This window comes from Pristis pectinata, chromosome 7 (genome assembly GCF_009764475.1).
Source record: "Pristis pectinata isolate sPriPec2 chromosome 7, sPriPec2.1.pri, whole genome shotgun sequence".
NCBI classification, from domain to species: Eukaryota; Metazoa; Chordata; class Chondrichthyes; order Rhinopristiformes; family Pristidae; genus Pristis; species Pristis pectinata.
This window is the reverse complement of record NC_067411.1, coordinates 103,644,926-103,717,014: the sequence shown is the minus strand read 5'-3', so window position 1 is coordinate 103,717,014 and position 72,089 is coordinate 103,644,926. Positions and strand designations below refer to the sequence as shown.

Genomic DNA, 72,089 nt, shown 5'->3' with positions numbered 1-72,089 from the left:
AAATGGTGGTCAGAAACTGGTAATTGGTTTATCATCATCACTGGTACTGAGGTACAGTGAAAAACTTTGTTTGTATGTCATCCAAATCATTCCAAACATTAGTACATCAAGGTAGTACAAAAGCTAAAATAACAGAATACAGAACAAGGTGTCACAGTTACAGAGAAAGTGCAGTGCAGGCAGACAATAAGGTGCAAGGTCATAACGAGGTAGATTGAGAGATCAGGAGTTCATCTTTATCGTCCATTCAAGAGTCTTCTAACACCGGGATAGAAGATGGTCTTAAGCCTGGTGGTATACTTTTATATCTTCTGCCCAATGGAAGGGGGGAGAAGAGAGAATACCTGAGGTGGGAGGGGTCCTTCATTATGTTTGGCTGCTTTCCCGAAGCAGCAGGAAGTGTTTTCTTGGCCAGAGCATCTACGTGACTGGACCAAGACAAATTGTTAGTGATATTTACAGCTAGGAATTTAAGCTCTCAACCATCTCCACCTCAGTGCCATTGACCAGACAGGAGCGTGTACTCCACCCCACTTCTTGAAGTCAATGACCTGTTCTTTTGTTTTGCTGATATTGAGGGAGAAGTTGTTGTTTGAGATACGTCCTACTATGGTGGTGTCATCTACAAACTTGTAGATGGAGTTAGAGCAGAATCTGGCTACACAGTCATGAGTGTATAGGGAGTAGAGTAGGGGGCTGAGGACACAGCCTTGTGGGGCACCAGTGTTGAGAATAATTGTGCCGGAGGTGTTGCTGCCTATCCTCACTGATTGCGGTCTGTTGGTCAGAAAGCCAAGGATCCAGTTGAAGAGGGAGGTGTTGAGTCCCAGGTCTCGGAGTTTGGAGAAGAGTTTGTTTGGAATTATAGTATTGAACATGGAGCTGTAGTCAGTAAATAGGAGTCTGACAAAGTTACTCCTCTATTTCCTCCCTTGCTTCTCATAACAACCTTAAATATGCTTTCTGTGGGCCTAGTGATTTATCCCATTCAATTAATCACGATTGAGCTACACCTCAATTGTATTTAACTGTCATGTTCCATGTCGAAGTAAATGGCTTCCTGAAAAGAGAATCATTTCTCATCATCTAACTAAGGAAACACGAGCAATGTTCGCTGTCACTGAAAGTAACTTTGGACAGGCTGACTGGAATTTTTGCATTCCTGTTGTTAAAGGTGCATTCACGTTTTGGACTTTGGATAAATGTAGGGGAAATATGGACCTGTCTTATGAAGTAATGGTGAAAGTCATGGACTGTAAAATTATGGGTGAGTAGGTATAAGTTCATACTTTAAACATCTGGACTATTCCTTTTTCTGGCTGTGGCTCTTTTGATTCATGTTCTTCACACTTTTCTCATGCTTGGGAGGCCAATTGAAGTATTGCCCTGGCATTGGAGACAAGGGGCTCAGAGCTCCTGGATACTCATGGAACCACAGCTGAGCCCAATTTGCAAGCAGAGGATGGTGTGTGAGATTCTAGAGCCAACAGTTGTCAACTTACAGAAATACCCACAAAACACTTCACTCAATGAAGCCTTCAAATCCTTCCTAATTTTGGATGCCACTGATAGATCTCTTAATCTTTTCCTTATTAGAATGAGCTCCAGTTTCATTAGCATTTCCACAGAAGTAAATCTTCTTTTCTGCTATTAACTTAGCAAATATTTTCTTCACCCTCTCTGAGTTTTTAACATCTTTCCTAAAATAGACCCCTCAAAGTATGATGAAGTAATTGTACTACAGCTAATGAGTCTGGAAGTTCAAATGAGAAAATCCTCAATAGGTTGTTTCTTTGGATTATAAGTATTCATCAAAGCAAAACTTTGCAGCTATCAAAAGTCTGTACCAAGATTTAACCAGCAGCTGATACTTTCCATTCTGTTTTACTATTAGGTTAGAATCTCTTAATGTTTTAAAACAAAATAGGGTAAACTCAGATGGAAAAGAATGAAATTTCTGGAATTTACCAGATGGTCAGTCAGCAACTGCTGAAAAAGAAACAGACCTAACATTTCAGATGGATGACCTTTCATCAGAAGCGATATAAAGGTAACCTTCAACTGAATTTAAACACATTGAACCAAGACACTTATTTTCAAAGCAATACAGATAAGTAAGATGATCTAAATCTACAATGCTTATTTTTATTTATTATTACACTACTCCATAAATGTTAAGTGATTATAGGTCATGAAAAGTGATAAAAATATTTAGTTGTCTATAGCTGAGATAAATATGTTGTTTGATTAGAGTTGTTTCTTGCTCTTTATTCAAAATTCAAAAGGCAGCAGAGTTCTAACATGCAAATTCCACTTTACTGAAAAAAACATCCACTGCTTAAAATGTATGAACAGTGGATGGGGTCAGAACAATGTTTTATGCAGGTAAGCCTCCTGATGTCTATGTATTCACTGACAAGTTTCAAGGTAACCTTAAAGGTGATTTTTAGGCCAAAGTGCGGCAAATGCAAACCTTTTCAGTCAAGCTGTAATATTTATTTCATTACAGCTGAACATAAAATCCAATTCAAACATGAACTAATGCATTTCAGTAGAGAATAGAATATTTAGTATAGAAAATGGTGTATCTCAATAACAAGAATACATGCTGGCAAAATGCAACAATTCAGTCAGGTTTGAAAGACAAGTCAGTACTTAAACAGACCAAAGATTTTGTTTATCATTCCGAGTGATGTCTGTGACGGAATATGAAAACATTCAGCTTTTCCTTTCATGAAATATGCTTCAGACAAGTGCAATATGGCAACTTTGCCCCATTAAAAGCTAACATCTGTTGGTTAGGGTGACTACATACTAAGACTATTGCTAATTTTTAGCTAGTGGTTGCACTTGGAATTTTATTATTATTTAAATGAAGATGAAAATAGCCTTTACCTTAGCAATGTATTTATCTCTTGTGTTATTTAAACTCTGAGAGTTATAAACATGCTATGAAAAGCTGTGATATTTCTTTATGGCTAGTTTTGTATTGTATTGAGAAAAGTGAAACTTGACAGAGCAAAAGATGCCTAGAACTGATTTTATTTGTAGGTTTAATGCATTCTAAATACAAAAATACAGTATTATAAATTAGTCACACCTTTCTGTGACTGAAAGTTAGACACTTAGTATATTGTGAAATATCCGTAACTCATTAACTGGTACAGGCAGAAACTACTTTTCACCATAAGAAAAAAGACATAATTGTACACAACAGTGCCATAGCAAAGGTGGAAACATATTTTACTATCTCCCACACACCATCTACAAGACTGTAGAATTGCATGTCCATGCATTTCACCATTCTTTTTTGGTAAATAGATTATGTTTTATTGGCCAGATTAATTTCAAGTATTTAAATACTGTTGAAATGATAATGTGTTGCAAATGCCCAGATCTGGTCATTTTCCTCTACAAACACTTCAAGAGGAATGAGTTGCAGAAGGTTCCTCTGGGGCAGTCACAGAGTTTTCCAATTCTGGCTCCTTTCCTAACAGCACATTGCTCCCCAGCGTCACACTAATAAAAAAGAAAATACTTATTAGCTTTGTTTCATTCTAATATTAAAAATAATAACAGGTACATTGAAAATTGAATGAAACAAACTAAGTTGATCTGATTGATTCCAATTAAGCAACATTCCTGTCTCAGTCAATGATAACATAGATCATGTTAATTAGATCATGTTAACATAGATCATGTTAATTAGCACTGCAAATATAATTATTTAATTTCAGAGAATGTTCTACAGTTCAAGGGGAAAACAAATTCCACTTTCTCAAATCCTCTTGGTTTTGCTGTTGAAGTGAATGACTCATTCTGGGTACATTGTCTGCAGCCATCAGCTATCTTGCCCAGTAGTTACCTCTTCTTCATTAATCTAAACCTGGGGTCCAAAGAAGATATTGAACCATGGAGAGCATTGCATGTGAAACCAAAGGTGTCCTCATCTCATCAACTTTCCAGAAGTGCTCATTGAATAGAAATCATGTGCAGGGATTCTGTCTTCTTTTCACCTCCCAGTTCCAAGGGGCTCCTTGAACAACTGTGATCCTCCACCCCCCATTTTGTCACTGATCAACTACTCCAGCATAAACCAAGAATTGAAGGAGAGATCTCCTTCCTCTGAATAACCCAGATTTAGACAAGAGCAGTGTACTTACACTGGTAGAACATAGAACCCCACAGCACAGTACAGGCCCTTCAGCCCACAATGTTGTGCTGACATTTTATCCTGTTCTAAGATCTATCTAATCCTTCCCTGCCACATAGCCCCCTATTTTTCTATCATTCATGTGTCTATCTAAGAGTCTCTTAAATGTCCCTAATGTATCTGCCTCCACAACCTCTGCCGGCAGTGCGTTCCACACACCCACCACTCTCTGTGTAAAAAACTTACCACTGACATCCCCCTTATACCTTCCTCCAAGCACCTTAAAATTATGTCCCCTCATGTTAGTCATTGTCACCCTGGGAAAAAGTCTCTGACTGTCCACTCGATCTATGCCTCATATCATCTTGTATGTCAAAAAAAGCAATGAGTTGTGAATGGTGCAGTATCTCTAGGTTTTTCCAAGGACACTACACACTAAGTTTGTGCTCCTAGCCATAACTTTGACAATATTACAAGAATATCAGTTTTTGTTTTTAGCTATCAATAAGTACAATGTACCTAATTTCACATGGCATAAAAAAGTTTGCTAAATTACAGAGCTTAATTTGCAATTCTTCAATTGGAAATGAAAATATTTATTAATTGTCTTCAGAATAACTATGCAATTTATTTCATATATTTGAAAGACAATTCTATCCTATAATTTGACATTTAACCTGATATTTGGCAGAAAGTGTAATTGTCATAACACAAAACACAATAATTCCACACCTGGTTAACATTTTGTAATCGGATCAAAATTAAAATGTTGTGTACCTGATACACCAAAATGAAACTAACACAATATTGTTGCAGATGCAGTGTGTATGTTGGGAAAGGAGTGTAGGCAATGTGTTTGTGTGTGTGTGTGTGTGTGTGTGTGTGTGTGTGTGTGTGTGTGTGTGTGTGTGTGTCTGTGTGTGTGTCTGTGTCTGTGTCTGTGTCTGTGTGTCTGTGTGTGTTGGGGAGGGAGTGTAGGGGATGTGTGTGTTTGTGTGTGTGTGTTGGGGAGGGAGTGTAGGCGATGTGTGTGTGTTGGGGAGGGAGTGTAGCTGATGTGTGTGTGTGTTGAGAGGGAGTGTTGGTGATGTGTGTGTGTTGGGGAGGGAGTGTAGGAGATTATGTGTGTGTTTGTGTGTGTGTGTTGGGGAGGGAGAGTAGGCGACGTGTGTGTGTTGGGGAGGGAGTGTAGGTGATGTGTGTGTGTGTGTTGGGGAGGGAGTGTAGGCGATGTGTGTGTATTGGGGAGGGAGTGTTGGTGATGTGTGTGTGTGTGGGGAGGGAGTGTAGGTGATGTGTGTGTTGGGGAGGGAGTGTAGGCGATGTGTGTGTATTGGGGAGGGAGTGTTGGTGATGTGTGTGTGTGTTGGGGAGGGAGTGTAGGCGATGTGTGTGTATTGGGGAGGGAGTGTTGGTGATGTGTGTGTGTGTGTGGGGAGGGAGTGTAGGTGATGTGTGTGTTGGGGAGGGAGTGTAGGTGATGTGTGTGTGTTGGGGAGGGAGTGTTGGTGATGTGTGTGTGTGTGTTGAGAGGGAGTGTTGGTGATGTGTATGTGTTGGGGAGGGAGTGTAGGTGATGTGTGTGTGTGTTGGGGAGGGAGTGTTGGTGATGTGTGTGTGTGTTGAGAGGGAGTGTAGCTGATGTGTGTGTGTGTTGGGGAGGGAGTGTAGGCGATGTGTGTGTGTTGGGGAGGGAGTGTAGGCGATGTGTGTGTGTTGAGAGGGAGTGTTGGTGATGTGTGTGTGTTGGGGAAGGAGTGTAAGTGATGTATGTGTTTGAATGTATTTGAGTGTGTGTGAGTGTAAAGGTGGCGGGGGCGGGGGACGATCTCGAAGTTGAAGGACAGAAGATAGAAAAACGCATTGGGATAAAAAGATGCAAGAATCTTCTACATCACTTGCATTAAAATTCTTACCATCGGGACCATTCCAAACTTTTTCTCGTAGGTTGGCATCCGTTTGCTCTTCAGTTTTTCCAGAACTTCCTGCAAGGCTTCAATCTGCGTGAAAGCAAAGACTTTATTATCTCATGACAGCTAAAAGGCGAGGACATCATCGAGTTTCCTTCCAGAAATTGAAATGAGCTACTTGACATAGAATAGAGGGTGTTCAATTTTCAACATGTGTTTGATCTGCTGATCCTTAGCGGTTTCCTGCCTCTCCCTAACCTTACCTCTTCAGTTCGGATAGACTCTTTGAACAATATGGGGTCTTATTTCAAACAGTGAAACGTTGCTTACAATGCAAGCCACTAACTTGTCATCCGGAAATTTAAATATCCAGTGCGGCTTTGAATGTTTTGACATTAAATCAAATGGTTTCTGCAGATAAATTTAGCAAACTGTTTAAAAAGATTTTTAAGAAGTCACATTAAATGAATAAAGTATCATGATACAATACCAGCTCTTTTTCTTGAGAGGAATCCTCTTTAACTGAGTAATGATCCACGGATCGGGCCTGCAGCTCGGATTCCTGGCAGTTGGAGTTGAAGAGCAGAGCGGCGCTCAGCAGCGTGAGAAGGTACAGCCGAGAACTCTCCATGGTGCTGAACCCTCACTGACCGCCACAGAGAACATCCAGGCTTGAACTCCGCCGGCCTTTTTATAGCGAACAGCACTTTTGAGATAAGTAAACAACCCCCCAAAAAATCAATCAGAAGCTTGGAACATTGACGTCAGAAACAACGCAAATCCTAGCGATGGAGGAGTGCGGGAGGAAGCGATCCTTCCTGAAGAAGTCATTGGATTCATTCTTCATTGAAGAAAGCAACCCTCGGGGGAAGCAGGCAATGCGGCGGCTGTTGTTCAAAAGCAGTGCAATATATTGCACACGCGTGTCAGAACGGATAAAAGTGTCAAAGGCAATGAGAATAATGAGGTTTTATGTGGGGACTAACGATGGTGAAGTGTGTTCGTACGTTAAGTGCAACAAGGTGTGTAGTAGACTTGTGAAAGCGAGATGCAGAAACAGTTGTAATCTTAGGTCCGTGGTTCGTTCCTGTACATGTCGCCATGAATGTGCATAAAACAGTCTAACTTACCAATTGTGAAAAGGAACAATCTATTGAATGCAATGGTATCATTAAAATAAAACACCAGATGAGAAGTATATTCATGCCACAGATGTTGTAGAATCTATCAAGGCGTAAACTGAAACAATTAAATGTTACATTCGAACCAAAAGAATATTTTCTAAATCGATTAACCAAATCGAACGTACGTTACTGAAATGCTTAGTGTATTCTTTGCCTCCAACCGTAAGTCATATCGATCCCCAACATAAACTTAAGGTACATATCGATCCCTGTCGAATGAGAGTTTAAGAATGTTCAAAAGTAGAAAGTGAACCGTAACGGCACCAAATGCACCAATTCATTTCTTTTAAATATCAGATGCGGAGCCGGGCAAATGTGTCTGGTCTTTTATTGACTCTCTGCTCTGTCCTCAACTATATCGCGAACAATCCGCCTTTTGAAAGTATCGAACGAGACCTCAGGTTCTGCCTCCAGTGAACCATCATCGTGGGTTCCCGGGAACCAACTGCAAGGTTTAGATTCAGCCGAACGCTCACGGGTTTTACTTCGAAAATGAAAAACACGAATGATTTTACACAAACCGTCCGCACAAAACTGACGCCCCTCATGGAATCTGCAGAGAAGGAAACTGCCAGTTTTCTTGCCAACTGGTTTTAATTTCGTGGGTATATGCACCGAACAAAAGACGGCAATGCTAAAACCATCTCATGTGCAACTCTTTACAGAAAGGAGAAGCCACCATTTACCCCCAGTTTTGAATAACTTTGGCAGTTGGTAGTTTACACCTTCCGGAATAACGGATTCTTTCTAATTCCCAAGGGCAAAGCTTCAGAAGTTATGTTGCCAAATCCCAAGAATAGATTTTCTCCCCATTACACAATTGTAGTTTTAGTTGTAATAGGTAGTTGATTGACGTTTGATGCGGCTTTCAATTCAAACGACACTGAACGTCGTATCTGCATTTGTGCACAATGTTCTCCTCAGTGCCGTGAAGTTCCCAAGCATATATATTGTACATAAGAAGAACATTTCTCGGAAAGGTTTCAATTAAAGTACCTCCAGGCGTTTTAGTATATATTTATCTAAGGTCTACGCCGCATACTCGTGGATATACTTCAATGAGCAGGGTGCAAACAAGCTGATGATGATTACATCTAACAGGTAGTCTGAATGCCATTTGACAGACATATCAAGAATTTTATTAAAGCACTAAACTTAATCGAGTTTTAAAATTCTGCCTGCTATATTATCAGAAGTGTTTACATATCAGCCTTTTATCTGATATTTTAGTATAGAGTCGACCTAATTAAATCTGTGTGAATTTGGTTCACCTGATAAAATCTTAAGTGAGTACCTTACTTTTCTCGAGGAAGATTAACCTGGTCAAATTCCAGATGTATCTACATCACTAGCCAGTCATGAAAGACTGAACAATGTAATAAACAAATCCATCTCCCATAAACTCTTCACTATTATCTGCTTAAGTAACAGTGAGGGATGATTCGCCACCCGACATTAATACCCTGTGTATGGATGTGTGTAATATCAATGGTAATAAAGAATGTGTGAATGTGCTTACACATAGAGCAAAATCATATCGGTGTTTGTCGCTGAATAAGGATTACAATCTGTAGGGAAACAGATTAGTGTCTAATCATGTGACCTGGGGTGTGCCCAAGAAACCTGACCAAAAATAACTGAACTATTTGCTTTAGTTATATATATGATTGACTGGCAATACTCTGAATGTTAAAAGACACATTTTTAAACTTAATTTGCCCTCTGTTTTGAAAGGTATTTCTCAATCTTTTGATTTCATGTAAGCTGTCCAGAGCATGAGAGCAAGAAATACAAAGTGTTTGATTTTGGTAGGAAAAAATGGGAAGAGGCAACATAAATACAAGGGCACTATTAAAAGGGTCCAAAGATAGGTCTGGGGGTCTGAGACTATGCCAGCTCTCAGAGCAATCTTATCATCTCACTTTTCTTGTATTCTCTCGATATATCTATTTAACAGCCTCTGATTGTCTCTCCTGCATCAGGGGTAATTCACTCACTAACCTAACAACTTGCATGTGTTTGAGGTATGGGAGGAAGCAGCCTGGGGAATATTCTGTCAGGCCCCAGGGACTTATGTGTTCTAATATTTTCTAACAGCTCCAACACATCCTCTCTCTTGATACCTACATATTCTAGAACATTACCCTTACCAACCCTGTCCTCAGCGTCATCAAGACCCTTCTCCTTGGTGAATACTGAGAAGTATTCATCGAGAACCTCACCCACTTCCACAGCTTCTAGGCACATCCTCCCACCTTTGTCTTTAATCGGACCCACCTTTACTCTAGCCATCCTTCTGCTCTTCACATACGAGAAAAAAGCCTTGGGATTCTCCTTAACCCTACTCGCCAAAGCCTTTTCATGTCCTCCTCTCGCTCTCCTCAACCCCTTCTTAAGTTCCTTTCTTGCTACTCTATATTCCTCATGAGCCTTGTCTGATCCTTGCTGCCTACACCTTATGTATGCTGCCTTCTTCTTCCTAACTAGTTGTTCCACCTCTCTTGTCACCCATGGTTCCTTCAACCTGCCGTTCCTTCTCTGCCTCACCAGGACAAATTCATCTCTAACATCCTGAACAATGACCACATCTCCATAGTACATTTCCCTTCAAAAATGTCATCCCAATTTACGCTCTCAAGTTCTTGCCTTATAGCCTCATAATTCACCTTTCCCCAATTAAATATCTTCCCGTCCTCTTTGCTCCTATCCCTGTCCATGACAATTCTAAAGGTTATGGAGCAGTGGTCACTGTCCCCCAAATACTCACCCACCGATAGATCTGTCACCTGACCCGGTTCATTACCCAAAACTAGATCTAATATGGCATTTCCTCTAGTCGGCCTGTCAACATACTGTGACAGGAATCCGTCCTGGAAACACTTAACAAACTCTGCCCCATCTAAACCTTTGACACTAAGCAGGTGCCAATCAATATTTGGGAAGTTGAAGTCTCCCACTATAATAACCCTGTTATTTTTGCATCTTTCCAAAATCTGCCTCCCAATCTGCTCCTCAGTATCCCTGCTGCTACCAGGGGGCCTATAGAATACTCGCAGTAGAGTAACTGCTCCTTTCTTATTCCTAACTTCCACCCATTCTGACTCTAGAGAGGATCCTTCTACATTATCCACCCTTTCTGCAGTTGTAACAGTGTCCCTGACCAGTATCGCCACCCCTCCTCCTCTTCTTCCCCCCCCCCCCATCCTTTTTAAAACACTGAAAACCAGGAATATTCTATATCCATTCCTGCCCCGATGTCAGCCATGTCTCTGTAATAGCCACAATATTGTAGTCCCATGTACTTATCCAAGCTCTCAGTTCATCACCCTCATTCCTGATGCTTCTTGCATTGTAAATGCACCTTTGCCCATCCACCTTACTACTTTTATAGCCTGTACTCTGCTTCTCCTTCCTCAAAACCTCTCTACCTGTTAGATCTGACTTTTCCCCATCCCCTTCTTCCTCTGACCTACCCCTCTGGTTCACATCCCCCCCCCCCCCCGCAAACTAGTTTAAACCCTCCTGAACCACCCCAGCAAACCTGGCTGCAAGGATATTGGCCCCTTTCTGATTCAGGAGTAACCTGTCCTCTCTGTACAGGTCCCACCTTCCCCAGAAGAGATCCCAATGACCCAAATACTCCTCAGACTCTATTCTCCACAATCCAGTGGTTGGATCCCTCCAATCGACCACTGCACTAAAATGGTCCTAATCAGATAGGAATCAAATTTTCTGCAACTGTGACCATGCCACATTTACCCTCCACATCCTCAATGACACTGTTCTCTACTGCGTCTTCTCCACTAACCAGATCAGTGCATTCCCCTTGCTTCATTGCCCTATTACCCATCCAATTAGAACTACAGTATTGCTGGTAATACCCTCTCTTGCCCTTGTCTCATTACCAATAGCATCCCATAAAAACCCATCCTTACTCTCCCTTACATGCTGCACCCAGCATTAGTTGTGGCAACATGTGTTACATCAGCACAAAAGGCACCAACTCCTTCCCTATCATCTTTCTCATCAGAATCCTTGTTTGACAATCAGTCACATTTTCTTCAATTAAGCAATGACAAGTGTAAAGCAATAACTTTGGCCATTACTGCAAATCTCTGTCTTCTGTTTGCTCAATCTCTGTGTTGAGCCTGACTGTTCCCCACTTCCTCTTTGACCTTGAGTTAAACCTCACCTCACGTAATCCACCTGCATTACATCACCTCAGCCAATATAATGCTGAGTCAGTTACATGTAAAGTTTTATTAACTGAGTATTTTCCAAATATTATCATGGCATATGTCTTTCAGAAACAAAAACAGCAACATTGGAGAAACATTCTGATCAACTGAAAAGTTTAAAGTTCAATTCTTGTAAATACATAAACAGAAATACAGATTTTATTTGTAACCAACTTAAGTAACCAACTACAACCTATTCAACTTAAGCCAGCAGAGAAGCAATAAACATTAGCACTTTGGGATCCAGATGGCTCCAAAAAGAACTTCTCTGGCAATACTGTTTGGAACCAAGTCAATCCTCTGTGTCAGACTCCACTTGAACTTGCTAACACCCGTATGGCCTTGGTAATATGATCCAGGTGTGGTGTGTCATTCTGGAACCACCTGCTGCCTGAAACAACAGCGGCACAAGTCAACCACACATTTTGTCTCCTTTTTGTATGAAATTGTACTGAATGAAGGTGATAGTGAAGCAGCAGTTCAATTCTAACTGTGCTGAGTTTTCATGCTGTCTCCTTGAATGCATAGATTTCCTTCAGGTGCTGATTGCCTCCGGCATCCCAAAGACGTGCTTGTAGGTTAGTTGCTGCTGTAAATTACTCCATATAGGTTCATGGCAAACAAATGTCAAATGGGAATTGCTGGCCACATGAAAGAGATCAAGTTGTAGGGGTACAAGAAAATAAAGAGAATGGGACTAACACGATTGCTTCGTGGGAGCCAGTGTTGTCAGAATGGGCCAAATGGCCTCCTTCTGTCTTTATAATGAATAAGATGTCACTTCAAAACAGCTTTGTTGAGATTTGGAGCTGATTAATTGAGGAATTAGGACAAAGCCTCCAATGGAAAGCATAATGAGACAAGATAAATCAAATGAATAAAATATGTGCCCTTTGAAAAATCTGGCAATTCATGACACTTGATAAAACCATTTCTTTAATAATATTGAGCAAGTAATTCGTCAGCTGTGGCTCAGTGGTAGAATTCTTGGCTCAAAATCAGAAGGTTGTGGGTTCATATTGCAGTCCAGACGTGAGCACAAAATCTAGGCTGACAATTTTGTGCTGTAGGTAAGTCGTACTGCTTTGAGAGAAGGCATCTTCTGCATCAAATAATAAACCAGTCCTATATCCTCTTCTCAGATGAATATAAAACATCCATAGCAATTTTTAAAGAGCAGAATTTTTCCTCAAGCAAAATCACTCCCATAATGATCTACTCATTATTGAATTGCTGTTTGTGAGATCCTCCTGTATGTTTTCGGTTGCTGTAACATACTGGTTCCTAACATGGGGACTAGATTTCAGTGTTGTGATGGATTTTCAAAGGTCATAGAAGATATATAAATGCAAGTTTTTATTCAACCTAACTTTTATATGTCCCTTGTTTTTTTTATTGACTTTATTTCAACCAACTTCTTGGTTCTATATTGCAATTCCGCTTTCAAATATATCTTAAACAAATGTCTTTAGCAATAAATCTTTCAAAGTAAAACCATTTGAAACAGACACCAAAAGAAGTCGGACATTCATTTTAATGGAAACTTATCAAGTAGCATGAGTAACAAAGGATTTGTTAAACTCTGGTAATTACAATAAAATGTAAATTTAATGAACATTTATGATTTATTCACATCAAACTTTCTCAGATCAGCTCATCGGAATATGCATAATATCTGAACTTCAAAGTGAAATGTTAAGGTGTCTAAACCATCTGCCGCACATGGGTGAAGAATTGCACTTGAGAGTAAAAATAGTTTCTTTCATACAGAAGTTAATTTGATTAAATCATATGTGGAAATGCTAGCAGTTCCCAACTTTTTCCTAGCAGATCATCAGGTATTTCCTGACAAAGGAACAGGGAATCACTTCATGTGAAGGACACTTGGGAGAAGAACAAATATAATATTTTATTCTACTTCATTTAGTTATTCACTAAAATTATTTGATTAATTATATGATTATTTAATTATGTTTAAATGACTTCTAGTGTTGCTTTCCTGAAAAAATATCAGAGTGTTAAGAATCAGAGACATTCACAAGCGTTCGATCTCTGATAGTTTCGACAGCTGACGGGACTAGAGTTATGGCTGATTGAACAGCCTGTGTTGAGCCAACTTTCCCAGAGGAACCCCTGCCAAGGGACCACTCCAGATAAGTGCAGGTTTATTGGGCAGGTGGCTGATGTATGTGAGTGGCAAGTCAATGCGCAGAAGATCTGGACCCATAAATCCACTTAATACCACCACGGAGTTGAGATGAGCAAAGCCAGATCTCCAGGTAAAGTCAACTTCTTGCCACATTTTTGATCAGTAAATGATTGCTCAGAAAACTTTAATACTGAAGCAGCTGATCTGCTGTCAGTACATAATGCAGACCAAAGGAATATGTTCCTGGTTCATCCAATACCTTACTCATCTCATGGTTAAAATGCAATTGTTATTCTAAACAACTAAAAGAGTAAATCATAAAAAGTAATCATTAAACATTTCGCTAAAATGTAGATACACAATGAAGAGGTAAAAATGGTAAGAGCATCAACCCCTACAACACTCATTACTCGACTAATTTATGAAAACAGAACTCAAATTTGAAAATGCCGGTTCAAACACTGACAATAATTCTGATTTGAAAAGAAATCAACTAAAGAAATGTTAAAGATCAATTGTTTCTGCTGAATTAAGTCAGGAATATCCAGAGTTTATTTTTAGCATAGAAAACATAGAGGGTACAGTTTCAAAACAGAAATGAGGAGAAATTTCTTTAGCCACAGGGTGGTGAATTTGTGGAATTCCTTGGCAGGTACAGCAGTGGAGGCCAGATCATTGGGGGCGTTTAAGGAAGAGATAGATAGATATCTAAATAGTCAGGGTATCAAGGGATATGGGGATGAGGCCAGAAATTGGGATTAGAATAGGTTTTTTTCTTCTTCTTCCTCCCCATTTCTCATTTTTTCCCTTTTCCTTGGAGCAGACTCAATGGGCTGAATGGCCTGCTTCTGCTTCCGTGTCTTGTGATCTTGTGAAAACAAAAATCAGGGGGTAAATTCACCTGAAATTGGTAATTTTATTTAGAGGAAATTAGTAAAATACCATTTTTATTTCCATTTTTATCAATTTTGTCCCCAAAAACATATGCTGTCCATAAAGCTGCAGGTTTTGAATTTCTTCTATAATGTCACATACGCAAGCTTCTAAGGAACAAATCCTTAATAATGAATTATTTCTTTCGTTAATGGCCACTGTCATTTAAACCCCAAAGAAAAAGCCTTTTAAATATTGTTACATAGGTTTATATAGGAACATTTTAAGGAAAATGAACATAACAATATGCCCTTTTGTTTTTGACCTGTCAACATATTTTGTCCTTGTAACAAGGAATTTGAGATTATATCATCTACAGTGAGGTAGAATCCTGATTAAATAATTTTGGTGGGAAGTATTTCTAATCCAAGGAGTTTTAATTCAGTTATCAGAACTGAGATGTAAGTAATCACCTGCTGGAATTTCCTTTAAATGCAGTGACCATTTTTTGTACAAAAATTATATGTGCAGGTCAAAATACAAGAATTTCCAATGGCTATGGAGATGGCTGAGGAGAAGGCCTTTTCAGAAATGTATATTTCATTGTGAGAACAGCTACACAAATTGGATTCCAGCTTATTTATTAGTGCTTGCTGCTCATTAGTTGCAATGTTTTCAGACCAACATAGTTCAGTTAGTGTCATTAGAATGTACGTATAACTTGGCATTATGACAATTTAACTAATCAGTTCTCTTTGAGTTTGGTTGGAAATCAAAATCTAACAAAAATCTTACCGAAACAGGTCAGAAAATAGATTCTGTAACTGAGCTCAGCACTAACTTGACATTCTCATGCCAAACGTGTGATGCGTACGTGTCTGAAACCAGCATTCAACAGGAGACAAAGGGAAATTTTACTTTACACACAAATTTAGGATTTACATTCTTTCTCTGTTGGTCTGAATTGAACACAACATAATGTATAAGGATAATTATGGATTTAGAAAGGTTAAGCAGAACTTCATTATTTTTGATCTGTACATCTCTATTTATAAAAAAAAGTTTTTTAAATAAATATTTTTATACTTTTTTAAACAGCATTTCTGCCTTGCCAATGCCACCCTCCCTGGTCTCTTAAGTAATTACCGTTTATTTTGTCCCCTACATTCAAATTGAATCACTTCAAATTTCTCCAGAACTGATTTCATCTGTCTAACTCACCAATCCATGCCCCTCTGTGGTTAGTTTCCTCACTCTGTACAAATCAGGCAACATTTCAGAGTGAAGTTGCCGTTTTCAAAAGGAAAAGATAGGTGTATCTAAAGAAAACTGATTTTAACAAAACACTAAAAACAAATTTCAGATTTACTTCAGTTTCCACCCAATTTTACCTGTTAATAGCAATGGTGTTCAAAAAGCATTTGCTAGCAGGGGAACAGTCTGTACTTTAATCTAGCACACTAACTGTATTAATGAGATACAACCTCTACTGACCTTTTTTAATGTGAATATAACAGTCATTATAAAATTCTCCTTTAATCAAATTGCTATTATGTTTTAAAACCAGCAAAGGCCAAAATCACACAAGTTGACAGCTCAAAGGTTACAGGGATACGGTGGGGGTGGGTGATTAATAAATTCCACTAGTTATGCTCTCTCATAAATCATGAAGGCAGATAAACTGAACAGTTAGGAGTCAGTGGATGCTTTCTTTCTCACTGTTTGAGCTAGACTATTGACACAAATAGTAGTGAAATATCAAAAATCAATCAGATGAGTGTTCTGGCTCTCCGTATAAACTATTATCAACAGAGTTAACCTACAGTAGTATCATTGACTCCATCCAGACTGAAACTGATGAGTGCTGCTTATGGCCACTATGTCCATATCTGAATAAACACGGCTTGGTTGTTACTGAGCAACACATTTTGATGCTTTTAAAAGTAACCCTCATTTTTTAAAGAAGTCAAACGGTATTGGAAATTTAAATTTTATTACACAGAATGTAACGATGTTACTTCTGCCATAGCCAAAACTTGGGAAATATTCTGTCGAATAATTAAATGCTAAGTTCACATCCTGAAGATTCCGAAGTTTGTTTTCTTTGTGGGTGCGTTGAGTGCCGCACTTAGACTTAAACCCAACACCAGCCTTGTGTCAGCAGGGTCAATTATGCCATCATCCCACAATCTAGAATGATAAGAAAATAAATTGCAATTAGTAAGAACTAATAAAGAACTATTAAATACTGATGTGGTTCAATTTCTGGAAATCTCAGAAAAGCACCTTAAGAACACTCTGAAGGTGTCAACAATCTACACGGTTAGCAGATTTGACTATTAAATACATTTACTTACATTATCAAATAATGATGAGTTTCAAAATTACAGTAAATAACAAGGCAAACAGATCAAATAAAAACAGGCACTTTTTTTTGTTTTTTAATTCCACTAAAGTGATCCAATGTCACTCTTCATCCAAACATAAATCTTGCACATTCACTGTGATATGTTATAGTGCTCCATTGCAGACAATATTATAAAACATAAGTTAATTTGTTAAAGGTTTAATCTGTACAGATAAGGACAATGGTAAATTTCTCAGGCATCTAACACAGGTCATCAAACTATAGTAAATAAATCCGAGGGGTGACTCTGGAAGTCAACTAACACGAGGAAAGGCTCTGAAGCAAGAGGAGAGGAGTTAGGACCCAGCAGCATTCAGGCTTGCTGTGATCTGACAGAAGTGAGGTCTAGTCCACTTTGTGGTCTGGCCTCCTAAGTCAGAGAGAAGATCCAAGGGATTGGGACCCGTATTGACCTTGCCTGCTTTCAGATAACATTGCCCACACCATGAGTCTTTTCCAACCAGTCTGCAGTCACCCTTTTGGCTCATGGATACCAAAATCTATTTCTCAATCCCATCACTTTACCAGTGATGAGCATTTCCTTCCTCGAGTCTTGCATTTATTGAATCCTCACTCTACCATCACATATTAGGACTGAGCGTAGGCTAGGATTTTACAGGTCAGTATACAAACATTCTTTTTACTTTCCTGTCAAGAAGAAGAACCCAACAATTAAAGATTTTGCTGACACAGGTTCTATCTGCCCTTTTAGACTACAAAGTAGAAACTTTACTTTTCTAAGACAGAAGTTTTGAGAATTCCATTTTTAATTTGAAAGTAAAACAAAATATGTTCAATTACATGGAGGGTGAAATGATAGCCCTCACCAAAAATACATAATTATATTTTGAAGCTTTCTTTAACTGAAGTAAGATTATTCATTCATGGACTGAGCATTCACAAGTAAAACTTTAAGGAAGGTTTTAAGTTAATCCATTGGGCAAATTTAGTTGCATTACTTTGAAATAAGCATGTTTACAATTTTCTTCAATAACACTTCTTTTGGATTTTTAGGGAGTTCAGTTACTGAGCAGAAAACATAGAACATCGAACAGTACAGCACAGTACGGGCCATTCGGCTCATGATGTTGTGCCGACCTCTATAAACCTACTTCATGATCAGTCTAACCCTTCGCTCCTACACAGCCCATAACCCTCCACTTTTCTTACACCCAAGAGTCTTTTAAATGTCTCTATTGTATCAGCCTCTACCACCACCCCCGGCAGTGCGTTCCAGGCACCCACCACTCTCTGTGTAAACAACCTACCTCTGACATCTCCCCTAAACTCACCTTAAATGGATGTCCTCTGCTATTGGCCATTGCCGCCCTGGGAGAAAGGTGCTGACTGTCCACTCTATCTATGCCCCTCATAATCTTATATTTATCAAATTGCCTCTCATCCTGCATTGCTCCAAAGAGAAAAGCCCTAGCTCGCTCAACATTTCTTCATAAAACATGTTCTCCAATCCAGACAGCATCCTGGTAAATCTCCTCTGCACCCTCTCTAAAGCTACACATCCTTTCTATAATGAGGCAACCAGAATTGAACACAATACTCCAAGTGTGGTCTAACCAGAGTTTTGTACAGCTGCAATATTACCTCGTGGCTCTTGAACTCAATCCCCTGACTAATGAAGGCCAGCACACCATACACCTTTTTAACCACCCTATCAACTAGCGCGGCAACTTTGAGGGATCTATGGAATTGGACCCCAAGATCCCTCTGTTCCTGCACACTACTCATAATCCTGCCATTAACCTTGTACTCCACCTTCAAGTTTGACCTTCCGAAGTGTATCACTTCACACTTTTCCAGATTGAACTCCATCTAGCCAATTCTCCGCCCAACTCCACATCCTGTCTATATTCTGTTGTAACCTACAACAACCTTCTACACTATCCACAACACCACCAACCCTTGTGTATTCTGCAAACTTGGTACCCCACCCCTCCACTTCCTCATCCAAGTCATTTATAAAAATTACAAAGAGCAGGGGTCCCAGAACAGATCCCTGCAGAACACCACTAGTCACCGACCTCCAGGCAGAATACTCTCCATCTACTACCACCCTCTGCCTTCTGTGGGCAAGCCAATTCCAAATCCACGCACTCCGTGGATCCCATGCCTCCTAACTTTCTGGTTGAGCCTACTAAGGGGAACCTTGTCAAAGGCTTTACTAAAGTCCATATACACCACATCCACCACTCTACCTTCATCTATTTGTTTTGTCACCTCCTTGAAAAACTCAATTAGGCTTATGAGGCATGACCTGCCCCTCACAAAGCCATGCTGACTATCCCTAATAAGACAATGCTTCTCCAAATGCTTGTAAATTCTGTCCCTAAGAATCTTCTCCAATAGTTTGCCCACCAGCATAATTTCAGTAATTTGACTGGTGCATTATTAATTAAGCTCAATAAGGCAACTTTTTTCAAACACAAATGCTATGCATTCATAAAATATTAACCGAGACTTTTTCCAATGTTGACAAAAAAGCCTTAACAAAAATGGTAGCAAGTTTAAGACTGTGGATTGGAATATAAGTAATTATTTCTAATTAGGATATTATATTCAAAATATACAACATTTACTTAAAACCCTGATGTTTCATGCATACATTCTAGAAACATCAGACTTGCTTCTTGAGCGCACACAAAAAGCTGGAGGAACTCAGTAGGTCGGGCAGCATCTATGGAGGGAAATGGACAGTCGACGTTTTGGGTCGAGACAATTCATCAGCACTGGAAAGAAAGAGGGGAGAAAGAAAGAGAGTTCTTTCCAGTCCTGATGGAGGGTCTCGGCCCAAAACGTCAACTGTCCAATTCCCTCCACAGATGCTGCCTGACCTGCTGAGTTTCTCCAGCATTTTGTGTGTTGCTCCAGATTTCCAGCATCTGCCGTCTCTTGTGTCTCAGACTTGCTTCTTCTCACGTTTGGTAAGATTTAGCGAGTCCACTATTGCCTCCTCGGAGACTTGAAAACACGTTCAAATCATTATGATGTGGATACATTAAATTCAATGAGTGATGTTGCAATGTTCACATTTGTTCAAGCAGTGCACTGCTAATTGGAACAACAATGAGAATGGCTGAATCATTGCTGCACCAATACCTGTTTCCTATGGATCTATTCTTCAACCCTCCTCCTTCCCACCCATATCCACCTTCGTATGTCTCAAGGATTTTTACAATGCTACTTGAGATCCCCAAATAGGTATCTGACTTAGATGTGAACACAGGGAGCACAGTGATGGTACGACACAGCAGGGATAACAGAAAGTAATTTGCTTGAATATGCAGACAACCAGATACGCCAAAAAGTGGCCAACATGCTTTTGGATGACAGAGACACAGGTGGTGGAGGCAAATACAAAAGAGGCATTCAAGAGGCTCTTAGATAGGCACATGAATGTGCAGGAAATGGAGGGATATGGATATTTAGGGGAAGGAATTAGTCCAGTTGGGCATTTGATTACTAATTTAATTAGATCGGCATAACATTGTGGGCTGAAGGGCCTGTTCTGTGCTGTACTGTTTTATGTTCTATGTATTTGACAAAAGAATTTGGTAGATTTACACTCAACAGGTCAGGCTGTATCTGTGGGAAAAGTAGAGTTAACAATTCACATCTGAAGCAGTTTTGGAGAGAGGACTTTGACCTGAAATGCTGACTGTTTCCCACAGATGCAGCCTGACCTGCTTAGTATTTACAGCATTTTCTGCTTTTATTTTAGATTTCTAGCATCTGCAGTTTCCTTGATGTTCACTTACTGGAAAATTTGTACGTGGCAATTAGTCCCTGGTCCTTCTTTCAACAGCTTTAGAAGTCCTATGGTAAGGAGGACAGAGAAGCTGGAGAAAACAATTGCAAAATGAGGTTTGCTGTGAAGCACTAGGATTGTTTAAAGGTACCAGAAAGGATACTGGAACTAGATATAAATAATTCTCAAAGATTTTGAAATTGTGAATAGGGAAAGATGACTTCTTATATTTGCAAGTTAGTGAAGGGGTTTTTACATGTAAAATTTGTAATGAGAGAAGTGCTAAGAGAACATTTCTACGAGGAAGGAACATTTAATAGGCTTGTTCTCTGGCAGGAAACAGCTGAAGATTACTACATATGTTAAGGAAAGAACACAAGAACATTTAAAGCTTGCTTCCTTGACCACAATCTCACTAAACTGCCGAATACTCAACTTTGCTCCCTAACCTCAGCTAACAAGATTAGTCATTTCCTCTCATCATCTAGAGTGTCTGTCAGAACCAAAGTCATCAATCTCCATCAGCAAAACTATCCGTGTCTGCTTTTTCCTTGTACGTTACTGGCTCAATTATCAATTTATTTTTCATCATCCTTTTCATGCAGCTTTGGTTTGCATATTTGTGCCCATCCTTCTCAGGGATGTTTGAGCATTCATCAGTTTTTCAGAACAGCCATTGAAAAGGCCTTTAAGTTACAAAAACATACTGTCACTGTGACCACTCTGTCTCTTTTTGTCCTTTATACAGGATTTGCTATAACTAACCTTGCCATCCTCTTACATTGACCCGATCAGTGGAACTGCTGTACCCTGATTTATTTCTGCAACCACAGTCTGAGGATCTCCAAAAATGGCATCCTGTCCAGCCCCTGTGTCAGTACCTCACCAGGGATCTTTCCTTGGCCCCCTCTTCCTTTCCAGCTTTACACAAATTGGTGATATCATCTAAAGACTGGAGAGCACTTCCAAAAATATAGTGATGATACCCGTTTCCATCTCTCCTTCTGGTCGCCCATCCCTTACAATGCCTGTAACTGCAAGACAGTTTGTCTGATATCTAATCAGAGACACGTCATAATTCCTAATAGTAAGAGAGTGGGAAAACCCACAGTCTTTGAAAATCAATAAAATGGCAGATGCTGGAAAATACTAAGAGGGTCAGGCCAATCAGTGGGGGGAGGAGCAAAGTTAACCTTTCACTTCAAAGGCACTTTGTCACAACTAGGAGAGGGGGAGGGTCATCATCTTTAGCCTTGTCACAAAATCAATGCACTCCTGAGTTCAACATCCTCCTCAGACACCATCCTAGTTGAACCAGTTTATTTTCAAGCCTGGTTTCCAACTTGGGTCTAGAATGAACAATTGACTCCATCTTTGGCCCATCGCAAACACTGCCAAATCTGCGCCCCTGCACCACCTATCCTGCCTCTGAAAATCTGGTGCTGTATTCTCATCTATCTTTTGTCATCTCCAAACTCGACTGTTCAAATACTCCCCACCCCCCATTCCCTATGCTGCATAAATTGCTGCACATCCAAGATTCTGCTTGTACATCTTCCCCTCACCCACTATCTGTATGTTCTTCAGCATCTCAAATTCAACAATTAACATTTTTTTGCATCCATTTAAAGTTGCAGCTATCCCTACTCTACAATCTTTGCTAGCATCATAGACCTTCACATCTCTCTTCCTTTAGGCCTCTGGACGATGTATCTTTACTGCTGAGCTTTTCACAATCTGGGTCCTATATTCTTGAATTCTCTCCATTAACCTCCATACTTCTTCATAAAAATATTCACTAAAGTCTAACTCTTTGACTGATATTTTGTTTACATCTAGTACTTTGGTTCAGAATTTATTTTTTATTTGGAGTGACTCATTTGTTAAAGGCACCAAATGGAACTTCCTTCCTTTACAAGCATGGCAGTTGAAATGCTCTCCTTCTGTGTAGTAAGCCTTTTCAGTTCTCAGTTGCCAAGTTGTTACCATTACCGAAATTCCAGGCTAATTTGATGAACAGCAAATATCATTCTGGGACAAAAAACATAAAATAGCCAGATTTGATAGAAACTATTAATCTAAAAACTTGGCATTGAGCATAACCTATTCTGGCCCATTTTTCAGATACACACATTCCATTATTACTCAATATAGCCTTTATAGCTACTTTAATATCAAAGTCCATCATGAATAGAGTTAACACCACTATTACGTAAATACTGAGTCATACAAATGTCATTTGAAAATCCATTCCCAATTGTAACTAACCAGATGGACCAATGACCATAGTTGGAGGAAATAAATTAGTCTGGCATTTCATAATGAATAAAAAAGGAGTAATTACACAAAATAATGTTTTAAGGAGTTAAAGAATGATTCAATACAGAGCATATGGTGAAAGCAACTGAAACGATGCTGGATATTCTTCTACTCCCTTCAACTACAGGAGGTCACTACGTTGGAGCCATTGGTTAACAGAAGTTCGCCCTTACAGAATTCCCAAATCACTACCCAAAAATCTGAGACAAGGAATAAAATTTGCTCTCATGGAATTTGCGAAAAAAATAAATAAATAAATTTCTTTTTCAACTCGCGTTTCTTGATGCAAGTACAGATGATGCTGCTTTGCGCTACAGACCGTTTCCGAGGAACACAACCCCACCTGTAATGCAGGCGGTGTCTGTCCTGTTTTGTTTTTAAACACAGCAACATAAAAATGTCAGGAAGGTGTGGAAATGAAATCATTAACACCACTAGATTAGTTTATTCCTTCCCAGGCATTTCACTGGACAAGACTTGGAATCCAGCATGCTTTTTAGATACCGTGACTGGACGCTTTCTGCATGTCCCTTTCACCCCAGTTCAGTTCCTGGTACCTTCCTTAACTGGGGTGGGAAGACTCTTATATAGGTCATATACATGTGGAGCATCGATTTTACCTTTACACATTATCTCAATGTTGTAAGTTACCTATTCATTGGACGACAGGACTCGGGTCCTACTACACTATCTGTGGGATATTCAGCACTCTCATTTCCAATCAAACAGCATCAAATGTTATGGTGGTGGTTCTCATAATCCTCCAGTCTAGGTTTTCTTTGCAACCTCAAGGGACATTCTCACCTCTCTTTCCTCTAAGCCAGTGTTATTGTTGTCCTCATCCAGTTCTCCAATTGCTTGACTTCCACATTCCTACATTATTGGATTACCTCTGCAGCCCATGGGTTTCTCTCTGTTGGCTGAGTGTGAAATTAATTTTACATTGGACACCCACAGTCAACTAATAGTCCCTTTATTCTGAACAAGATTTAAGTCCAGAGGTTAAATGATAGCTGACCAACTGCACCATCTGGTCTCCTCTAATCCACCTACTTCCATTTTCCATTATAATCCCTTAAAGACAAAACATACAAAATTAAATAACCTGGTATTTTTATTTTTTCTTACTTATTCATTTTCTCAGGATGTGAGCATTGCTGGCAAGGCCAGGCCAGCAATTATTGCCCATCCCTCACTGCCCCCCAACAGCTGTCAACCCATTTCAGAGGGTATTGGAGAATCAACCTCAGCAATGTCAGTCTGGAGTCTCTGAAACCAGATTCATATTTCCTCCCTGATGAACCTTAATAAACCACCGGAAAATATTTAAAAATTTTATTAAAATATTTGATTTTCAAAGACTGCAAAAGTAAAGTGCAGTCATTCTTTGAAGAAAATGTTAAGTTCACAACAGGAGTTACAAAGTAAATATTTAAAAGGCAAACAGGATCCAATGTAATAGGATATTACTTGGAAACAATTTTCAATCCTTCACAGAAATGTTCCAGGATAAACATCGGAGGTTAATAGACCATTGAAGAAAGGAAATATACTAGTGACCCTTGAGTACTCGGTTGGAGAAAAATCGATGCACTGATAATTAATTCAATGAGAAAACAGCCACCAAATGGAAGGATGGATAGCAGCAATGTAATTTGTTTGCAGAACCAAGGTGAAGGGCCAAAATCCATCACATAGGACAGCAAAGCAGTTTAATTAAGTAATAGTGTTAGGTGAATGCCAACTTTAGGTTTTGGAAGCTTAAACATTATGGGATGAAGGGAAGCCTCTTAAAATAAGTTGCTGCATTTTTCTGAGGTTTTGGGAATATACAACTTATAATAAGATAATTCAATTTTAACTCTGTTAAACTGGATAATTTGTAATAGTCTGTCTCACATATTACACACTCTGTACTGCATATTTAAAAACCCCAATTTTTTCTGTTCTCCCTGTGACATACCCTCTTTGCATCTTACAGGCTTCTGCCAAAGCCTCAATGAAATTAGACAACAAAAACAATATAAAACTCACCCAAGTATTACAAAACTTAACAAGTACAAGTAAGTGATTTCAAGGCTACAATTTTATCTTCATATTCAGTGGACACTTCAACTTCATCCTTGCTGTTAATGACTTAGAGTCTCTTAATTGAACCTACTTGCAATTATTGCATCCACCTTTTAATCTACCAGTTCAGAATTCTACATAAAGAAGTGATTTGATTATTCAAGGTCTGTTTTACAAAGGACAAATGGCATGGCTCTGACCATATTCTTTTCAAATCCCATTTTTATTAGCTAGAGATTTCAAAAAGTTATAAATGTGAATATTTTCATGATTCCATTAAAAATGGAACACAGCCAAACCAAATAGAAAAAGAAAGTCAATTTTCCTAACTTTATTTAGTAATCTGGAATGATTTTTATAAAAGGACAGTAGAAACAGTTTCAGTCATGGCTTTCAAAAAAAGACTTGAAGGAATAATGTTTACAGGGCTACAGCAAATAAGCCAGTGATTGGTACTACCTGGGATGATTTTTCATATAGCTGGCAAGAGCTCAATGTTTCCAGTGGCCTCTGGTGTTGCAATGGTTCTCTGATTGTAAATGGCACCAGAGCTAAGAACTGAAAGGATTCCACACTATCTACTGGCAAATCAAATGAGAAATAGAAGATTTGACATTGTTATCTGTAAGTCAACGTACACACTGGGTGGAGGTTAGAAGGAGCATGTTAGGAAGTCCAGTTGACGAACTGAAGTACAAATCAGCAAGCAGCAGACTTGGTAACAAATGGATTTAGCAGAATCTGTAATTGTGGGATAATCACATTTAATAATGTTAATTGGATGAGGGAGATTTCAGTTTTGTTTTCAAGTTGATCCACCTCATAGCAAATTTCATTAAAAACATTAACTGCATGGAGTTCCAGATCAATTACTCACAGTGGCATATTGGGTACCTGTCAACTAAAATCAAATTCCTCCTAAACCAAATAAACCTTTAGCAATAACTTTTGACAGGATGAATTAGTCAGTCGAAATCAACCAAATACCTTGGGTCATAACAAAATTATTTTCTTTGCAGACAAGAAATTGACAAAGCACCTTTGTTTGCTGTCACAGCTACATGGGTCCCCTCCCTGCCCCTCTCCCTTTTCTTGTTTATATGTTACACCTTGACAATATCATCCTAAAACACATTGTCAGTTTCCACAAGTACACTAAGGAAACCTAATTCTGAGTGCCCACCACCTCTCTCATCTTCTTCCCAGTATCTAGTCTCCAAATATTTTAACATTCATAACTGGATGAGCAGAAATTCATTTTAACTAAATACTGAGAAGAACAAAGCTACTGTCTGTAAACCCCAGCCACTAACTACATTCTTTAGTCACCTACACCAAATATCAGAGGTTCAGCCAGACTACATGAATAAAAACTTGGTGTTGCATGTGAACCTTTTAATAAACCTGAACGCATTGTAGCATAACTAGAAACCTTCATTCCATCTCTGTAACAGCCCCTGATATCACCCATGCCTCAGCTTATCTGCAGTGGAAACACTCATCCAAGCCTTTGTCACCTCTAGACTTGACCACACCAACACAATCCAGCCAGCCTCCAATCTTCAACCTCGCAGAAATGAGGTCATCCCAAATCCTTTGTCCATGCCATAGAATTCAGATTTTTCATGAACGGTATGCAAGTTTTTCCACTGTACCTCGGTACGTGACAATAATAAACAAATTCCAATTCATAGATTTCAGAGTTGTACAGTCAGAAACAGACCCTTCGGCCCACCACGTCAATGCAGACCATTTTGGAATTTTTGGAATTGGTTTATTATTGTGACTTGTACCGAGGTACAGTGAAAAACTTGTGTTGGATACCGTTCGTACAGATAATTTCATTACACAGCGCACTAAGGTAGTACAAGGTAAAATACAGAATGCAGAGTAAAGTGTCACAGCTACAGAGAAAGGGCAGTGCAGGCAGACAATAAGGTGCAAGGTCATAATGAGGTAGATTGTGAGGTCAAGAGTCCATCTTATCGTACTAGGGAACCATTCAATAGCCTTATAACAGCAGGACAGAAGTTGTCCTTGAGCCTGGTGGTATGTGCTTTCAGGCTTTTGTATCTTCTGTCTGATGGGAGAGGGGAGAAGGGAGAATGTCCCGGGTGGGTGGGGTCTTTGATTATGCTGGCTGTTTTACCGAGGCAGTGAGGTATAGACAGAGTCCATGGAGGGGAGGCTGGTTTCCGTGACGTGCTGGGCTGTGTCCATAACTCTCTGCAGATTCTTGTGATCCAGTGCAGAACAGTTGCCATACTGAGCCATAATGCATCCTGACAGGATGGTTTCTATGGTGCATCGATAAAAGTTGGTGAGTGTCAAAGGGGACACGCCAAATTTCTTTAGCCTACTGAGGAAGTAGAGGTGCTGGTGAGCTTTCTTAGACGTGGCATCTACGTGGTTGGACCAGGACAGGCTATTGGTGATCTTCACTCCTAGGAACTTGAAGCTCTCAACCCTCTCAACCTCAGCACCATTGATGTAGACAGGTGCATGTACACCACCCCCTTTCCTTAAGTCAATGACCAGCTCTTTTGTTTTGTTGACATTGAGGGAAAGGTTGTTGTCATGAGACCATTCCACTAAGCTCTCTATCTCCTTCCTGTACTCTGTCTCATTGTTATTTGAGATAAAGGCCTACTATGGTGGTATCATCTACAAACTTATAGATGGAGTTAGAGCAGAATCTGGCCATGCAGTCATGAGTATACAGGGAATAGAGCAGAGGGCTGAGGATGCAGCCTTGTGGGGCACCAGTGTTGAGAATAATCATGCTGGAGGTATTGGTGCCTATCCTTACTGATTGTGGTCTGTTGGTCAGAAAGTCAAGGATTCAGTTGCAGAGGGAGGCGTTGAGTCCCAGATCTCAGAGTCTGGTGACGTTTGTTTGGAATTATAGTATTGAAGATGGAGCTGTAGTCAATAAAGAACAGTCTAACGAAGGTGTCTTTCCTGTCCAGATGCTCCAGAGATGAGTGTAGGGTCAGGGAGATAGTGTCTGCTGTGCACCTGTTTCGGCAGTAGGTGAATTGCAGTGGGTCAAGGTTTACTGGGAGGCTAGAGTTAATCCCCATCCACACTAACCCCATTTGCCCACATTAGGTCCGTACCCTCTGCCTTGTCTATTCAAGTGTCTGTGTAAACGTATCTGACTCCACCACCTCCTCTGGCAGCACGTTCCAGATATCAACCACTCTCTGTGTAAAAAAAAACTTTTCCCTCTCATAATTTTATATAGTTCTATCAAGTCACTCCTTGTACTACTGTTGTGTTACTCCTGCAGATAAGCCGAAGCATGGATGATGTCAGGAGATGTTAGAGGTGGAATTGAGCTGTCTAGTTATGGTACAGATAATATGGTCAGAAGGTTATTGAAGTTTCACACGCAAAATCACCATCCTATCTTGCAACATAACGCTTCAAGCCTGACCCAAATTAACACCTTTATTTTAAAATTATTTTCAAATCACTCACCCCCTTCCCCTCCCCCAGCCTAATAAAACACTAAGACACTGGCCTCTGAGTTCTAGCCTCTCACATATCCCCAATTTAATCATTTCACTGTTAGTGGTCATTTCTTTGGCTGCCATGACCCTAAGTTCCATATTCCCCTGCCTATCGTTCTCTGACCCTCTACCGATCATTTCCCGTTTAACATGTTCCTTTTTTGTCATCTATCCTTATATCCCCTTGTGTGCCTCAGTGTCAAATTACATTTGAAATGCTGTTTTAAAAGTGCATAGATGCTGAGAGGAGAACAGCATCTACTGGTGGAGAGCCATGCTTGTCAGTGGAAGTCATTGAAATCAAACTGACTACAGAACTGATTCATTTACAGAACACAGTGTCATCTTTCCACCTGGGCCAAATAAACTCAACCTCCACTATGTACTCTACCTCTAAGCATTATTGTTGATTAATCAATAGAACATACTAAATTGAAACATGGGCCCTTAAGGCTGCGTCATAATTTAATAACATCAAAATCACCCATTTTCCTACCGATCCTCAAATCCCCGAGTTCCTGTGATGTCTAAAATCAAATCTATCTCAATCTCAAATATACCCAAAGTTTAAACATCCACAGTGCTCTGATGTAAAAAATTCTAAAAGACTTAGAATGCTCGGAGTAAAGAAATGTGTCCTATCTCGGTCTAAATAGTCCATTCCTATCCTCTGATCCTGTGAGCCCCAGTACCAGTTTTATACAGAACCCTCATATGGAAGTAGTTCCCCATCAGTGACAATTCTGAAGTATAGTAACTATCAAGCATAATAATCAGTGTAAATTTAAATAAGAAATAACTGCAGATTATGATCAAGAATAGCTGATGGAGAAATCTTTATCAGGTCCATTTAAAGCACAGAATCCAGGAATCAGTTTTTTATTTTACCTGGCACTGGAGTAGTAAGGGCTGCCTTCTTCTTCAAACCTCCTAATGATTGGTTCCTTTAGAGCTGCTTCATCTTCTGCAGAGAACTACAGAAACAATACATATTAGAACTACCTGCATTTTATGAGATTTCCAGCATCTGCAATTTTTGCATTTGCATTTTATGAGGCAATGCTTTCCAGCTTTTATGAATTCATTTTTCAGAATGTGGATACCACTGGCAATGCCAGCATTTCTGCCCATCCCAAATTAAGGTAGTGGCAACGAGCCTTTTTTTTAAACAAAGACTGCTGAGTTTTCCCATGGCATTGCAGGAGTTCCAGCAACAATGGAATGGCAAAGTATTTCCAAATTAGAATGGCGTGCATTTTGGTGGTTTAAGTCATGGGTTTGGGAACCCTTGTTAGAGCAGCCTAGACAAGGAACTGAGGTTTGTTAACGGTACACATTTCAACTGCAGAGCATCAGAGTTGGGGGAAGTAAATGTTTAGGATGGTGGATTGGGTGCCAACCAAACAGGTTGCTTTGTCTCAAATAGTGTTGAGCATCACTCACCCAGGCAAGTGGAGAGTGTTCTATTACACTCTTGACTTGTGTCTTGTAGAAGGTGGAAAGGCTTTGGGGTGTGATCAGGTGAGTCATTTGCTGCAAGGTGCCTAGTCTCTGATCTGGTCTTGCAGCCACAGCATTAACGTGGACAGCGCAGTTAACTTTCAGGTCAGTGGTGACCCCCCCCCCAAGATATTGATGGTAGGCAACTTGGCTACGTCAGTCCCATTGAATGTCAAAAGTAGGAGAATTGAAATTGTAGAATCATCCCCACTTCTGACATTATGGTAGAAGTAAGATCAGTGACAAAACAGCTGAAGATGTTTAGACCTAGGACAGCAGAAAGCCCCAAGGAACTCTTGCAATGACATCCTGTGATTAAGAAGATTGCCCTCCAACAACCACAACTTTCTTCCTTTACACAAGTTACAACTCTAACCACTCCAAAAATACTAGGTCAGGAAGACTGGAGGATTTTAATTACCCAAATATTAACTGGGATATGCCAAAATGAAACACATAAAGAGGGGAGATTTCCTAAACTGCATTCAGAACAACTTTTTTAGCCAGTATGTAGCTAGATCAACAAAAGATATAACAATTCTAGATTTACTTTTAGGGAATAAAGTTTGGCAGGTAGAAGGAATATCAGGAGGAACACTTTAGTAGTAGGAATTATAATTCAGTTAGAATTAACACAGATATGGGAAAGGACAAACTAAACAGCAGTAAAAATTCCAGCCTGTGATAATGCCAATATTGTTTGGCCACCAATATTTCCCCTGCCTTTCTCAAGGTTCCCCTCCACTCCTGCCTTTTAATTTAGCAATTCCTGATGAAGGGTCTCAGCCTGAAACATCAACTGTTCACTTCCCTCCATAGATGCTGCCTGACTTGCTGAGTTCTTCCAGCATTTTATGTGGGTTGCTCCAGATCTCCAGCATCCGCAGAATCTCTTGTGTTTCAGAGAAATGGGAGGCAGTCAAGAAGGTGATTCAAGAGATTCAGAGTGAAGAAATTACCAACAAAATAGGGCAGGACTGCAAATTCAAGAGCCCCTTGGTTAACAAAATCCACAGAGGGAAGAATAAGGCAGAAGAAAGCTTATGTCAGTTAGTAAGAGCTTAATTCTGCCTTATGTCAAAAGGAAAGTCTGGGTTTCTGATGAAAGGTCATCAACCTGAGATGTTAGTTCTGTTTCTCTTAGAACCATAGAACAATACAGCACAATACAGGCCCTTCGGCCCACAATGTTGTGCTGACCTTCAAACCACCCCTAAGACTATCTAACCCCTTCCTCCCACATATCCCTCTACCTTAAATTCCTCCATATGCTTATCTAACAATCTCTTGAACTTGACCAACGTATCAGCCTCCATCACCACCCCAGGCAGTGCATTCCATGCACCAACCATTCTCTGGGTGAAAAACCTCCCTCTGACATCTCCCTTGAACTTCCCATCCATCACTTTAAAGCCATGCCCTCTTGTATTGAGCATTGGTGCCCTGGGAAAGAGGCGCTGGCTGTCCACTCTATCAATTCCTCTTAATATTTTGTACACCTCTATCATTCTCTTCATAGACGTTGCCTGACCTGAGTACTTTTAGCTGTTTCTTTTACTATTTGAGATTTCCAGCATCTGTAGTTCTTTTTTTTAGAAATTGCAGGTGTAAACTTGAAAGGAAAATTAGGAAAGCAAAGAGAGGCCATAAAAAATACTGGCAGATAAAATCAAACAAAATTCTATGATGTTTTCTAAGTACATAAATGAAGTACATTACATGCTATACTAAGTATACTAAGTGCATTATATTCTACAAGCACAATGAAAGAGGAAGTGTTAAGGGGTTATCATTTTTTTTCAATGGATACATCACCAGGCCCAGATGAAACCAATCCTAGGTAGAAACTAAGAAAGGGAAGAAATTGTAGAAACTGCATAGACACTTTTCATTCCATCGTGGCTGCAGAAGTAATGCCAGAGGATTCAAGGACTGCTAATGTTGTACAGTTGTTTTAAAAATGCAATACCTTGAGTAGTAACACACCAGATAGTTTAACATCAGGTGTTGGGCAAATTATTGTAATCAATTTTGGGGGACACTATAAAGACGAAGATTAATCAAGGTCAATCAATATGGAATTGTTAAGGGAATGGCACGTCTGACTATCAATAGATTTTTCTTGAAGAGGTAACATGGAGGGTCAATGAGAACAGGGTGTTTAAGACAATCCACATGAATGCAGTAAAGGTCCCAATGGCAGAGTGGTCTAAAAAACAAAGGTGCATGGAATCCAAGGAAGAATCAAATATTGGATCCAAAACTTGCTCATTGACAGGAAGCAAAGCACAATTATTAACGAGTGTGTCTGTGTCTGGAAGGCAGCTGCCTATGGGCTACGCTGGGCTCAGCATTTGGTCCCTCACATTTTGTTGTATGTGTTAATGATTTAGATTTAATTGTAAGTACTTAACTGGGAGGATGAAAACTTTCAACCTCAGATGGATATAGGTGATGTGGGCAGCTGGGTAGAAGTAGCGAATAGAAGTGTCAGCTGATGGACTTAGGAAGGTGCAACAAGGTGAGGGAATATATAGGAAGGTATAGAGAAGCGTAGAGGAACAGAGGAACCTTGGCGTACATGTTCACTGATTCTTAAAGGACAGGGCAACAAGGTGGTTAAAAAAGCATAGGAAATGTTTCTCTCTATTAGCCAAGACATAGAACATACAAACTGGGAGGTTATTCCAGATTTGGTTCAATGCTTGTTTGGCCACTGCTTGACTACTGTGTACAGGTCTCATCACCACATTACAGGAAAGATGCAATTGCGTCGGAGAGGGCAGATGGAACCTGTGAGGACGTTGCAAAGGCTGAAGGAATTGTAACTTGGAAGAAAGATGAGTGTTGCTTTCTTTGGAGCACAGGATGCTGAATGGAGACTTCATTGAGGTAGATATCTTTATGAGGGGCCTGAACAGAGTGAATTGGAAGGACCTTTTGCCCTTTGCTAAGGGATCACTAGACATCAGATATGGATTTAAAGTACGTTCAACAGAACAGCACAGCACAGGAACAGGCCCTTTGGCTCACCATACCTGCACCGACAATGATGCCAAATTAACCTAATCCCATCTGCCAGCACATGGACCATATCCCTCCATTCCCTGCACATTCATGTGTCTGCCTGAATGCCTCTTAAATGTTGCTATCGCATCTGCTTCTACCACCTCCCCGGCAGCCCGTTCCAGGCACCCACCACTCTGTGTAAAATACTTGCATCACACACCTCCTTTAAACTTCCCCCTCTCACCTTAAACCCATGCCCTCTAGTATTCGACATTCCCATCTGGAAAAAAGATTCTGACTGTCTACCTTATCTATGCTTCTCATAATTTTTAATGCTTCTATCAAGTCTCCCCTCAGCCTCTGACACTCCAGAAAAAACAATTCAAGCTTGTCCAACCTCTCCTTATAGTTCATATCCTCTAATCCAGGCAACATCCTGATGAACTTCTTCTGCACCCTCTCCAAAGCCTCCACATCCTTCCTGTAGTGTGGCAACCAGAAATGTCCATAACACTTCCAAATGTGGTCCAACCAAAGTTTTATACAGCCATAACATGACTTCCCAATTTTTAATACTCAGTGCCTCGACTGATGAAGACAGGCGTGTGCTACGCCTTCGTTACTACCCTTCTCACTTGTGTTGCCATTTTCAGGGAGCTACGGATTTGCACCCTATGTTCCCTCTGTACATCAATGCTCCCAAGGGTCCTGCCACTTATAGTGTACTTTCCTCTTGCATTTGACCTCCGAAAATGCAACACTTCACACTTGCCTGTGTAGCAGTTAGTGTAACGCTATTACAGTATCAGCAACCTGGGTTCAATTCCGGCCACTGTCTGTAAGGAGTTTGTACGTTCTCCCCGCGTCTGTGTGGGTTTCCTCCGGGTGCTCCGGTTTCCTCCCACATACAGGTTAGGAGCTGTGGGGGTACTATGTTGGCTCCAGAAGAGTGGCAACTCTTGTGGGCTGCCCCCACCACATTCTCAGTAATGCAAAAAGATGCATTTCACTGTGTGTTTCGATGTACGCAACTAATAAATATCTGAAAATAAGTATCTAAAATACCTAACCTTCATCTGCCATTCCTCTGCCCAGATTTCCAGCTGATCTATATCCCACTGTATCCTTTGACAACCTTCCTCACTCTCCACAAATCCACCGATTTTTGTGTCATCTGCAAACTTACCAATCAGACCACTCACATTTTTATCCAAATCATTATTATGTATCACAAACAACAGAGGTCCCAGCACCGATCCCTGTGGAACACCACTGGTCACAGACCTCCAGTCAGAAAAACACCCCTTCACCACTACCCTCTGTCTTCTATGGCCAAGCCAATTCTGGATCCAATTCACCAACCTACTGTGAATCCTAAGTAACAGGCAGAAGGATTAGAGCGGAGATGAGGAAAATTATGTTCACGATAGAATAGTTCATAGAATAGTTCAGAAATCTCAGTTAAAGAGGCAGCAAGAACACAGGCAGAGACAGCACCAGGAGCATTTCCAAGAATGGAGACATCAGGAAAGAGGAACCGTTTATAAACTATATTAAAATCTGATAACTAAATTATTGATTTTCATTTTGTGCAAAATATGCAAAGGGCTTTGGGGAAGTTACAGCCAGTTAAGCTGTAAAGCCAGGTACAGATCTAGAAACCGGAATGCTTCTGTATGCATCAGGTTTCACAATTGCTGGCATGGTTATCCTAAGTAATTGTTTGTTGTTGTTGTGGGTAGAGTCCGGAATCACCACATGTAAAACTAACAGCATACAATGGATATCATGTTATCTGGGTCAATTATTGACCTCTGCCTCAACTATCCCAGTTGTATTATGACAATTTATATCATCTGAAAGGAACACACATTCATACCCACCTCCTTTCCATCCCTTGCCCTTTGGTCTTTTGTAATTGTAGCCAAAACAGTCGCAGCTTGTTCACCACCCATAACAGAGATGCGTGCATTGGGCCACATGTAGAGAAACCTTGGGCTGATGGAAAGACATAAAATTAAGTTAGAATGATAGAAAATCGGAGCAGAAATAGGCCATTCAGCCCTTTGAAGTCTACTCTGCCATTCAATATGATCATAGCTGATCATCCAAGTTCAAGACCCTGTTCCAGCTTTCTCCTCACACTCCTCAACCCCCTTTCCTTTTCATTATCAAGCTGATTAATAAACACAACAAAGAAATACCAGTCCCACTCAAAAAATATAACTTCACATTTCAAAAGGAGTTATTCTTCCTAAAAGACAGACCACTGTAAAACACAGAAATAAACCTGAACTGCTAGATCATCACCTGGGAGAACCATGAATTGGTTTAACTTGATCTTAGAAGCTTAAATGCTTAAGACGAGGAACTAAAGAAAATATTGAATGGCCTTGTGCACCCATTGACTATGAAAGCCTAGATTCTAATACTTTCACATACTAGATTCTTGTCACCAAAACTCTGAAACTGATAATAAGTTGCCACATTTAGAATTAGTATTTTATATCTTCTCCCTAAATAGTCCCTTGAGATGGAGGACACCTGGGTTCCACGCCGGTTTTGTGGGTTCTGAGGTATCTAATGAAGCCAATATGGGAACCACGATGTCTTCCTAAGATGCTCTAGAGGTGGCTGAGGTTGTGAGGTGGCGTACTCCTTTTGACACGCTGGACTTCTGTGTACATCTGATGCATGGCCTCAAGGTTCTCAGTACTATACTTAATGCTTCTCCTCCTCTTTGAGCAGTCTTGGGCCAGAGATTCCCAGGAGTCAGTGGGGATGTTGCACTTCTTCAAGGAAGCTTAGAGCACCTCCTTGAATCCTTTTCTCTGTGCACTTGGTTAACTCCTCCCATGGCAGAGTCTGTTTTGGGAGTCTGATATCAGGTATGTGAACTATGTCGTTTTGCCTAATGTAGCCAACTGAGTGTAACTGGGGCCTCAATGCTGGAGTTATTGGCCAGGATGAGGGTCAGAATCGTTGTCTCTGACTTATCTGATGTGAAATTTGTTGTTTTGTGGCAGCAGTACGGTGCAAAAGCATAAAGTTACTAGGAAAAAAAAGAATCATATAAATAAATAAATAAATAATGCGAGAAGGAAAGGAATAACGAGGTAGTGTTCACGGATCGTTCAGAAATCTGATGGTGGAGGTGAAGAAGCTGTTCCTGAATCGTTGAGTGTGGGTCTTCAGGCTCCTGTACCTCCTTCCCAATGGTAGTAACGAGAAGAGGGCATGTCCCGGGTGGTGAGGATCCTTAGTAATGGATGCTGCCTTCTTGAGGCACCACCTCTTGAAGATGTCCTCGATGGCGGGGAGGGTTGTGCCCGTGATGGAGCTGGCTGAGTCGACAACCCTCTGCAGCCTCTTTCGATCCTGTGCATTGGAGCCTCCATACCAGGCTGTGATGCAACCAGTCAGAATGCTCTCCACCATACATGTGTAGGAATTTATAAGAGTCTTTGGTGACATACTGAATCTCCTCAAACTCCTAACGAAGTAGAGCCGCTGGCATGCCTTCCTCATGACTGCATTAATGTGTTGGGCCCAGGATAAATCCTCTAAGATGTTGACACCCAGGAACTTGAAGCTGCTCACCTCTTCCACCGCTGACCCCTCAATGAAGACTGGTGCGTGTTCTCCCGACCTCCCCTTCCTGAAGTCCACAATCAATTCCTGGCTGACGTTGAATGTGAGGTTGTTGTTGCGATGCCACTCAACCAGCCAATCTCTCACACTCCTGTATGCCTCCTCGTCGCCAATCAAAGTGTTGACCTTGATTTACTTATCCTTCCAGTGAATTTGGATATTTTGCAGAGGTAGTGTTGATGTTATTTTTCCAGTGCCTTGACATGCCTATTGTAGGTAGCCCTAAGCCACAGAAGCATATAGGAAGGCAGTGATCATTGCTGCCTGTACACCGTGAGTTTTGTGTTATGTCCACAGTCTTAATCTCAACTACCATAATCCTCAACCAAGCAATGCCGTCGCAGGGAAGGCACTGGTGAATTTCATTATAAATGCCAGCCGTCGCTGAGCAGATGCTCCTGAGTTGTGGGAAGTGATCCACGTTTACCATGGTCTCACCTGAACCTTTATTGCCAAGTGGGCAGCATGATGTAGCAAGTGTAGGTTGGTAGAGAACTCTAGTCTTTTGGATGATTAATCCATCCATCTAGGAGGCACAGTGAACAAAATTTTCATCTTGCAATGACTTCAAGAAAAATGCTGAATTTTGCTCAACCATCAAACAATCATATAATTAAAGAAATTTCAAAGTGAAAAGGTTTACCTTAATCATATCAAATGCAATTGATGAAAAATGGAAAACAAATGTTGCAGCTGAATCAGTAAAGATGAAGTATTACGTTGTTGAAGCCATTTTGCTGAAATGACTCCCTCTGAAATTTTAACGTCTCTTTCTCCCTTACAGGTGCTTCAGGGTTTATTGTGAGTTCAAAACTGGATAGAGGAACGTGGTATTCTGTTTAGAGGCAATTTGCTGCTGTATTACATTATTACATTAGCCTTGAGTTAGCACTTTTTTAATAATTATTTTACTCGGCATGACAATATTGAGCCTTGTAAACATCTACTTCCAAATGGTGGTGTGAAGCAGATTCAATTTAACTGCTAAAAATTTTAAATCTCTCTTTGGTCATCTTGCAGAAACCAATCACAGTCAAGTTTTCTTTCTTATCTATCCATTGTTAGTCAATACAAACTTGAGGTTGGACCAATTTAGTTATTTAGTAAAATGAAATGAATTATGACAGCAGCCTGCAGTTTTTGCAGACCCTGTGAACCTCTTTGTACTTTATTAACTCATAGAACCATAGAACACCACAGCACAGAAAAACAGGCTATTCGGCCCTTCTAGTCTGTGCTGAAACATTAGTCCCATTTACCTGCACCCAGTCCATAACCCTCCAGACCACTCCAGTCCATGTATCTATCCAATTTATTCTTAAAACTCAAGGGTGAGCCCACATTTACTACATCAGATGGCAGCCCATTCCATACTCCCACCACTCTTTGAGTGAAGAAATTCCCTCTAATGTTCCCCCTAAACCTTTCCCCTTTCACACTAAAGCCATGTCCTCTTGTACATCTCTCCTAATCTAGGTGGAAAGAGCCTATTTGCATTAACTCTGTCTATACTCCTCATAATTTTGTAAACCTCTATCAAATCTCCCCTCATTCTTCTGCGCTCCAAAGAATAAAGTCCTAACCTGTTCAATCTTTCCCTGTAACTCAACTCCTGAAGATCCGGCAACATTCTAGTAAATCTCCTCTGCACTCTTTCAATCTTACTGATATCCTTCCTATAGTTAAGTGACCAGAACTGCACGCAATACTCCAAATTTGGCCTCACCAACGTCTTATACAACCTCACCATAACATCCCAACTCCTGTACTCAATACTTTGATTTATGAATGCCAGGATGCCAAAAGCCTTCTTTACAACCCTGTCTACCTGCGACGCCACTTTCAGGGAATTATGTATCTGAACTCCCAGATCCCTTTGTTCCTCCGCACTCCTCAGTGCCCTACCATTTACTGTGTATGTCCTACCTTGATTTGTCCTTCCAAAATGCAACACCTCACACTTGTCTGCATTAAATTCCATCTGCCATTTTCTGGCCCATCCTTCCAGTTGGTTCAGATCCCTCTGCAAGCTTTGAAAGCCTTCCTCGCTGTCCACAACGCCTCCAATCTTAGTGTCAACAGCAAACTTGCTGATCCAATTTACTACATTATCATCTAGATCATTGATATAGACAACAAACAACAATGGCCCCAGCACCGATCCCTGAGGCACACCACTAGTCACAGGCCTCCAGTCTGAGAAACAATCATCCACTACCACTCTCTGTCTTCTCCCACACAGCCAATTTCGAATCCAGCTTACAACCTCTCCATGGATACCTAGTGTCTGAACCTTCTGAACTAACCTCCCATGTGGGACCTCGTCAAAGGCCTTACTCAAGTCCATGTAGACAACATCCACAGCCTTTCCTTCATCTACTTTCTTGGTAACCTCCTCGAAAAACTCTACAAGATTCGTTAAACATGATCTACCACGCACAAAGCCATGCTGACTATCCTTAATCAGCCCTTGGTTGTCCAAGTACTTGTATATTCTAAGGATGAGTTAATAAAGTACAAAAATTTTATAGCTACATCAGTAAATACAATTATTCAGATCTCTGACTTCATTAACCTTTTATTGGTATTGGTTTGTTATTGTCACTTGTACTGAGGTATAGTGAAAAACTTGTCTTGCATACTGTTCGTACAGATCAATTCATTACACAGTGCATTGAGGTAGCACGGGGTAAAAACAATAACAGAATACAGGGTAAAGTATCACAGTTACAGAATTTTTAAGTTATCACAACAGTTATAAGATTCTGCAATAAATCAATGAGATTACCATGAAGTCCCAGATGATGAATGATTTAAAATATGTTCAACTTATCCTGAAACAGACACCCACAATTATTAGCACATTTCTACCCACAATGGTTGATCTAACCGAAAGCCACTCGCGGCTTACTGCTTTCCCTCACAAACTCTATCGCTATGACCTGATTTGTTCAGTCACACTAGTTTTTTTTCAGCATCTCCCTCTCTCACTCACTTAATACCCTTCCACAGTTGCTGTCACTCGCAGTTACTTTCCATGCATTCACTTCTTGAAATTTCCTTGGATAGCCTAACTAGAGAGAAAGTAAATCTTTCAGTACACTGGATTGTAATTTGGCATTGCGTTCTTCATTTGGCGCAGGCAAAACCTCCTGAGAAAGGCCTTGCCCTTCCTCCTTTTTGTACAACATAGCCCATCTTAATATTCAGTTACAAGGAACAAGATTTTATCTGGCAGGTACGTCACAGGCACACAAATTGTCCAACTACTTGCCCATATGCTCTTCCGCACATTCCATAGTTTCCTGCTCCATAGGAACCGCCGACAATTACAGTGATTTTAGGAACATTTGCACATGCAACGGCAGTCACCATTTTAGCCCCATCTTTAGCTATTCCACCAGCTTCGTACTCTCTCCCAACCATGAAACCTTAAAAGATAAACACCAATAATATTACATCAAACTTAAGGTTCTACTTGCAAAAATTCTAAAACACACCCCAAAGTAATTGAAGGAGAATGTGATGCAGAACTAAGAGCAGGTAATGAGATGCCTGCCAATACAATCCCTGTCCAGCATCCAATTACTTTGTTTTGCAGTCTGTCTTCCATAGTTTTCTTCACTTAAAAGGCTCCTTCAGTGGGGCTCAGTCGACATGCATTTTAGTGAGTGGATTGCAATTAAACCACTGAAGTAACATCTGTTAAAATTACATTTAAAAGGAATTTAGTCTTATTGTATGAGCACACAATGCATCCTAATGAAATTGGAATAGTTGCTTGATGTTATTAGCGTTTCAGTTTTACAATGGGTGGAGGGCACTCGCACAGATGAAATATGGACTGCTCCTTGTTTTTCTCACCTGTGATGTTCTGTAGAAAAATGAGAGGGATATTCCGCTGACAGCAAAGTTCAATAAAATGGGTTCCCTGCAATTAAAAAGTGGTTTGGCTCAGAAAGTTTTGTGCGAGGTGTTGTGCTTTTATATTCTAGGGCATTGAAAAAAAATCAGAGAATGCAGTAAATTAATCGTGATATCAGACAACTTCCCATTTCATATTACCATTGCCAGGGTGAAATAGAGCACAACATTCCATTAAAACATGCTGAAAACAGCTAACTTGTTAAACTGTTGCCCTATATTTATCACTTTCCTGAAAGCAAACACTATGCCATCATCATGTATTTTCAAATCACAACAGAGGCGTATCTTTGTTAGTTTTGGAAAAATGTTGTAAAAGGCCGACATACTGGTATTTGAAGCAGAGAAATGAGTATTTATCCCACAGGTGTAGGCTGGCTTTTATACCCCACAGAAGCTACCTCCACTCTTCTTCATCTCACCCTATTAAAATCAATTTCCACCTCTCTCTCTCTCTCTCTCTCTCTCTCTATACCTCTTGTGGTTACCTAGCATCTTTTTGAATGCCTCAGCTACTCCCTGTGGGCACAAATTCTATATTCTAACCTGGATAAAGAAGTTTCTTCTGAATTCCAATCTGAATTTATTAGAAATGATTATATATATTATATAGCTTCTAGGTCTGCTCTCCCTGCAGGTGGAAATATTGTCTCTATGTCCATCTTATCAAATCCTTTCAGAAGTTGAAGACCTCAGCCAGGTTACCCTTCAATTTTCTCTCACTGAGAAAAGACCACTGAGACCTTCAATTTCCCCTGATTGATATAATCTCTTGGTTCTGCAAACATATTAGTAAAACTTTCTCTGTACCTTCTCCACTGTCATTATAGCTCACACAGAACTGTTTGAGGAGGAAATAATTTCAAGATTTAATGGCATGCCTTCTCAGACATACTGAATGGAACAGAACTGTTTAAATTGTTCATTCTACATCATGTACATTTTAATAGTACTGTGAGGGACACCCGACCGTTCAAATTGGAGAACAAGAGACTGCAGATGGTCAAAAACAAACTGCTGGAAGAACTCAGCGGACCAGGGAACATCCCTGGAGGAAGAGGGCAGCGGGCCAGGGAACATTCTGGAGGAAGAGGGCAGCAGACCAGGGAACGTCCCTGGACGAAGTGGGCAGCGGGCCAGGGAACACCCCTGGAGGAAGAGGGCAGCGGACCAGGGAACATCCCTAGAGGAAGAGGGCAGCGGACCAGGGAACACCCCTGGAGGTCGACACTGCATTAGAGTCCCGACCCAAAGAGTTGACCATCCCCTCCGCCTCTACAGATGCTGCCTGGCCACTGTTCCTCAGGCAGTTTATTGTTTGTTCTTTCGAGTTATTCGTTTTTTTCTACCTTTTCAATGCATTGCCACGTCTATTCAAACAAATGAAGCAACTCCTCAATAAATGATGATTGGCGACTAACTCAGAAGAAACTACAGAAGACGTTTTGTAGATGTTGAGCTAGTGAGCACTAAAGGCATTAGCAGCAAAAGCCTTTCATGAAAAATGATGATCAAAGTTTGTTTCAATTGAACTGCTTCAAGTCTGGACCTAAATTCTCCTGAGGTTTTTCCAACAATCCTGCCTCTACAATACTTGCTCAAAAAGTCAATTAAAAGATGAAAAAGTGAAAGGTTGAAAGTGATTGTTAGAATTTTATACATCATAACCTTCTCAGCATGGCTGAGGGAAGGAAAGATTTAAACCACAAGCTCTTTCAACAATATGGGAGAATAATATTGATGAAATTGCCTGAATTCTTCATGGAAGCAGATTCAAAAGCAGTTTTCACAAGCGAACTGAAGAAATACTTGAACGGGAAAGGAAAGTTGAGGAAAGTACATTAACAACATTTAAAAGACACTTGGACAGGTTCATGGATATCAAAGGTTTAGAAGGATATGAGCCAAACGTGGGCAAATGGGACTAGCTGAGATGGGAATCTTGAATGGCATGGACCAGTTGGGCCAAAGGGCCTGTTTCCATGCTCTATGACTCTAAAGATCTTCAGGGCTTTGGGAAGAAGATCAGGCAAGTACGAAATTTGTGAAGTAGTGGTTTACGAAACTTTTAAACATACATAAAGAAGACAGTTTGGAATTGGAAAAGTTTAATTGTTATGTGTTTTTGGGAAGTGGGATGTAAAGTTTGTTCCAGGTTTGTGGAGGAATGCAGCAGGATGTTCTGCACAAGTATCAGCAAGTTCTGGACTCCTGCATTTTCACAGAAGAACATGGAAGACCCAAACTTGTTATTCCATCAGTGCTTCAGTATCGGATCCCTCATGGAACCAGCAGTGCTGCAGTTCCTGAACGACATGCACCAGATTAGACCTGATACAGGAACAACATTTCCAATAATATGAATGGAGAAGAATGGGTGAAAGGGACCAAGACAAACTTTAATTATTTTACATTTTTTGAATAGTTTTAATTTATTAAATGTTTTAAATTGTTTATAAAATGTACTTAACCTTGTTTAAAATGCTTTAATTTTTAGTAATTTGTTGTGTTTCAATAGTTTGATCTGAGAAAAAAGATATAGAATGTTGCAAACTTTGACTGTTGGTTAAGGCTTTGCAGCTGCCAAATCCTCTTCAGCATTTTCATAATCATAGTTGGTCCTAATACCCCCACATAATGGGGAAGCCCTTAGCACAGAGCAAGTTCTGGGCAGAAAATTGGCCTTGGGAGAACAGCAACACACGCACACACACGCACTAGGTAGATTAGTGGGGAATTACAGGCGGCTCAGTGAAGACCACAAAATCCAGGCAATAGCTCTTGTGGAGCAATAGCAATACTAAGTGATCGTAAGTGGTCAAGATATAATAGTGACTGATGCTTCACTTCTACAACACCAAAGTTGCAGGCCAAAGCTTGATTAAAAAAGGAGAATTTAAAACTAATATATACTCACTTAATAGCTGTCAATAATATATCTGGGACACTAGACATCTATCAAGACAATGAAGAAAAGCATTTGATACAGGAATAATTCTATCACTCTTGTAAAAAAAAATCAGATAACATCCAATTAAATGTCCTCCCATAAATATCAATTCAATATTATTCCAGATTGATTTAAAAGGTTATGATTCCAATTCCTTAGGGAAATAATGCAGCAAATAGGTTATGATGAACATACTTCAAAAATGAAGGATGTCTTGTAACTATGAAAGAAGTCTATACATTTTAAAGAGGAGGTGATATTTTGCCAATAATCAATTGCTGTTTGAAAGACAGAACCAAGCGGCAATTCAAAAAGGTGGCTCACTGGCAACTTGTCGAGTTAGGTTCAGCAATAAACATTAACCTGGCTAGTAATACACATTCTATTAATGAGTAAATAAAGAGAACTGTTCAATGAGAGATCAAAAGCTTTCTGACTCAGTTATTTAAATATTCCATAAATAGTGTTTTCAGCAGGATATTTCAAATCCACTGAGTTAACCAATGTGAAATTATGGTATATATACACATACACTGCATAACTCATGAAAGAGTGTACTGAACTAAAGCTAGATTTTGTCTTCAGCTATAGAACATAGAACAATTACAGCACAATTCAGGCCCTTCAGCCCACAAAGCTGTGCCGAACATGTCCCTACCCTAGAAATTACTAGGCTTACCCATAGCCCTCTATTTTACTCAGCTCCATGTACCTATCTAACAGTCTCTTGAAAGACCCTGTTGTATCCGCTTCCACCACCGTTTCCAGCAGCCCATTCCACGAACTCACCACTCTCTGAGTAAAAAACTTACCCCTGACATCTCCTCTATATCTACTCCCCAACACCTTAAACCTATGTCCTCTTGTGGTCACCAATTCAGCCCTGGGGAAAAGCCTCTATCTACCCTATCAATACCTCTCATCATCTTATACACCTCAATCAGGTCCCCCCTCATCCTCCATCTCTCCAAGGAGAAAAGGCCAAGTTCCTTCAACCTGCTTTCATAAGGCATGCTCCGCATTCCAGGCAGCATCCTTGTAAATCTCCTCTGCACCCTCTCTACGGCTTCCACATCTTTCCTGCAGTGAGGTGACCAGAACTGAGCACAATACTCCAAGTGGGGTCTGACCAAGGACCTATATAGCTGCAACACGGCTCCTAAATTCAATTCCCCAATTGATGAAGGACAATACACCATATGCCTTCTTAACCACAGAGTCAACCTGCGCAGCCGCTTTGAGTGTTGAATTTGAAATCCTTCACCACTTTGAGTGGTGAAGGAACTACCTCTTGGCAATCCTGGGTCAGATGAGGGGGATGTTCAAATAGCAAAAAACATCAAAATCTCCACATCAAGTACTTTCTCAAAACTCCCTTGGAAAATACTCACACGTAGACATGGGAATCAAAATTAATTGAAATGTTTTTCCCATACACACTCATATATGAATATCAAAAAAACTGCAGATGATGGAAATCTGAAATAAAAATAGAAAATGCTGGAAAGACTCACCAAGTCAGGCAACAGCTGTGCAAAGAGAAACAGAGTTAACGTTTCGGCTCAGGAACATTAACTCTGTTTTCTAACCACTCACAATATATATGGTCTGCTGTTATACACTGTTAGGCTCACTTTTGAAAGGGTATACACAGTGGATAGCGGTGAATGTAATGAAACCCGGGTAAGTCAGCACATCAACAGCAGAGGAAGGAAAACTGGGGTGGTGGTGGGGTGGGGACATGTGGACAAAGGGAACTCACTAATTCAGCAAATGGTAATTCCTTTGAAAACAAAGCTAGCCACCTTACACTCAATACAGGCAAACATAATGAAGGCGTCCATCAGCAGCAAACCCTACACCCAGGTAATTTTTCAAAAGATGAAATATATCATCTTTGTGACTTGACTAAATGTCTCATTAAAATCTGTAAATGTAACCTAAATTCAATCGATGGTAACACTTGTAGTCACTGAGCATTTTGACGTTTCAATCTGAGGTGTACTAGGATATGTAAACATTGCAGAATGCTATTAGTTTGCAGTTTGTCTCAAAATGGCTCAAGTACACATTGTACAATTAAAATTTGTCTTTGATAATTTCACAATTGAAAAGTGGGTTAAAAAGGACAAAGGAAGGGCTACAGATCAGAATAATTGAAGATTTGTATGTGTTTTTAACCTTCAGTCTTAGACTGGAGTGTTGCTCAAATGCAGCATTGCTGTGTTATCACTTCATTAAATGGAAATGCAATCATCCCAGTCAAACTTAATGCACAAAATTCCATAAAGGAACAGATATAATGCAGGGGAATGGGAGTTCCAGCTCTTTCTCTTGTCAAATGCTCATAAGTATTCTCTTATGTTTGTATAGATTTACCTTTCTGCTGGCATCATAAAGTTGTTTTATACCAGAGATCTTTACAATCTTTTTTAAGCTGAATGCCAGTTGAAATTCCATGATTTGCAGATATTCATGGACTGTTAAAAATGTATTTATTCCAGATTCTGCAGACAATTGGCAGAAAGTAGGCCTTTCAGTTACTGAGTCATCAGCTGGGCAGTTTACGGGTGGGGGTTGTAGGCCTAGAAGGGGCACGGGTCCCTCAAATCATCATTAAACACAAAGACTCATGCACATGTATAACATGCACCTGATTAAAATACTTCTCCAAATCAATCAAATGTAAAGTCTTGCAATAAGCCTCTGCAGCTACTCGACAATTCTTCAGTTTGTTAGCCGGGGTAGATCATGGACCATAAAGGTACTATGTCATCTTACAGTGTCAAAGAGATATTTTTTTGCTTCAAAATTCAAAGAGCCATGACTTGTAGAACAACAGACCCAGTGCTGGAAGAAGGGATCTTATGAGGTGGCTCCTCTTCACCTGGTGCTGTTAAGGAGGCCAAATGACCTTCCTGTGTTGTAAACTTTCTAGATTTGACTCCAGGATTCTAAAACTTTTGAGTAGTGGCAGAAAAGATGACAGGAGCTATTATGGTCCGAAATGCAGTATCCACAAGTTGACAGAAACAAATTCAATAACAGTTTACAAAAAGATTTGGAGTTGGAGTGCTCAAAGTCATAAATTACATGGACACTTCTTGCACAGTGCAATTCCACGTATAGCCTTAGATTAAATTATTTCAGATATTTTTCCCAGCCTTTGTTTTGTGAAGAACTGTGTTCCACTTAGACCTTTTGTCACTGGTATGTTCAAATACTAGTAAAGACCTGTACCCGTGGGCACCAAGCTGCAACCTTATGAACAGTGGCAAGCTCAGTGGCAATTCTGCAAACCCACAACCTCCTAGATCAATACCTCTTAAAGTTTTAAAAATATGGTGTCCAAACTGCAAACAGCCTTGATGTTTAGAAGTATTAACAGTGCAAGTCAGTCACCAATGTCTATAATCATTAAGTATACAATTTGGGCTGTAGTGGTATAAATGGTACGGTACGGTAAATGGGCGGCACGGTAGCGTAGCCGTTAGTGCGACACTATTACGGTGCCAGCGACCCGGGTTCAATTCCTGCTGTTGTCTGTAAGGAGTTTGTACGTTCTCTGTGTCTGCGTGGGTTTCCTCCGGGTGCTCCAGTTTCCTCCCACATTCCAAAGACGTACAGGTAGGTTAATATGGGTTTAAAATGGGTGGCGTGGACTCATTGGGCCGAAAGGGCCTGTTACCACGCTGTAAATAAAAAAAAAGGGATTTGGCGAGGGACTGCGTTTTGAACCTGGCTAGCAAAGGAAGACAGAGCAGTCCATTGACAATATTTTATCGGGATACCAGGGATAAACAGTGATCAGTGAATAGACATCACTTTTCACCAAAAAAAATTAAACACCATTTTAAAAAACCTGAAAACTAGTGCAATGAAGAAGAATTTAATTTATTCAGTCACCTTACCTTCGGACTTTATTTAAGATTTGGTTGTATTGAAGTGGTCAGCTTTTTCCAGTTGTGTCTGCTTTCTCAGCATGAATGAAATCAGCACTAAAACTGGTTTTAGACAAAGTGGTGAAGGACTGTGAATACCCCAAACTTATATCATTACAGAACAACCTGATAATGTAATTGAAAAAGATCCTACACTAAACATCTGCTCTCAAGTAGCTTAATACTACAGGACACAAAGGGGTACTGTGAGGCACCAATAGACAGAATTGGTGTTCATAATTTATGATCCTTTCAATTGTTTGGTTAATGAATGGAGTACAAAGAACTTGATTAATCCTTAAATTCAACAAAAATAGAGATATAAAAGAAGCTGAGAAGATGCAATTCAAAAGTTCTGATCATCTCTATAAAAAATGTCTATTGTTGCTGCCTAGACTTGCCTTCTATCCTTAATATGCTCCACACACTAGAGCAGGGCATGAACAGCGTGGCCTGTTCCTGTGCTGCATAACTATAACTGGCATGCCCCATTTCAACTACTGAATTAAAAAGTGGTAGGACCATGGCCTAAATGGTCATTGGCAACTGCACTGACCCCCTTTGAGTTTTGCACTCCTAACTGGATGAAAACATAATTTTGGTGCAATAGTGTGTAGTGGGAGCAAGGCCAAATTGCGACGATGAAGAATCTTGAGACCAGATAAGGTAGCATCCAGTTCCACGACTATAATGATTTTATGAACTTATTCAATTAACCGTGACTACCACATATCCAGTCAAAGGTTTGTGCTGAATTAACTGATTTCAGTAGGGTTACTACAAAAGCTTTAATGGTCTGGGCAAGGGAGGAGTTTAAAAAAATCAGCTGAAATTCCAGCTTCTGTTTCGCTGTTTCATGAATTCAAGTGGAAAGGAAGTGTGCACAAATATATATCAGCCTGGGCTTTGATGGTATTCCCAAAGGTTAAACAATATCAACATTTGCTGTTCCACAGGAATAAAAGACACTTTGGATACACATGAGATGTGCAGGTGCTTGCAGAGCGGTATTCCAGAAATGAACAAAGTTATTTAGTTAACTGTCCAGGAATTCATTACCCCCCACAAGGAATATTAATCTGTCAGTACATGGCCCCCCAAAGACCATTTTGCCCATGGGTTGGCCACTTTCAAATCCAGCAAATGAAGAGACTTTACATTACAGTCAGTGTAGAGTGACGAATCAGAGGACTGCAATCGGCAGTCAGGGTTGGGGCAAGATGCCAAGGCCTCGATGGTGCCTGCAACTTGCAGCTGTGGTGTGTTGGTGTGAGGCAGGGAGCTGTGAAAAGTGGTCAGGATGAGGCATGTAGTAAGTCAAAGGCCTTCACTTGGTAGCAGTATTTGATTTTAGGAGTTGGGCTGGGTGCTCCAGGCTTGAGGGTCAGGTAATCAGTGGTGGCACTGGGCAAGGGCTGAGTAAGCAGAGAGTGGTAGTCGTTGCAGGACGAGTGGGATGAAGAAAAGCCTTTTTAAAGAAAAACAGGTGTAGTTGCAGGAAGGGTCAGGAAAGATGGGGAGCTTAACCAGGGGTGCAGGGAGGGGAGAGAGAAAAGGTAAGTAAATAATGGGAACATGCTCGAGTCAGGTTCTCAGCTCCAGTAAGAGACCTGCTCAGGAAGCCTTCTTAAATCATGTTGATGCTTTTAGAAATCCAATTCATCTGATTACCCAAGTAATTATCAATTACCCAATTACCCCAGTAATCATCATGGAGTTGAAGTAAATATTCTATCACTAGATGAACCAACCTTCAAATTTTTCGTGAATTCGGTAGTGTAAACTGCAAAGGACTCAGACCACATGCCCCACATCGTCGTTTGACACTAATCCTCTCTCATCAAATTTCCATCACTTTCTGTCTTTACTGATGATGCAAAGAAAAATGGGAAAGTAAGTTCTGAAGTGGACACTGTGTCTTCAAAGACACACAGTCAGGAACGTGGGTCATCAAAGATATGGCCAGTGGTGCCTATGAGGGAAGATACAAGTTACCTGCTCTGGCAGAAGAATATAAAAGCAGATTATTAATAGTTAAATGGTGTGAGACTCTTGAATATCGATGTTCAGAGAAAGTTAGATACCCTCATTTAAAAAACACAAGAGACCACACCTGCAGTGCAGAAACAAAATAAATCAGGCTGGAAGAACTCAGTGGGTCAAGCAATATCTATAGAGACAAAGGTGTAAGTCACTGTTTTGGGTCAAGACCCTGCATCAGGACTCAGGACTGAAAGGGAAAAGGAAAGACTGCCAGTAGATAGCTGTACAAGGGAGGGAGGTTGGTTAGGAGACAGGTGGAACCAGATGGGGAGGGGATTATGGGCAGATGGATCCAGGTGGGAGGGTTTGGGAATGGGAAGGGTGAAAAAAGAAGAAAACTGGACGGACAGGAGAGTGTGTATGGGAGGAGACCAGGGAGTGAGTTACCTGACACTGGAAAATTCAATGTTCATACCATTGGGGTCTAAGCTACCCCAGCAGAACAGCAGACGTTGTTCTTCCTATTTGTGTTTGGCCTCTCTGTAGCAATGGAGAAGGCAGAGGACACACAGGACAGTTTAGGAGTGGGAAAGAGAGTTAAAATGACATGCAACCAGAAACTTGAGATAGCCGTTGTAGATGGAGCGTGAGTCCTCTGCAGAATTGTTGCATAGTCTACACTTGATTTCAGCTACGTAAAGGAGGTCACCTCGTAAGCATCATATGCAGTAGTCTAGGTTGGAAGAGGTGCAGGTGAAGTGCTGGAAACAGTTTTGTCCTTACTTAAGGAAGGATACATTTGCCTTCAAAGCAATAAAGCAAAGTTTCATTAGATTGTTGAAAATCAAGTAACTGCTGGTGCTGAAAGTCTAAAATAAAAATAAGAAAATGTTGGAAACACTCAGCAGGTTCTGACAAAGGGTTTGTGACCTGAAATATTTCTGTTTCTCCTTGCACAGCTACTGCCTGATTTGCTGAGTGTTTCTAGTATTTGCTGGTTTTATTTCATTTGATGAGGTATCTTTGGACTGATGGGACTGGGCCTACACTCACTTTCTACATGGACATATACATGATTCTGAAGGGGGTTGACAGGACAGATGCTGTGAAGATGTGTCACCTGGTGAGGGAGTCTAGAATCGGGGGATAGTCTCAAGGTAAGTGGATCACTACTTAAGACTGAGCTCAGCTGGAAGTTTATCTCATATAGAATTTACTTTACCGTAATTATCGTGACACAGATGCTGTCAACAAACCTTTTTGGCAGATTCCGAGAAAAGAACTCCATTGTTTCCAATAATGCCAACTGGATATCCAAAGATCCTTGCAAATCCTGAAATATGCCAGAGGAGAAAAACACAAAGGGTATTTTAAGCAATATCCAGACAGGACTATTTCTGCATAGCATTGCATTGCAAATATTCTCAGCCTTTTTTAGAATTTAATACACAGATATGAGAAGAACATCCTTTGATTTCTTTCTAATAGATAACTGTAGGAACTCAGTTGCAAAAAGAAAACAGACACTTAAATTATTATATGAAACGTCTGTGATTTTCCTTCAGGATCTTTCCAACATGTGACACACTAAGGCATAGCAGCACCTATATATGCAGCAGCAGGCCTTGGCAAAACATGACAGGCTACAATCCACGAAGCTGGCAATGGAAACCAGTTTTAGAAGGAGCACTTCATGACAGCTTGGCCTCAAGTTCTCCTCATCATAACTCCCAACACGATCATGAGCCCCGATTACCCTCCATGATGCCTTGACCCAAACTTCAGGTTCCTTGCGTCTCTCCACATTTCACCTGCCCACAAAGTTGCTATCCTGAGAATATTAACTTGGAAAGAACAAGCTATATGCACTTCAGAATTCTGTGACAAAATGCTCTGGAAAAGATAATATTTCATAGCTAGTACAGACTATGTCTTGCAACCTTTCCAGGTGCCTTAGATTTCTGAGCCCCTATTTAGAAAGCAAAAGATTTGTATTCACATAGCACTTTTCACAACCTCAGGATATCTCCAAATGCTTTATAAAACATGAAATAGTTCTTAAGTGAAGAGTCTTCTAACACAGAAAATTTAATTTACTCAGTTTACTAAGAAATTTCTAACTGGTTAATTTATCAATTCACAAACATTTGAGGAAGTATCTACCACAATAATTAGCAAATAGAAGAGACATCTATTTTAAAAATAACTATGAACTGAATGGTTATCAGCAAATATAATTGGAAGTTTAATACTATACTGAGCTGCACCGAAAAGTTAAAGTTTTTGACGTGGCTTCAATATAGCCTGAAGCCTACTTCTGGCTCAAATTTTGCCCAGTGATCTACTTGAACACCAACTAATAACTATAATGCTTTTTAAGTATAAAATGTTAAATTCAAAGTTAAGTAACATTTCAGATTAATTCGCTAACTAAATTGTAGCAATGCCTAAAAGTCATCGGAATGAATACAGCAGAAAACTCCTGAGAGAGAGGGACTGAAGTTATAAAGATATGCTTGTTTTCTGAAAATTAAAAATACTGCTCTGATTACAGTAATGTTGTCTATCTTAAAGTTGCAATCATACTGAATGTTCCATCAAATGTTAAACATCTATTGAAGATGATTTTTTGAACTCAAATACTGCTTGTAATTAGCTAACCACAAAGAAACATCTCAATGTTTTTGAGCTGGCCAGATAGACCGCATTTTTTCTTAACAAACATGGTTTTCAATACACTTTGTAAGATTCATGAACTAAAGTTTTAAGAATTCCTCCATATTATTGTCAGAGTAATGAAAACCAACCAGCCTGACCACTGAATAGGGCTTCAACCTTTTAGAATTTATACAAGTAACCTGAATGAGGGTACCAAAGGTGTTTTGCTACACTTGCTGATGATACAAAGATAGGAAAGAAGTTGTGAAGAGAAACAAAGGACAAAAGGGTATATTGATTGGTTAAGCGAGTAGGAAAAGCAAATATAATATAATGAGGGAAGATGTGAAGTTGTCCAAACGACCTGGCAGACCTAGTGCATAATTCATAAAAGGCTGCTATACAGGTACAGCGAGTAAGTGGGAAAGCTAGCAGAATGTCATTATGTATTGGAAGAAAAGGTGGACCGTCTACACCTGTTCTCACTGGAGTTTGAAAGAACACAAAGAGACTTGATTGAAATCTAGAGTATTGACATGGTGAATGTGGAAAGGTTATTTTCTCTTATAGAAGAACCTCGAAATAGGGGTCATTGTTTGTAAGTAAGGAGTTATCTTTTTAAGACAGGTAAGGTAAAATATTTTCCTCTCTGAGGGTCTAGAGTCTTTGCAACTCTCTTCCTCAAAGGGGAATAGAAGTAGAGGCTTTAAATACTTCTAAGACAGAGGTGAATAGATATTTGAACAGGGATGAAAGGTTACTGTATGTATTCAGGAATACAAAGTAGAGGTCACAGTGAGGTCAACTATGACCTAATCCTGAATGGCAGAGCAAGTTTCAGCCACCGATGGCTCCTGCTCCTAATTCAGATGCCTATATGTGATGAAATGGCAGTGGATAAATTCTAGATTTCAAAATCTCTCCTAGTTCTACTGTTTTGGTCAGAGTAATAATGGTGAACAATTGATTTGCTGTTATTACTACTATGAAATCTATCCATTATGTTGCAGACTCTTTCTGTACATTCTCTGTAACTGTTCTTATCACTCTACTTTCCCCAAACAAGATGGAAAGTATTGTTGCTTTATGTATTGCCCTAATGACTACAAAATATAGATTTTGATGTTTACAACAAGTAGTTATTTTATATTTGCACAATAGAACTATAATTTACACTTTTATTAAGCTTTCAAAGAAGGAAGTACCTTTAGTAATCAAATCTATATGTTCCAACCAAAACTGTACCTGTAACTAAAGTGTCCCCATAAAAGGCTTTGAATTCATTAAATCTGCTTCCATCCACTATCCTGGCAATGACCTGGAAAGATAATAATGCATCAGCACAGCTCAGAAATATTAAAACCAGATCCAAATCAGACCTGGTCACAGCCAATCCAAACCCAAGATCACAATTATTTCTTACCCAACCTGAACTTGACACATACACTCGGGTCTCAACACACTTGGGTCGATAGCCAGACTATAGTGAAGCCTTGCATTGAAAAGCAGAAACTGCTTCCTTTGTATCTGCACTCTCCAGCTATTGGCTGTCAGTTGGCCCTGTCACATCCATAGTACTGAGCCTTATTTCACTTGTTTGTAAAGAGCCAACCTAATCTGATCTGGCCCAAGCCTGACAGCTTCTAATTTTTTGACAACCCATCCAACCCATTTGTAGTTGGGTCCCATTGGGCTTGTGTCAATAGCCAGAAATTAATTCATCCGCTATCCAAATCAATCACTATTTTTACATCTTTTGGCAAAGTTTTAATTCCAATCCATTCATTTTGCCATCCCAAGTTTTAACATTACTGATGTTACTAGTGGTGTGCCGCAAGGGTCGGTGTTGGGGCCTCTCCTTTTTACCTTGTACATCAATGATTTGGATGATGGAATAAATGGTTGTGTGGCTAAGTTTGCGGATGACACCAAGATAAGTGGAGGAGTAGGGAGCATAGAGGAAATAGAAAGAATGCAGAGGGACCTAGACAGTTTAGGAGAATGGGCAAGGAAATGGCAGATGAGATTCAATGTTGAGAAATGTGCAGTTGTACACTTTGGAAGTAGAAATAAGCAGGTAGATTATTATCTAGAAGGAGAGAAGATTGATAGTGCGGTAGTACAAAGGGACTTGGGGGTACTCATACAAGATACCTTAAAAGTTAACCACCAGGTTGGATCGGTGGTTAAGAAAGCGAATGCTATGTTGGCATTCATCTCGAGAGGTATAGTGTATAAAAGTAAGGAAGTGTTGATGAGGCTCTACGGGGCGCTAGTGAGGCCTCATTTGGAATACTGTGCGCAGTTTTGGGCCCCGCATCTTAGGAAGGATGTGCTGACGTTGGAGAGGGTTCAGAGGAGATTTACGAGAATGATTCCAGGAATGAAAGGGCTTAAGTATGATGAGCGTTTGTCGGCTCTTGGACTGTACTCGCTGGAGTACAGAAGGATGAGAGGGGACCTCGTAGCGACATTTAAAATGTTGACAGGTAAGGATAGAGTAGATGTGGCTAGGCTGTTTCCCTTGGTGGGCGTGTCCAGGACCAGAGGGCACAATCTTAGAATTAGAGGGTACAGTTTCAAGACAGAGATGAGGAGAAGTTTCTTTACCCAGAGGGTGGTGAAATTGTGGAACTCCTTGCCACACACAGCAGTGGAGGCCAGATCAGTGGGGGTATTCAAGGAGGAGATAGACAGATATCTAAATAGTCAGGGTATCAAGGGATATGGGGATAAGGCTGGCAAATGGGATTAGAATAGTTTTTTTTTCTCTCTTTTTTTCCCACCCCATTTCTTTTTCCCTTTTCCTTGGAGCAGACTCGATGGGCCGAATGGCCTGCTTCTGCTCCCTTATCTTGTGATCTTGTGATCTTGTGATATTTGATCACAGCCCAAAAGTCCTCATTTAATTACTTACTAAAGTAATTAGCAGCTCTGTAAGTTTCCAATTGCATTTTCCTTTATTTACCCCTTTAGCCTACATCATCAAAAGCACACAATATCATTTTCATTGTGACCTTTCATCAGATCTAGAATAATCAGGCTGAAGAAAAGTTTTGAAGGCACTGTCAAGGATGTTCACTTATGCTTCAGATAACTATCTTCATATTGTACAAGTCCTACAGATGCCTAAAGTATTGGTCTCACACCGCTAGTTCAATTGTGAGATGTAAAACTCAAAGAGCATCCACTTCTAATCAATCTTAAAAGCCAAATCTTAGCACTTCTCACAATCTTAATTCAATTTGTAGTTGACTATGCTGGAACCAAATTATGCAGAAGCCAGTGTCATCAGCCTGGCTATCATTACGTGAAAAACAGCTAAACAAACTGTCACAATGACAATTTTGCCTATTTAACTTAGATGGCATTTTGATGATACACTCTTCAGTGAAGTTACCATGTGTAGTGTGAAAGCACATGGCTGTCACGTGACAGTAACAACACTGACCCCTCTGGTCGGAGGACGGCATTGCTTATTGGATCGGAAGTGACACCACTGTCAATCAAGGTTTGGCTCCACCCCACCCATCAGGTGTAGACATAGGGATTGGCCTTGGAGAGCACCTTTGTTCCTGAACCTGCCTGACCATTGGCCTTGGTAAACACCTTTGTCCTTAATCTCCAAGCCATTGGCCTGTCTAAATTGCCTGGCTGGGCTCCACCCAGCCTTCCAGCACTATAAAGAGTGCTGCACATTCTTGGCCCTTCCTCTCTCAACTGCCCCAGGAATAGTGAGACAACTGGTAAGAGTGTGCACTACCATGTGGTTTGGGAGTGTCTTAGTCAGATTCCAGGGAGTGTTACAGCCAATGCTTGTTTGGGTCAAGGTATTCAGGCATTGAAGTGTTTATCCCTTGATAAGCTGTACCTTATTTATTTTGTGTGTGTGTGTGTATGTATATCTCATCCTTGTTGTGATTTTCCCCCTCACGTTCGTGGTCCCCTTTGTGAGTGTACATCTGTTCCCATTCATTCTGTTCCTGTGTTTGCCTTTGTGATTAAACTATTTTTAAAATCCAAAGCTTGTGTCCAGAGTCCTCTATCTTTAAGATTCCAAAAGAACCTTTTTCACACAACACCATTGTCAAAAATCAGCTTATAAAAGGAGATGAAACTCCATGAATTTCAATTATTGTGGATTAAAATTTAAATACCTACAAATTGGATTGCATAGCACTACACTGAACCTGAATCTACCCTGGAGTAAATCATGTTTGCAGCATTTCTGGGTCAATCCTGTCAGCAAATCAGAATGGGTACTTCAGGTCATGAATCACTCTTGTGAGCCGGATGTGATTTCTACACCAGGGAAGCACAGGAGACCATCTTTCTTCTGCAAAGCTCCACTTGGAGCACTGCAAGGGATATTGGACTACATTATCCAGGAAACAGATGTTGTAGGACACTCCCAGAGAACATGGTCTTAATTTCACAGCACCATCTTGGGATACCAGGCAAGTTAAATTATTACCCATGTTGTCACTCCTTTTCCCACACCAAAAGGTTCCCCACCATTAGCCAGATCTTGTGCCTGATCTCCTGATCTGGACCTACAGCACCACCTCAACTATAATTCCACCTCTGGCTCCAACCTCCATCCTGACATAAGTGCTCCTCATGCCCAATCTCTCTCCCTCACGAGTGATGCAGCTTCCCCAATTGTCCCTCCCCTGTTATCTCCAGATTACCCCACCTCTCAATGTCTGGCCAATCTCCCAACCACAATTCATCTATCCCCATGCTAATTGCTCCTACCACCCTGGCTCTGTGTACAGCAGGGTAGGTCAGAGTCTAAGTGAGTGGTAATGATAGGGGACTCTACAGTCAATGAAAGGAAGGAATGGCTAGGCTTGTGAACCATGGATGACAAGTTGAAAGTTTAGTTAAAAAGAAACAGGAAGCATATATAAGGTTTAGCAAGCTGAATTTGAACAAGGCCCTTGTGGAATATAAAGAGAGCAGGAAATAACTTAAGCAAGGAATCAGGAGGCTAAAACAGACCATGAAATGTTCTTTGAAAGTAGGTATAAGGGAAATCTTGATGCATTTTGTACATATATTAGAAACAAGAGTAGCTAGGGAGAGGGTTGGACCACTCAAAGACAAATAAGAGAATTTATGCCTGGAGCCAGAGGAAGTGGGTGAGGTACTATATGAGTATTCTGCATCAGTATTCACCAAAGAGAAGGACATGGAAGATAGTGAGATCAGGGACAGGTACACTGCTATTGACAGATCTTTGTATCCTTTTTAGCCACAGGCGAGGTCCCAGACGACTGGAGAATAGCCAATGTTGTTCCTTTGTTTAAGAAGGGCAATCAGAATAATTCAGGAAATTATAGGCCAGTGATCCTTACATCAGTTGGAGAAGATTCTTAGGGACAGGATTTACTCACATCTGGAAAGGCATAGACTTATTAGGGATAGTCAGAATGGCTTTGTGCAGGGGAGGTCATGTCTCACAAACCTGACAAGTTTTTTTTGAAGAGACGATAAGGATGATTGATGAGGGCAGGGCAGTGGATATTTTGTCTACATGGACTTTAGTAAAGCATTTGACAAGGTGCTCATGGTAGGTTGATCCAGAAGATTAAATCACAAGGAATCCACAGTGAGTTGCTCAGTTGGATTCAAAATTGGCTTGGTCATTGAAGACAGAAGGTAGTGGTAAAGAGGTGCTGGTCCATACCTCTTTAACATCAACACTTCTTTTCAGGTTATCACCAACTATTCCATACAACTCTTCTGCAGGGAAAAGTGGTTCTTCTGGGGCTTCCACTGTTACCTGGAAAGGAAAAAATAGTATTGCCTAAACAAAAAGTAAAATTTAGAACTATTTTGGCTATGACTAATAAATTAATAACTGAACATATGAAGTACATCTTGCAACACCAAAATATCAAAAATGCTAAAGAACATGAGTCATTAAATTATGTGACTTTCTTTTCAATCACGAAAAGTTCTGATCAAACAAGCAATTACTGACAAATAATTGCTTAACTACAGTCTCATGCAACATTGACCCAAAGGCAATTAAAAGAATAGTGGAAAGGAATTAAACCTAGCCTGCTAAAGTTCTTTCCATCAATTCATAAACTTGCATTTACGTAAACCACCTCAACTAACTTAATTTCATTGATCAATTTCAAATTAATTCTGAAAGACACACTAAAATTCTGGTATTTGAATTTAATATTATTGTCAACATTATTCAAAAATAACAAGTTACGGTGCCAGTCAGGTTTAGATGAAATCTTAAATGGAATTAATGAAATATTTCTCTCAAGGTAAATTCTCAAATGAAATTATTAGCATCAAGTTCATATACACCGATATCAAGCAAAGAAATGGAAAGCATTAAGAGAACCAAGAGCAATCTTTAAGGTTTCTGGTTGTTACACTGTCAACCCTGTTGAAAACTGAGGTCGCAAAGATCTTAAAGGGCCAATCAATAAAAAATGCTGCCATTAAAATTGAACGGCATTGTAATTACAGAATTCTGAAAATAATTTGATTACAGGTTTAGCACCAGGAGAAAAACACAAATTGTGAATCATAGATTCAAATGCATATTATTCAAGTTAGTAATATTAAGTATGAGAACCACAGAAGTTTACAGCCGAGAAGGGTGTTTAATCAATTATTTATTATAGCAAACCACAACTATTACCAAAGTACATCACTTTCTCAGCTATACAGTTTTTGAACTTCAACTGTGTCCAATTTACCTCTGACAAGGTGCCACACGTGAGGCTGCTAAACAACATAGGAGCCCATGGTACTACAGGAAAGCATGGAGAGAAGAAAGGTACCAGCATGGAGAGGAGAAAGGTACCAGCATGGAGAGGAGAAAGGTACCAGCATGGAGAGAAGAAAGGTACCAGCATGGAGAGAACATTGGCTGACTGGCAGAAGACAGTTTCACGTTATATGTTAATGATCTGGATGATGGAATTGATGGTTTTGTGGCCAAGTTTGCGGATGATACAAAGATAGGTGGAGGGGCAGGTAGTGTTGAGGAAGCAGGGAGTCTATAGAAGGACTTGGACAGGTTGGGAGAATGGGCAAAGAAGTGGCAGATGGAATACAGCGCAGGGAAGTGTACGGTCATGCACTTTGGTAGAAGGAATAAAGGCGTAGACTATTTTCTAAACAGGGAGAGAATTCAGAAATCGGAGGTGCAAAGGGACTTGGGAGTCCTAGTGCAGGATTCCCTAAAGATTAACTTGCAGGCTGAGTTGGTAGTAAGGAAGGCAAATGAAATGTTCGCATTCATTTCAAGAGGACTAGAATATAAAAGCAAGGATGTAATGCTGAGGCTTTATAAGGCGTTGGTCAGACCACATTTGGAGTATTGTGAGCAGTTTTGGGCCCCATATCTAAGGAAGGATGTGCTGGCACTGGAAAGGGTCCAGAGGAGGTTTACGAGAATGATCCCAGGAATGAAGGGGTTAATGTATGAGGAGTGTTTGATGTCTCTAGACCTGTACTCGCTGGAGTTTAGAAGGATGGATGGGGGGGGAGGGTGGGGGGGAGAATCTCATTGAAACCTACCGAATATTGAAAGGCCTGGATAGAGTGCATGTGGAGTGGATGTTTCCAGTAGTGGGAGAGTTTAGGACCAGAGGGCACAGCCTCAGAATGGAAGGACGTCCCTTTAAAACAGAGATGAGGAAGAATTTCTTTAGCCAGAGGGTGGTGAATCTGTGGAATTCATTGCCACAGACGGCTGTGGAGGCCAAGTCATTGGGTATATTTAAAGCGGAGGTTAATAGGTTCCTGATTAGTGAGGGCATCAAAGGTTATGGGGAGAAGGCAGGAGAATGGGGTTAAGAAAGAAAAATAAATCAGCCATGATTGAATGGTAGAGCAGACTCGATGGGCTGAATGGCCCAATTCTGCTCCCATGTCTTATGGTCTAAAATAAAAACAAAGCCTTTCCAACTCAACATAGCAAAGCATTCCAAATTATCTTTAGTTCAGCTACAGTACAGTTCTCTATGCAGCCATGTTTCAATCAATTCTACTATACCTGAATTCTTTCTGCAACTTATTACTACCTGCTCATTCACTGTGTTTTGAATAGAAAACCATAGAACAATACAGCACAATACAGGCCCTTTGGCCCAGCATGTTGTGCCAACCTTCAAACCACGCCTAAGACTATCTAACCCCTTCCTCCCACATATCCCTCTATCTTAGGTTCCTCCATATGCTTATCTAACAATCTCTTGAACTTGACCAACATATCAGCCTCCACCACCACCCCAGGCAGCACATTCCATGCACCAACCACTTTCCGGGTGAAAAACCTCCCTCTGACATCTCCCTTGAACTTCCCACCCATTACTTTAAAGCCATGCCCTCTTGTATTGAGCATTGGTGCCCTGGGAAAGAGGCGCTGGCTGTCCACTCTATCTATTCCTCTTAATATCTTGTATACCTCTATCATGTCTCCTCTCATCCTCCTTCTCTCCAATGAGTAAAGCCCCGGCTCCTTTAGTCTCTCCTCATAATCCATACTCTCCAAACCAGGCAGCATCCTGGTAAATCTCCTCTGCACCCTTTCCAACGCCTCCACATCCTTCCTATAGTGAGGTGACCAGAACTGGACACAGTACTCTACGTGTGGTCTAACCAGAGTTTTGTAAAGCTGCATCATTACTTCGCAGCTCTTAAATTCAATCCCATGACTTATGAAAGCCAGCAGCCCATAAGCTTTCTTAACTACCCTATCCACCTGTGAGGCAACTTTCAGTGATCTGTGGATATGAACCCCCAGATCCCTCTGCTCCTCCACACTACCCAGAATCCTGCCATTTACCTTGTACTCCGCCTTGGAGTTTGTCCTTCCAAAGTGTACCACCTCACACTTCTCTGGACTGAACTCCATCTGCCACTTGTCAGCCCAGCTCTGCATCCTATCAATATCCCTCTGTAAGCTTTGACAGCCCTCCACACTATCCACAACACCACTGATCTTTGTGTCATCTGCAAACTTGCTAACCCACCCTTCCACCCCCTCGTCTAAGTCATTAATAAATATCACAAAAAGTAGAGGTCCCAGAACCGATCCCCATGGCACATCGCTAGTCACAGCCCTCCAATGTGAATGCACTCCCTCAACCACAACCACAACCCTTTGTACAGGCAAGCCAATTCTCAATCCACATGGCCAAGCCCCCTGGATCCCTTTCCCTCTAACCTCTGTACCGTGCCATTCCAACAACTTAAATAGTTTTAATTTATTATTCTTCACCCATTTCCTTGGTGCTCAATGGCTTTACCCAATCCCTAGCCACTTATGTTTTCGTTATTATTTCCTTTCGTTTGTCCTTAATAAAAGATTCAAAAAAGTTAAATTTCTATAGTTTCCAGCAGTTCCCATCACCCCACTCCCCTCCATATTATTATCTTAACATCTTATATGCTTGTTGTCCATTGTGCTGGGATTTGGACCTATCTCGGTTTAGTATCACAGCCCATCCTGACTATAGCTCCATGATCCAGTATTGGTGATAGTATCCCATAGTATGGAATCCCTTTTCCCAATGCCAATTACCTGTTGACACTGTGTCTTCCCTAATCTTTCTTGTGCATATGCAAATTAGCACATGGTTTGAGTAATGCAGAGATTTTTAACCTGAAATTCTGTTTTCAATGTAGTTCCTAACTCCTTTACATATCCTTAGCAGAACTCTCCTCCAATGCCCCATGTCAACGGCTCTGATACATTACACAATACCCTCTCTAATCCTTTCCAGATTGCCTTGTAACCATTTTGACGGAGTCAGTCATGCAGCACAGAAACAAGAACTTCAGTCAGTGAGATATCCATTACATTTTGTGTTGGTCGGCAACACAACCTTTCGGACTTTTGACCCCAACATTGTCTGTTCCCTTAATTACAGAATACCACAGTAGAATACTCTATAACAAACCTTTGAGTTTGCTCCTTATGTCCCTGGACAGCAAGCTGCTCCATGGTAACTTTGTTTTCCCCAATTTTCTTCCATATCCTTACAAGAAGAGTTTCTGCTGGAGCTGCTTCATTACCTCTCTCTCATCCCTCCTTACCCAAATGATTGATGGCCACGTGTTCTCTTTCCTATGCTTTCCTCTCAGCTATGTGTATTCTGGGGTTAATTACTTAATAAGTCCTCGTTTTACCTTATGTGTACCAAGTGTCAGTGTCGCTAGCTCAAACTCCAAGCCAGGCTTTCTGAGAAATATAAATAAGAGTACACCTTTTGGCCCCTAATATCTGCTCTGCCACTCAAAAATACAACTGCTGACCTTTTATCTTGGCTTCATCTTCCCGTGCAAAATCCACATCACTTGACTCCCTTAATATCTAAAAATCTAATGAGCCTCCACAGTCCTTCCAGGTGGAGAATTCCTTAGATTCACTATCCTCTGGATCAAGCAATTTCTTGTCATCTTACTCCTGAATCACTGATTTTGAAAGTAACACTTGAATCTACACACTCAAACAGGAGAAACATCATTCCTACATCTACTGTAAGAACTTTGTACTAACATTTTAGAAGATGTGGTGGCATAGAGAGTCATTGTCCTCAAATCACACACACCACAATCCCAAAGTGCTGTGTGAACTTCCATTTCTTGATTAATAAACTAACCGTTGGCCACCTGTGGTGTATTTATTCAATGATTAGGTCATCAGAAAGTTAGACAAAATGATATTGCTGCACACAATGGACTACTTCCATTAAAGATGAAAACACAAATGTGATAGAAAATACCTGAGCATGTAATGTGGTCTTCTAACATTGAGAATAAAGAGCCCCTCAAATGCTAACAAATTAAATCTGCCACCAAGAGTATAGAATTAAAATATGCAGATGCTGGAAATCTAAAATAAAAACAGAATTTTCAGCAATTTCTGTTTCTATTATCAACAAGAGTCTAATGCCCTAAGTGACCACAGCCATGCTGATGAGCAGGTCATGTGTAAATCTGAATGTGTATTATGGTACCATGACACACGTCGAACTCTGTGCCATTTTATTGTGTATGGTTGTTAAAACTCAGCAAACCCCTTCCCAGATCCAAATGGAGATAATGGAGTCAAGTTCCACTTTTTGTACTAGGAACACTAAATGACACCTGAAAGTATAAATTTTGCATCAAAAATGTTGTACAAATATGAGCTCAGTGTAAAATTCTGCTGGTTAGGTGGTTAAGTACTTACATCAAGTTTCTTCTGATAGTTGAGACTTCGTACAACCTTTCGTGCCAAATGAAGTGCATGGGAGTCATCCAAGGCATAGTGATCCGTAACACCAGACTTTCTATAGAAATCACGTGTAAATTATTCATTAACTTTGAGTTGCAGTAAATTATTTGTTTATATTTTGCAAAGTTACCTTCATGCTTTGAGTTTTTAATAATGCCAAAAATAACAATTTGCTTCAACCTCTTTGCCTTGAGATCACTGGTGACAAAATTAGGCCAAGATCCTGGCTATAAAGCATGACTTTTTCACAATTTTTCACTTTGGTATCCAAAGAGAGTATCAGTTCTTCAGATGACTTCAACAATAACACTACAAATTTATGAATGGAAAAAAAATGGTTAACTATGAACTAAACCAAATTCTGCCCTGGTTTCATAGCAGAAGATCTGATAACATGCCTACATGATGAGCTCAATGCTCTTGTATTATCCTTATCAAAACACATAAACCCATACAATGAAAGCATACTCACAAACAGGTCACACAACTGTGCAACCAATCAGTAATATATTCTGATCCTTTGTCTACCACTCCTCCCACTGACCCCACATTGGACCTAAGATGTACCAATCCACCCTTATGGGGTGGCTTTGTTGAAAAGTTACAAGGAAACTGAGACAATAAAACTACTGTCATTCTTCAGCAACTTATGCACTTCATGTATTACAGTTAGGTTCATTATGTTATCTGCCATGTAGTAAAATCAAAATAGCAGATAACATATCAGAAATTGTATTGTGGATCTCAAATCTAAAATGTAACAGCGTAAGAAACAAAACAGATTTGGAGGAGTATTTGATGGTCTTTTAAAAAGTACATTTTGAAACCTGATAGAATGATAAACATATTTGTCCAAATAAATATAACAAAAGATGAGATGTTCAACAAATGCTACTTAAGGTAGTTTACCTGCAGTGTAGATCAGCTCCTCCAAGTTCTTCAGCTGACACCTCCTCACCAGTTGCAGCTTTCACCTGTATAAGGGCAACAATCAGAAATTGTCATAAATATTGCCATGCTTGCCAGCATGGAAGGAGGAGAAAAGTTTCACCACAGGAAAGCTACCTTCTAACCTGCGCTTACAGCTTAAGTATTTGTGTGGTTTGGTTTCCAGACAATGGCGATTCCCACCCCATACCCAAGGAGGTTGATGGTGGGGGCTAAAGTTATGCTATTGAACATCAAGTATTGATAGTTAGACACTCCCTTTATTGTTACCAAGATGCTGGTTAATGTAGCCTTTTTGTATGTTTTTGTGCATTTGTTGGGAATAATAAAATTCAGTTCAGGAACAATGGTATATAGGAGCACAAGCGGCACAAAACTGACCCTGGTAAATGACAAAGGCACTGCATTCATGTTAATGACGTGAGCTTGATCATATGTTTCACCCCAACCCCAGAGTTTTTAACATGTAGACGCTATACATACCAGAGGTGGGCCTCCTAAGAAAATTGTTCCTTGATTCTTCACAATAATACTTTCATCAGCCATGGCAGGTACATATGCCCCTCCTGCTGTACATGAACCCATGACCACAGCAATCTAGAAACAGAAGAAATAATCATATAATTTATAACTTTTTTTTCAGAACTGTTTTATGGTAAGATGTTAACTATTCTCATTCAAACAGGATGACTTGCCACTCATGCATTCTTTAGTGAGTCCTCCCCAAAAATGTTATGATTTGATTGATCAAACGTAGCAGCACAGTAGCACAGCAGTTAGTGCGACACTATTACAGTGCCAGTGAACTCCCATCGCTGTCTGTAAGGAGTTTGTACGTTCTCCCCATGTCTGTGTGGGTTTCCTCCGGGTGCTCCGGTTTCCTCCCACATTCTAAAGACGTACGGGTAGGTTCACATGGGTTTAAAATGGGCTGGAAGGGCCTGTTACCGTGCTGTGTAAATAAAGTTTTTTTCCAAACATCTTTCTTTCATTTCCAATTTTCCTCATTCAAGAGAAAGTACACCAGCTTTATTCTAATGCAAAGACACAAGCTGACAACCCAGATAACTCTGTGATTCAAGCTCACAACCTTCTTGCTGGAACTGAAGGCTGTTTCTACTTAGAGCAGAAACCTGTTGTATTCCCATGTCATACTGCGGGAGATGCTGGATAACCAGGTACCATAGCTAATTTCTTCTACAATAGTGCACTTGAAAATATATTGATTGCTGTATCCTCATTTTAATTATGTGATTGTAATCAAATATATAATGAATAATTTATCTGAAGAGAAATTATTAGTCTCAAACAGAAAATCTCTCTTTGAGAGTGATTTTGAGACATATAAGCGATTTTGGCTTATTTCAAAATGTTTAATTTCACATTGAGGAATTTTAGCTATTAAGGGAATTAAGGAACATGGAGTTAGTACAAGAAAGGTGTACTGAAGTAGAAGATCAATCACAATCTTACTGAATGGCACAGCAATTGCAAGGGAACAAGTGGCCTACTTCTGCTATTTCTCATGTCACGTAGTTTAAGATACTAACTAAATGGAAACAACATATCTTGTTTGTTTACCTGAGCAATTCCCATTGAAGACATAATGGCCTGATTATAAAAGATGCGTCCAAAATGGTCTCGATCTGGAAACACATCTGCTTGTCGTGGGAGGTTTGCACCACCGGAGTCAACTGACATATAATAATACAAGATTTAAAACAACTCCAAATGTACATACATTTCTTCTCTATTATGTTCAATTTAAATACAACTTTTACTATCATGCAAATAATTAGAAAATGTTGTGAAAGGTCATTCTGACAATTCTTACATCTGTCAAAACTTTTGCAAACACATCTGACATTTGACAGAAATAATGTTCCACAAGCTGGTCTATAACTTGCATAAATGGAGAAGCGACAATACATGTTTTGACAAAGGTTTTGGATGTGAAATATTAACTCGTTTTTTTCTTTCTACAGATGCTGCATGACCCATTGAATGTCTCTAGCACTTTCTGCTTTTATTTCAGATTTCCAGCATCTGTAGTTGTTTTGATTTTGATTTAGTGCAAGACCTCAGGTGTGCAGAGTAAATTCAAAGATAAAATAGGATTACATGGGATCTATAGCACATAGGGCAGCCATTTGGTTCATCCAGTCTATGCTGGTGTTTGTGGTCACTCAAACTGCCTCCCATCTTTCCCTCAGTTAAATCTATCTGCAGAGCCTCTTATTGCTTGGTTGTCCAAGCTCTCTCTACACTATCCACCACTCTTTGGGTAAAGACATTTCTTCTGAAGTCCATCTTGGTTTTTGTATTGATTGTCTTATTTTGGTGCCCTCCAGCTGTGCTCTTCCCCGCACACAGAAACATTTTCCCTGCAACCACTCTGTCAAAACATTTCATACTTTTAAGGACCTCCAGAAATCACACCTCAATGTCAAGAGAAGAGAGACCCAACTTGTTCATCCTTTTCTGATATGTAAACCATCACATTTATAGTATATTTATCCATCCATCATTTTCTATAATATGCCAACCAAAATTGTATCCTATATCTTCAGTGTGGTCCAACCAAGGTTTGCCACCTCTTGAGAAATAAACCTTTGTGTTTGCTTTTATGATGGTCTTGCTACCCCATAGTGCCATGTTTAGTGATTGGTCTATCTGTACTCCAAAGCCCTGTTATTCCTCTACCTTTCCTAAACTCATAACTTTAAGTATTTGTGTTCTTTCTAATCTTGCTATCAAAATGGTCAATCTGGTACTTAATTGTCTTGAACATCATTTGCCCATTATCTATGCATTGTGCAGGTACATAAATGTCTTCCTTTAATTTCTTGCCATGCTCCTCATCACTGACCATCCAGCCTAACTTCATATCACAACCAAACTTAGAAATCAAGTTTTTGATTCCGGAGTCTAAAGCATGAATATAAATTGTGAACAGCAGTGATCCCAACTCTGGTCCTCCTAGAACACCAGCACCTACTTTTTTCCACAGCAAATGGCTACCCTTTACTCCACTCACTGCGTTCTGTCCTCAGACCAGCGAGCAATCCATTCATCTATTTGTCCCTAGACTCTGTATTCTCCGACCTTATTCATTATTCTGCTATAGGGTCTCTCATTGAAAGCTGCTTGGAAATTTAAATTACATCTACTGTATTGTTGGTCAAACAAAATTTTCCCTCTCAAATACAAAAATACAAAATATTCAAATTGTGTATTAACTCTGTAACATGTTGCTCAAAAGAAATAATAAGTAAATACATTAAATAAATGCATCTTACCTAAATAAATGCAGGGAAGATGGTTCTGTTTTGCAATCTCCTGCGCTCGGATGTGTTTCTTCACAGTGATTGGATAGTATGAACCCCCTTTCACTGTTGCATCATTGGCAACAATCAAACATTCAACCCTAAAAACAACATATGTGGTTCAGAATCAACAACAAAAAAAGCACATAGATTGATCTAAGTACAATCTATTCAATCAGCAATAAAATAGAAAGCTGTGCAAGAACTGCAAGAACAATCTAACAACACTGATGAACAAAAAAAGTCTTTTGTATTTAAGTAACAAATGTGAAACACCTTCCAATGGTTCTGGATTGAAGGCCATATGCCATTCACACCCCTATTATGGAAGATTACAGCATCATGCCTTTGTTGAAAATTACACATGGATATCAATTCCTTTCTCTTTTCTAAAAATTTCCTACATTGGCATGCAATCCATGATATGCCCCACCCAGTCCTCTAATGATCCTGGTGTAGACCCTCTCACTAAATCATGCCTAATTCACTTGCACTTTCTTCCCCTTCATCCTGCTCTATTTCACTTGCATCTCCTTTATAATCTTTAAAACAACCTGTATAGAGTCTTAGTCATAATAAGATGTCCCAAGATGCTTCCTGTCTCTGCAAGCCATATCCCAAGTTGTTCACTGAGATATGCATCACATTTCATAAGTGACTCCTTATTCTTAATGATTTCAATCTTCATCAGGGCTCCCATTACTTCTTCCATTCTGATTGTGCTGATCTCATCATCCTTAAACACCGACTATATAAACTCATTTACTACATTCATTGAAATCCCTTGACCAAGCCATCCCATGGCCTCCCACTTTCTAGTCCCTTGAAGTCTCCTCCAATCACTTCCCTGTGTTCTTCAGCAGCCACGTCACTCCACTAACTGAACTTCTGCTGCATTCCTCTCTTCCTCTTCACTGCCTCCTCTCAGTCTGGCTCTGTACCTCCATTTTTCTCTAGTTTCTTTCCTCTCTCCCCATACCTCTCTCATTTTATCCATGAAATCCATCTCCTGTTCAATTGATCTAATTCACACTAAACTATTCCTCCCCAGTTTCCCTTCTTGGGATACCATAACATTGTAAGTTCTTCAAAAAGAAAAAAAACCTGCATCTGCTGGAAATCAGAAATAAAAATGTCAAATGTTGGAAATACTCTGCAGGTTAGGTGGTATCTGTGGAGTGAGGAACAAAGTTTAAAAAGTTTCAGATCAATAATCTTTTATCAGTTATTTACCATTTTCTACTTTGTTCTTAAATGGTTCCTTCAGCTCAGGTAAACCCCAAACTCTCTGACTTTACGAACTATCATACAGTCTTCAATTCAATTACCCCTCAAGATGTTATGCCACGATGTTGTGCCAACATTTTATCCTGCTCTTATATCATGACTATGTGTACTATCCTTGCTTGTCCATCCTAACATCCACAGTAAATCACCCAAACTCCCACAATACATGATAGAAATAAAACTGGAATCAATAGATAATGGACAGCTGAAAGAAGTTTCACCTTTTATACTATAGAAAACTTCATCCATCGTTTTAAGGCACCCCAAACTCTGCATACACTCACAACTAATTCAATCCCCATCCTCAGCCACCAACTCACATGGCAATACATTGTCCACAATTTCAGCAACCTACTTTGGGCAGCATGTCTGCTGCATCACAGAAACAATCAGGGGTACAGGTAAATTGTAAAATTCAAAGTGATGGAAATCTGAAACAAAAACAAATTTTCCCAGTGCAATGGGTCAGTCATCAGTCATGGAAAAAATGGACATTGAACATTGTTAAGTAACCTCTTCATCAGTTCTGATGAAGAGTTTGCACTTTAAATGTTAACTTCTCTCTCTCTTTATGCTCTTTACAAAAGCTGAGCGCTTACATTATTCTCAATTTTTGTAATATTTTATTATTTTATTCAATTAACAAAACAAGAATCCAAACCAAAATTGAAAATCTGTGTGGAATTAAATAAGGAGAGTTGGCACTTTTACGTTCAAGTGATCAAAGACTTGGTTGCCTATATGCCAGTAGACTGCATTCAAAATGATAGCCTCGCTTTTAGTCTTGACTAGCATCCAAATCCACCACTGTCAATGGACATTTTTAGCTAGTCATCAAAGAGGATGAAAGAGTACAATGCAGCAGAGATGCACTTCAATTTTACGGATTTACAAACTGTCAGAACTGTAGACTGGGAGAAGATAATGGCCCTTTTGCGTGAGAAAATCCAATGAGACAATTAGATTTTTAGTGCCAGCTGGGTGATAGATCGTTATTGTCTGGCTTTGCAGATTTGCAGGCTTATGTACACCAGTGGAGTCTAAGCTTGCCCTTACGCAAGCACTTACTCTCGAGCATAATTTATCAATTTTCCACAGAAAAGCATCTTTCATACCAGATCAGAGGCTGATGACAGCAAGAGAAGGTGCATAGATCTCTGCCCTGTTGAGAGGTACGTGACAATGGAAATTTCTCAACAACAACTTGTTGAGGGCACAGTAGTGTAGCGGTTAGTGTAACGCTATTACAGCGCCAGCGACCCGGAGTTCAATTCCGGCCACTGTCTGTAAAGAGTTTGTACGTTCTCCCCGTGTCTGCGTGGGTTTCCTCCGGGTGCTCTGGTTTCCTCCCACATTCCAAAGATGTACAGGTTTGGAAGTTGTGGGGATGCTATGTTGGCACCAGAAGCATGGGGACACTTGTGGGCTGCCCCCAGAACACTCTACACAAAAAGATGCATTCCACTGTGTGTTTCAATGTACATGTGACTAATAAAGAAATCTTATCTTATCTCCAACAGGAGGATTATCAAACAAAAACTTGACCAAGTTTCGGAAAGAGATATTAGGAAATTAGATAAAAAACGGAGTTTGAGTATTTCAGAGAAGGATAGATGGGGAAGGTGGGAGAGAGGTTTAGGGAAGGAAACCCAGAACTCAGACTGAAAGCAGCACAAAACAGGCTGGCATGGGGCATTAAGATCAGGAATGTGCAAGAGGACAGAACTAGAAGGTTGCAGAGATGCAGATGGCTTATAGAGGTTACAGAGATTGCAGAGCCAAGGACAAAGATCGACTTGAAAACAAGGGTGATGACTTTAAAATTGAATGACAATAGAGTTAGAGCAAATATGGAAAACCTGAAATGGGAACACATCACTAGAAGCAGGAGTGAGCCATGCAGCCACTTTGGTCTATTACCTCATTCAATAACAACATGGCCAATCTGATTATATCTTCAACTCTAAATTCCCTCCCACGCCAGGTAACCCTTCACTGCTTTACACCTCATGAAACTATCTAACACTGTGTTAAAGATATTCAAAGACTCTAATTCCAACGGCTTTTGAAGAAGAGAGTGCCAAAGACTTATGACCCACTGAGGAAATAAATTTTACATCGTTAAAAGAGAGAAACATTTTTAAACAGTGAAACTTAAATAGTTCAAGATTCTCACATCGGAGGAAACACCTGCTTCACATCTACCCTGTCAAGATCCCTCAAGATCTTATACATTTCAAGTAAGTCACCTCTCACTCTTCTAAACTCCAGGAGATGAAAGTGCAAATGAAGGGTCTCAACCCGAAACGTCGACTGTAATTTCCCGCCACAGATGCTGCCTGACTCACTGAGTTCCTCCAGCAGTTTGTATTTTTGCTCCAGGAGATAAAAGCCTAGGTTCTCCAACCTCTCCTCATAAGGTATCAGTCTATATTTAAAATGTCCTTAGCCACGGGTGCGGTGCCAGAGGACTGGAGGATAGCTCATGTTGTTCCATTGTTTAAGAAAGGCTCGAAGAGTAAACCAGGTAATTACAGGCCAGTGAGCCTGACATCAGTAGTGGGTAAATTATTGGAAGGTGTTCTGAGAGATAGGATATATAAGTATTTGGACAGCCAAGGGTTGATTAAGGATAGTCAGCGTGGCTTTGTGTGTGGTAGATCGTGTTTAACGAATCCTGTGGAGTTTTTTGAGGAGGTCACTAAGAAAGTAGATGAAGGTAAGGCTGTGGATGTTGTCTACATGGACTTTAGTAAGGCCTTTGACAAGGTTGCACGTGGAAGATTAGTTCAGAAGGTTCAGTCAATGGGTATCCATGGAATGGTTGTAAATTGGATTCGAAATTGGCTGAGTGGGAGAAGACAGAGAGTGGTTGTGGATGGTTGTTTCTCAGATTGGAGGCCTGTGACTAGTGGTTTGCCTCAGGGATCTGTGTTGGGGCCATTGTTGTTTGTTGTATATATCAATGATCTAGAAGATAATGTGGTAAATTGGATTAGTAAGTTTGCGGATGACACTAAGATTGGAGGCGTAGTGGACAGCGAGGAAGGCTTTCAAAGCTTGCAGAG

At 40.2% G+C, this 72,089-nt stretch overlaps 2 protein-coding genes across 2 annotated transcripts; both read right to left on the bottom strand.

Moving 5' to 3' along the window:
• Window positions 1-3,127: 3,127 nt before the first annotated feature.
• Window positions 3,128-6,694, bottom strand: LOC127572670 (cocaine- and amphetamine-regulated transcript protein). Its single transcript, XM_052020172.1, has 3 exons — window positions 6,554-6,694; window positions 6,070-6,153; window positions 3,128-3,519 (listed from the first exon to the last, which is right to left on the bottom strand). The coding sequence occupies exons 1-3, from the start codon at window positions 6,692-6,694 to the stop codon at window positions 3,412-3,414; spliced, it is 333 nt and encodes a 110-aa protein (XP_051876132.1). The 3' UTR covers window positions 3,128-3,411.
• Window positions 6,695-16,483: 9,789 nt separating this feature from the next.
• Window positions 16,484-67,840, bottom strand: mccc2 (methylcrotonyl-CoA carboxylase subunit 2; the record flags this gene model as incomplete). The annotated part of the gene is made up of 13 exons (XM_052020671.1): window positions 16,484-16,697; window positions 29,470-29,555; window positions 34,974-35,088; window positions 40,016-40,172; window positions 40,606-40,672; window positions 50,796-50,872; window positions 53,443-53,515; window positions 57,890-57,985; window positions 63,416-63,515; window positions 64,370-64,434; window positions 64,892-65,005; window positions 65,990-66,102; window positions 67,708-67,840. Coding segments are annotated over 13 exons (1,314 nt in total), but the record flags the coding sequence as incomplete, so codon positions are not given.
• Window positions 67,841-72,089: the final 4,249 nt, after the last annotated feature.

What these genes read in the sequence shown, in the direction of transcription:
- LOC127572670 (XM_052020172.1), bottom strand. Translation starts at nt 6,694, where the DNA reads ATGGAGAGTTCTCGGCTGTACCTTCTCACGCTGCTGAGCGCCGCTCTG. An exon ending in CCTCTCAAGAAAAAGAGCTG is followed by an intron (nt 6,154 to 6,553) that starts GTATTGTATCAT and finishes GCTTTCACGCAG; the next exon opens with ATTGAAGCCTTGCAGGAAGT. An exon ending in AGTTTGGAATGGTCCCGATG is followed by an intron (nt 3,520 to 6,069) that starts GTAAGAATTTTA and finishes CTTTTTTATTAG; the next exon opens with TGTGACGCTGGGGAGCAATG.